This window comes from Argentina silus (assembly GCF_951799395.1).
Source record: "Argentina silus genome assembly, chromosome: 4".
NCBI lineage: Eukaryota > Metazoa > Chordata > Actinopteri > Argentiniformes > Argentinidae > Argentina > Argentina silus.
This window is the reverse complement of record NC_139658.1, coordinates 4,757,745-4,814,491: the sequence shown is the minus strand read 5'-3', so window position 1 is coordinate 4,814,491 and position 56,747 is coordinate 4,757,745. Positions and strand designations below refer to the sequence as shown.

The 56,747-nt window shown below is 43.8% G+C and overlaps 2 protein-coding genes across 3 annotated transcripts in view; both read left to right on the top strand.

Moving 5' to 3' along the window:
• Nucleotides 1-5,535: 5,535 nt before the first annotated feature.
• Nucleotides 5,536-34,514, top strand: slc38a3b (solute carrier family 38 member 3b). 2 transcript variants are annotated; one of them, XM_083668723.1, is made up of 17 exons: nt 5,536-5,706; nt 14,880-15,063; nt 15,595-15,615; nt 15,801-15,885; nt 16,001-16,116; nt 21,664-21,737; nt 22,644-22,736; nt 23,686-23,767; nt 27,571-27,653; nt 28,360-28,418; nt 28,815-28,994; nt 29,245-29,324; nt 29,448-29,548; nt 30,001-30,125; nt 30,252-30,396; nt 31,085-31,188; nt 31,372-34,514. In XM_083668723.1, the coding sequence occupies exons 2-17, from the start codon at nt 14,960-14,962 to the stop codon at nt 31,474-31,476; spliced, it is 1,557 nt and encodes a 518-aa protein (XP_083524849.1). In that variant the 5' UTR covers nt 5,536-5,706; nt 14,880-14,959; the 3' UTR covers nt 31,477-34,514. The 2 variants fall into 2 exon arrangements, with proteins under 2 accessions (XP_083524849.1, XP_083524850.1); XM_083668724.1 differs by lacking the exon at nt 15,595-15,615.
• Nucleotides 34,515-36,638: 2,124 nt separating this feature from the next.
• Nucleotides 36,639-56,747, top strand: part of LOC310802873 (guanine nucleotide-binding protein G(i) subunit alpha-2) — a 45,407-nt gene continuing 25,298 nt past the window's right edge. Inside the window, exon 1 of the mRNA XM_083667449.1 lies at nt 36,639-36,871. Coding sequence (XP_083523575.1) covers nt 36,754-36,871 — 118 coding nt within the window. The 5' untranslated portion in view covers nt 36,639-36,753. The remainder of the gene's footprint in view (nt 36,872-56,747) is intronic.

The following is a 56,747-nucleotide window of genomic DNA, read 5'->3' as shown; positions in this document are numbered from 1 at the left end:
TGTACTAGCTTACCTTAAACTAACAGCAGTAAGTGATACTACTCATGCAGTGATCTGTACCTTTGTGTAATCACCACTCTGTTATCATTGCTCCCCAATTCTTTCTCTCAACATTCCAAGTTCCTGGAAAATGATCAGAATCAAACGTCCATCTTGAACTAGTGGAAGGTGAGCCCTGGGAGGATTTTTTTCCATCTGTCTTTTCAATGCTGCTCCCCTTTAAAGATACTGAGCACTGCCTTATTTGTGTAAACAAACAGAGTGAGATTGAAAAGGCTCCACTCCTCTGGGTTTAAAGCAGGACCTAGCCAGGGCGTGGGGGACACACGGTCCATGTGAGGGAGCAGTGGGTAGGAGCGTCATGGGGAGGCCTGGACAAAGAGTCTCTCTGTTAACCGTGTTGGTTTACACAAGGGACCAGGGGATCCACGTAGAGCAGAATGATGGGAGCGTCTGTTTTACTAAGGACCTTGAACCAGAGAGAGGCAGAGTTTGGTTACAGGTCTCCCAACATCTTACAAAGAACCTCCCGTCGCTTTGAGAAGGCTCTTGTTTCTTCTATGTCTAAATTGTCTCCTGTGTTACCCAGTATCATCCAAGATGTCTCCTGGAGAGAACCAAGTGATGACATGAACCCAAAGCCATCTGTGAACTCAACACCTCAGTGCATGACCATGTGTTGATTATATAATAAACTGTATTTTAAAATGGGGGCTTCTCCCATCTCAATCCCAAGCCTGTTTACATTTTGATTAGATAGATAGAGAGATAGATAGATAGACTCTCACCAACATCACTCCTAGCAAACGTACAGTGTTCTACTGCTTTATTGCCTGGTGATTAATGCTTTATCAGGGCTCTAGTCCGAAGTGGCATGGCTAGTGCTTGAACCTGGCATCCCATGGCAGAGGGCCACATTCCCCTTTCTTTGTGATGGTTCCTTCCCCCGCTGGCTCCACAGGGCTTTGATGTGTGTGTCCCAGTGAGATTGGTTCAACACAAAAGCAGGGAGGGGATTGTTAATTAAAGACTTGTTCCACCTCTGGGACATTAATAACGTCTCTTTTTTTGCTGGTTTTCCTAGAGGTGGTTTGGGATCAATCCCTTCACTGGAAAAGCAAACAATTTTATCTGAACTTCAGGTGAGGATACAGAATTTTCCCAAGATCCTGTCTGTTGGTTTATGACTGTGGCTAGGTCTGAAGGACATATGTGAGACTGCAAATAAGTAATTGTGTGCCCTCATATTACTGCGATTAAAGCTTACTTAATGATTTGTCAAATCTCAACTAGCCATTCCCATAGTGATGCCGCATGACTTCACATTTACGACTTGCATCTGAAATTTAACTTTAATCTGGAAGGTTTAACACAGTCAATTCTCAATTTCAATCAGTCAATTTTCTAATGATATTGTTGTAAATGAATGACCTGCAATGATGGAAAGTACAGTCAATTATTCTAAGGGTATTTCCCTTGTAGGCAGTTCTGGAGACAGGAGACATATGGTCTGATTTGAATTGGTTTGGACATGTGCTTGTGTGTGTGGGAACCAAACATTTGATCACTATTTACTATTAGTATTTACTAGTGCTGTTTGATGATATGCTAGTATGAATGGAGATCAATGCCCCCCATCTCATGGCCCAGTGGACACTTCCGGTGGATGTCCTGCTGTGACATCACTTATTGAATGAAATCTCCCAGACCGTGTCACTGTGATTATGATTTTTTAAATGTTTTACAAATGTGTGGAACTGTGGGCCAAACGTTTGATCAGTCAGGTCAACGTGAGTGCAAACAGACTTGCACCTCTCACCTGCGGAGTACACAGGGATCTGGTAAAACTGGTAAAACTGTTTTTTGTTTGCTGTAAATTAACTGTAAATTAACTGTAAATTAACTGTAAATTGTTTGCTATTATTTGTTTTGATGGTATGATATACAGGAAATCACAGCTCTTAAGAGAGATTCCAGTAGAGGTCCTTGCTAAGGCCATAGCATATACTGTACAGATTCTCGTCTTAACACCTTAGCTTGCTTAATTGAAGTTTTTCCATTGCACACTCTAAACTCTATTGATGATTTATTACAGAATTTACCTATGTGAGGAAACCTAGGTATTTTACTGGCCCCTAACCCCTGGCATGAAAGAAAAGCAAACAATCGTTGGTTGCTACATCACTTCCAAAATACTGTTTGTAGCTGTGACTCCAATGTTGACCTTGTTTTAGAAATGTTAATATTGTACAGTGTGGCCTTGGATTGTCAGTCATGCAGTACACAAAGGCTACCTGCTGGGATTGGGCTAGTTGTGCTTCTATTGGCCACAGGACTAACCTAGCTAAACCTAACCCTAACCTAGTTAACCCTAACCCTAACCTAGTTAACGTTGTGAAACGCTACTTCTCTAGGCCATACAATGAGATTCCTATGACACTTCACGAGGGTCACTTTCATCAACTTCAAAGGTTGTTTACAAAAGTTAGGATGAGACTGGCAGTCACAAGTTCATAGGGTTAGTGGTCAAACCAACGTGCCCGATCCAGCTAGTGCAGGTATCTGTCAGTCTTCTTGGTACAGCAAACATTATGTATTGGGTAAATAAAATGTCTCATGAGATAACACAAAAGAACGGTTTCATAATGCAAGGTGACTTATGGAGAGTGGTTATTACCTCACAGTTACTTGCACAACCTTGAATTGGAATAAAAATGTCACTCTCACTTGATTACTTTTTTACATTAACCAGTTTTGGCGTTTAAACTATTTCATTGCGTAATCTTCTACTCTGTAAGGTCTCTTCCCATTGATGTCATGAATGAGTTGATAAAAATGGGCTCTGATAATTGTCAAGACCTAATATTCTCACACCTTTCCTGAACAGCAAAGCGTTGTTGGCTTGACTGCCGGCAGGGTGATCTTAGATAACTTGTTTTTGATCATTTATCCCTGAAAGGTCAGGAGTATAACTCTGGAGCTAGCTGTGAATGTCAGAGCACTGTGGTTGTTGTGGACTGGCACAGCTTCCCATGATAAGCCCCTTTAGTACCAGCCCCTAAATCAGAACCGCTCTGGGCCTGAGGGCCTCACACCATAAAAAGCCACCGACAGGCCTGTCACCTTGGTGACCAGCATCCCAGATGGGGGTGCTGGGTAGGGTTGGTCACCAAAGGTAGTGAACATCAAGTACCATAAATGACCTCACAAAGCCGATGGGAGGAGACCACCCTTCCCTATTTTCATAGAATACATTATCTATTCGAAAGTCAGGATCAACTGAATTCTGTATGCATAACTGCATTGATGGCTCTTTCCTCCATTGTGTGTGCCTATGTCTTAGTTTTCTGTAATTTTCTGTTGTAAAGTTGTATCGTATCACATTCTATTCTGAGCTATGCGTTGGCCTGCCCCATTCCAGAAGCAGGGCCTCTTATGGAGCACACAGGGTCCTGTTCTGCTCAGACATTTTGAAAACGTTCTTTTCTGTTGTCTTTGGCTGGACATTCAGTCTCTCACAATGCAGAACAAGTCACTTCTCCCACATAAATAAGTTTCCCGGTGCCAAAAAGTTCCAAGTGCCCCACATCCAGGAGCACTGACCTCACTATATGACTACGGCAACATAATCCCTCTTGATGTTTTAATCAATGTTGGAACCAAACTAAATGGGCCAAACACCCGTTGTCAATAACTATTTATAAATCAATAGATACTTTTTACATTCCTATCCATGATCTTGCATGCCCCCCAAGGTAAGTCACTCTATGCACAAGTAAAACGTTGTCTGTCAACCAGTAATGGTAAACTGAATCCCACTGAAGAGACAGAGGCCAAACTCTGTGGGGTTAGACAATATTTGGGGAAAAGCCCAAGAGCACTATTGACGTTTCATACTGAATTATTATTTCCTTACTTCAAGCAGACAAACATACTATTCCAGGGAATGAAGCAATATTTACATTTTTCCATTTGGACATAACAAGTAAGCATATTCTACTTTTCCCCTCTACTTTTCCTAGTAGAGCCCCAACACAGCAATCCATACCAATTAACAGGCTTCGGAGCAAATGCACAGTGGTCATTATTTCATCCAATTAGAAAATCACACATTAAAACCACATCAACAGCACATCAAATCTGTAAACTCGTTGTCTGGACACCTCTTGGCACTGGGATCTAAGCTTAGAGTGGGTTTAAATATGCTGTAGTCTCCCTCTCCTATTAACTCTGTCTGTCTGTCTGTCTGTCTGTCTGTCTCACACACACACACACACACACACACACACACACACACACACACACACACACACACACACACACACACACACACACACACACACACACACAGGAACCAAAGGAGCCCACAAGTGCAAGTGCAGTATGATATCCTGTGGAACCATTCAATTGAACCTATTAGTGAAGTGGAGCACAGCCACACTGTTCTGTCAGCTCCAACTCTTACCTCTCCACCTCTGTGAGGCGCAAATGCAAATGCTCTCTAGCTGAGCTATTCTCTCATGGCATACCTCACCATGGCTGCTCCTAAGGCCAAGTGGCACAGCATTCTGACCATGCTTAACTAAAATCTAATTAAAAAGTGTTATATGTGTGTATATATAACGGTTATGCTAGTGACAGTATCCTCCGGATAAGGGTGGGAGAGGTAAAAGTCAGGGAGAAGGGTCAACCTGGATCAACTCTGTATGGAGACCTCTCAAAGTAACTGCATTCTAGTACAATTTAATCCTTGGAGGACTTTCAATCCATACTATACTGTAGCGAACGGCGGTGTAGAGCAGCTTGCCCTAAACGGGTATCAAACTCACAATCTTCCATTTACAAACCGGCCACGCTAGCTACAACACCAAGACAGTTAACTCCTTTGGCGGAGTTGCTAACGGGCCTTACACATGGTCGCTACACTATCCCCTCCGTTCGGGAGAGCTTGCCTTCACGGTTCACTATACCGAGTCCCTCACGTGGGCACGCCTCTCCGATGGCCTCACGGGCGCCATCCCACTGCTGACACCAGTGTAGTGAAAGGCGGGGTAGAGCAGCTTGTCATAAGCGGGTATCGAACTCGCAATCTTTCCCTTACAAACCGGTCGCGCTAGCTACAACACCAAGAGAGTTAACTCCCCTGGCAGAGCTGCTACGGGCCTTACACAGGGTCGTTACTATACATTTCTGCATGCCCCCAGAGAAAGGACAAGGATACGGTTGTTTGGATGTCATAATTTAACACAGTCAGTAACACAGTGTTTTAACTCAGTGTATATAACAGCTAAAGTTGCTAAAGTGTCTCAATACCAAGATTGTATGGCATTGCACATGAAATAATCCAGAGAACCAGAAACTTTCTCCGTGCCCACTGAACTACCTCTCACTTTTTCTCACCGCGCTCTCAGACTCGAGTAGGGCAAGTTAACGAATAGGATCGTAGGCTCAAGAAGAAGGCGGAACTTAAACGACCCCCACAGCTCAGTTTCAGAACATTTACAAATGCCGTTTATTTCTCAATCTACAAATGTTCTGTTGCTGCCTGGAAGAAAGGGGAATTGAGTGCACGCATTTATCGGGGAGCTCTCTATCCAAATAGACCAGACGTGAAAAGACAAAGGAAGAGTGTTGTAATAGTAAAGAGTTGGAACATACCCAATTAATCGCGGAATTAATCAGAAACCAGCGTGGCACTCGACTCTGGTAAGATTGTGTTCATGTCTATTCCAATAGCCTGCCAATGAGAAAGGAAACACTGGTGAACCCTTTTAGCATGATTTATCAGATAATATAACTAGCCTTTCGTGGTTTTAATTTGGTATGTTCAATTTGAACTAGACAATAAATTGCATCCTAAGAAACTTGCATCCTAAGCAACAACTGCGTCTTATAACCACAGTGAATACAAAGGAAACAACCTTTCCTTATTCACATGAATGAATGATGCCTTCATATCTTAAATATAATTCAGTCTATTACTTATTTTTCTATTGTGTGATTAAACGAGGAACACTCCTGATCGTTCTGTCGCGGACCACCATGTGCCTTCGAATGGTCATTTGTCAGATCATTTCATTGTGTGCGGCGACTCCAACTTTTAACCATTTTTTCAATGAATGAAAGCAGATATCAAGATTGGCTTGTATGTCACTGTCGGATTCATATCTTTTTTTGGCGTCAGTAGCCCATGAAAACAGTGAGACTACGTTCCTAATTAATACCACAAAATAAAACAATTGGTAACCTATTATATTATGTTGCATGTTTGCATCTCTAGGCCTATACCAGACATATTTTAGGCTGTTGAGTTGAAACCCTATTTTAATTTGGCCGTATTTGCTGTAGCCTGTATTTAGTTTTTTCTTAAATTTATTACTTCACGTTTGATCATACACATAATGACATTTTTGCAGTCCTCTAATTGTGTGTAAATCTAAGCTAATAGTATCCTTGCCTTTACCCTTACTTTGTTGTAATATGATCTCCATGTGGATGTAGTGTAGTCATTTCCCATACCGCCTACGTCAAAACGCCAATGAATCCAGTTCCTCCTAAAAGGAAATTATAGAATAAACACATGAATCGAATTACCAAGATAAACCATTCTGTCGCTCGACATTCGCAATGATAACAGATATGGACTCTCACATTTATACATTTTAATTCAGTAATATTGTACAGTATAAAGCAGGGGCTATATATATATAATAACAATACACGTATACATACACTATGGGATAAAGGAAAGAAATCAACATCTCAATTTCTATATACCAGATCGCACACACGTCGCGGAGATTTCCTAAGATCAAAAGATCTCAAATGCGTCGCGCATATTTTTAACGTTTCTGAACAAAAGCAAATTTCGTAGGTTGGAATTGCCCCGACAAGGCAACAAGTAGCCGATCAGGTGGACTGCCTGCGATATGGAAATACACTCAAGCAAACCTCAAATAGCATTTTGACGGGCTATCATTGAGGTTTAGGAAATGTGATTTTACAGGATTTTATTTTATATTGGGGCTGTATGATTGTAGTGACCTGTAATTTCAAGTTGAGGAGAAACCAGTCGGATAGGTCTAATCAAGGAGAGAAACGTCAAAACTCTTGGTGGCAAGACACGTAATTTTCACCAAATCACATGTTCCTCTTGTCCTGTCACATTAGGTCAACATCTGAGCACCCTGTTCTGCTGTTCCTCTGTCCAGCAGCTGAGGCTGCTCAGTATGACATCAAAAGACCATAAGTCAGAGCTTAGGGGGAGGCATTTTGGTAGTTTCATTACAGTAATCATGTTATTTTGTGTCTGTAGATACGGTATAATTACCTACTCTTTTAAGTACAGTGTTTGTATTATACTGTATCTTACCCTCACTAGTGTACATTGTACAAATGAGTGATTATGATTGACTGCTAATACTAGTTACACAGTAATGCAAACACTGTAATATAAAGTTTGACTGAAATTTGCTTAAAGTGATGCTCTAGTTGAATTCTAGTTGAGAGCTCTGCATTCAGAAGGTATTGTTGGAGGGGTGGATGGAGGTCTTGCCATGGCTATATGGGAATATGCCAGCTGTGCTCTTCTGTCAGTCTGAAAAGCCCTTTGTATAGCTCTGTTTGAGGCAGCTCAGTTTAAGTGGCAAGCGCTGTGTGGAGTTTATTATTGTCATTGTTACTGGGCCCCCTGTGATTTGTGGAGTTGGACCAACCATGTCACATTGTAGTCTTTATCTACCTATGTTTGGAGTCACAGGACTGTCATTTGATGGTTTTCATTGTTTCTGCTCCAAGTGGCTGATGTGCTGTTGTACTGTATTTTGTCCCATTTTCTTTTTCAAATCGACGTAATGCAATATTCACACCATTGTTCACACACTAAAAATGAAAGTGACTGTCATGGCACAACACTCTGGTTTATGTGTACTCCTGGCAGCCTTCACAAGAGTGATGCCGATATGTTCCAAAGCTAGCTGATGGAAGAGATGGGTCTTTCTTCAGCCTATTTGACTATCAATCTTGTAGATGTTTCTGTACTATAGAGCCATGTCTATGTTTGAAATATGCTCCTCTACAGCAAGAGTGAACAAATGGAGCATCTTTGCAGGATTACTGCTGAGAGACCTAATATGCAGTCATCGAACACTATATTAGGAACACTATACTAATACTGGGTAGGGCCTCTCTTTGCTCTCAAAACAGCCTCAATTCTTCCTGGCACTGATTCTACAAGATGTTGAAAACATTCCTTTGAGATTCTGCTCCATGATGACATGATTGCATCATGCAATTCCTTCAGGTGCACCTTCAAGCTGTGAATCTCCTGTTCAACCACATCCCAAAGGTGTTCTATTGGATTCAGATCCAGTGACTGGGAAGGCCACAGAAGAACACTGAACTCATTGTCATGCTCATGAAACCAGTTTGAGACGACTTTTGCTTTGTGACATGGTGCATTATCATGCTGGAAGTAGCCATTAGAAGATGGGTAAATTGTGGCCATGAAGGGATGCACATGGTCAGCAACAATACTCAAATAGGCTGTGGCATTCAAGCGATGATTGATTGGTATTAACGGGCCCAAAATGTGCCAAGAAAACATTCCCCACACCATTACACTACCTCCACCATGAGAAGGTGTACAGGTGTTCCTAATAAAGTGCTCAGTGAGTGTATATTTAAAGAGCTCTCCTGGAGACCCCAGGGAACTAATTTACCTTGCGTTATTGGCTGTTATACAAGACTTGTGATACATACTGATAAAAAAGGTCAATTCTCGGACACAATGTCCTGCAGTGAATCCAGATGTTTTATTCCGACAGGAGCTTTGAATGCACAGAATAAATCAGTGGTTCAGAGCAGCACAGTAGGACCACATAGACCGTCTGGTGTTAGAGTCGTGTGAGTCAGACCTTTGCAGAGTCACACGTGTAAGCAGACCCAGACTCAGAGCCAGAGCTGGGCTCAAACCCAAACTTGTGCTCCAAGTGTCAGAAGAAGTGAAGTGCCTCTAAAAGTGGAACATAATTGCAAAGTGCCCCCTGTGGCTAGCACTTGGTTACCAGGCTATTTCCTACAGCTATGCACTGAGGGCTCCACCAACACCTCCATAATGAAAGCTTGGAAGTCAGCTACGGTTTATTTCTTTCATATAAAGTTCTCAGCTGGACATACATTCAGTTTCAGTGTAGCTGTCGTGCATTTGGTTCTTCATAGTTATCCCTTAATGTACAGCAGCGTTGATGGCAGAGCATTTACTGTGGCATCTCCTGTTGATTTCCTTTTGCTCATACTATAGTATAGGTTGTAGTATAAAAGCCCTAAAGTTATTGTGTGAGGTGGTAAACTGGGGCAGGTATGCCTTAAACATCAGTTCCTGGTGGACAGTCACTTACACCCTTTAGTTGCTGAAATGTGGAAAATGGCCTCTTTTCTTAAATACTCTATCAAAGTTCAGACTGATCTGTACTTCCATCAAATATTGATTTAGATAATTGTACTCTTTTGTTCAGCCCCAGTACTATCAGCATGATCTCTGTCTTTTACTAGTTTGAGTGACATTTAAATGTCTGAAGTAACAGTTAACTCATCATCACAGTGGAAAATTGGTTTTGGCTCCAGGAGCAGACCAGAGGAGAGGGAAAGAGTTTGCGTCATAAAATGTTTTTTGTTCCAGGTTTGGAAAGGGACTTTTTTATGTGTTATGTATTGTATTATATGGTTTGAATATGCTTTGGTTGTGCTAGTGTATTTGTTTGGTTTGGGTTGGGTAGCATAATCTTACTCTGTGTTTGTCTAGTTGAATCAGGTTCTTGACAGGAGAAAGTACTAGTGTAGATCTGTTTGCAGAGCTCACGTGCCTGGCACTCATACTTTGTGACGATCAGCCCACCTCCCTCTTCCTCAGTGTGTGGTCACGGAGGAACTGCCAGGGGGGTGTTATTTGATTATGGTTTCTTAAAGGTCTAAGGAAAGCTCTACCGGATAATGGTTTATTCCATTGCACTGTGTTCACTGGGATATTCTCATAGTAAAGAAAATATGATATTCAGTTCAGACCTCTCTTGCATTTGTATGGTTTCCCTTTCCCTATGAGTTATTATGATTATGTTCCATGACATGGCTAAATTTAATGAGACGTGTAACTGAGTAGAACAGCTGCACTCCAGATTATCGACTCACATCTCAATGTGGACTTGCATCTCACTGGCTCACTGCCTCAATGTCATCCCATTTCTGTCCCAGTTATTCCAAAGTGGACCACCGCAGAGAAAAAGGGGGCTGGAAGTTGGAAGAGTCAAATGTGGTGGCAATGCTCTCTCTGTGTGCACATGCATAAGCTGGGCTCTTAGTAATTATGTATCAATATTGAGGGTCCCAAGCCATGGTGGTCTATCTAGACGAGTGAGACTTTGATGGAAGATGAAAGGTCAAATGGAGTGCATAGCATCCTGGTTACTTTTGTTGGTGAAACACAGTTTTATTCCACTCTTTTGTACACTAAGTTTTATAACTGTGTAATAAACGTATGGGTAATAACAAACGTCATGCACACATGCATTGACACACGTCCCTTTTGTCAACTTTGCCACGGTAGAGGGGGTCGGATTTCGAGGGCTGCCAGGATAGGATCATGTGGTCTTTGTATCTCGGCGGGCATGTGGCTAGTGGTGATTGGGAGCTGGTGCTACCAGGCTCCCTGGTAGCACCTCGTGGCTGCTTCTGACATGCCGCCGCACAGGCAACCTCTGTTTCCTCTGCTTCCGACAGATGGAGTTTGAGCTCAATGGATTAGTATGATTTGAACCACACTAATGGGTGAAGAGACATCAACCAAATGATAAAGTAAATAATGTAGAAAGTTATAACTGTTATTAACTTTGATAGTGTTTTACAGAAACATTCTTGTGTAAAAGCCCCAGTCCCACACCTGGTTAAACACTTTGAAGGGTAAGCATACGCCTAATGTGTTACATAATGGTACCAGTAATGCTGGTTACTTATCATGTAGTGAGTTGTGGCCTGTGGACCTCCTGGTTGTAATGCTCTACAAGGATATACCCCACCATCCAGCTCCTTGTAAGTGACAGAGAGAAGTATTGTCTGGCATGTCTACCCCCTCAGAAGCGGATGTGTGCAAGGCAATGGCATGGTGTGTAAAGGTCTATGGCAGGATATGTAAGATGGAACTGGAGCAGCACCACTGAAACATGAACATGTCTAGCACATGGCTGCTACATTACCATAGTACACCGGAACTTAGCCTCGCCTCAACCAAAGGCAGTCTCACACTTTCACTGGGAAGTCTCACACAAGTTTCGCTTGCCAAACCTGCTTCAAGTGAGTGATAAAGGTATGATTGATGGTATGTCAGGTAGTGACAGAGCCTCTTCTTGGACAGAACTAAGTGCTGAAATCCCCTAAAGGTATAATTGTTACGGTAGTAGACTAGTGGCCTTGGTCTGAGGTTGGCTTGGCTACCTGCTCTCTCCTGTCCAGTGGCAGCTGGGAGCAAGAGGATGCTGATAAAATGTGTGAAACTCCTGTGTAGCTGTGCGTGTCACCAGTGTGAGTCAATACTGCTGATTAACTATGTTTGCTCGGGTGTAAAAATGGAAAGCTACTCACAGTCACTAATGGTCGTCACACCTCCTATCCCCTCAGTGTAACAGAAGACAACTAAGGAACACCTTTGTGATGGGTGGGGACACAAGTGCCAACTGTAGGTAATTGCCATTTAAGTGGCACACTCAGTAAGGCAACAAAACATTAAAGCACAAAACGAGAGAGTGCAGCAACACAGGGTAAATAAGGGGCCAGAGAGACCGGCAACAAATCTACCAACATGGAAAATGTGTGTGTGTGGTCTTACCTGTGAACTTGACTGTAACAGAGGACTGAAAGTGAATGACATGGACAGGTTGTACCGCTCTATAAATACACATCACATTCTACCATTTCATGTACGCTCATAACGTGCTTAACTCAAGGGGGGCCCAGCCATGGGCCAGCTTATCTGGCTTTTTGGGAACGATTCACAGAACCCCCATGGAACACATGATTATTGACTGGTTCTGAGAAGCTCATGGCACAGCCACAGGCATAAGAGTATGATTCAAAGAGCAATGTTCCATAACCTTGTATAACCTCGAGATCCAGACGAGGTATGGCTATGTCATGATTTGTATGAATCTATGGGTTTTCAGGTGGAAGTCCATATGCTGGGATTTTATTGACTCCCTCACCCATATCCATGTAGATCCATTTAATGTCACACAATGTTTGTATTGGGAAATACAATAGACACATGTTCAAATATTTACATTGGGTTTGAAGCTAGAGACGGAAAGAATATGAGTGAGACGGGTGGTAAGGAGCCAAATCAATTATGGAGACAGGAAATGTACTATGACCATACACAGATATGGAGTCAAAGGTGCAATTGATTGAATTTGGGCTTCAAAGAGATAGATGGCAGAGTTCTGAGAAAATAGTTGTCTGCTTCTATATACATTTAAAACAATACATGGAGTGCAAAGTGCTATCTTTTTCTTTGACCCTGAACTGATCTTCTTATGCCTTTCGAAGGTGTCTACTGACCTATATTACCAGCCATAGCCATGGATATAGAGAGAAGGCTAAACATGGCTAATGCATAAATACACTCAGCCTTTTGCTGGCTCATCTGTTCATTAATAGCCTTTGACAGAACTGCCTGGACATGAATCTCACTGCTTGATCCAACTGCAGCAAATATTGCTGTCCACAAATTATCTCCCGGCCGACCATTCTGGCTGTTACTGAATTGCCTGGTTTTCTTTTATTGTGATGTCGATGCACCAGCATTGGAAGCAGTTGAGAGACATTTGAGGAGCTCAATGAGGGTCTTGATGGCTGAGTTTTCTTATGTTCACCTTGTGTGAATTAGTCTCTGATTGAAACCATCAGGCTTCATCACATTAGTCAGACAGGAATGCAATTTCTGTAGGGTTCAGCCTGTAAAAGATAATTTAATTTCAGCACCTATTATTGTAATCATAACTCCCGGACAAGTAGGTGTTAAAGAACTGTAATTGGAATGCCAAAAACTCTTTCACAAAGTTTGACCCTCTGTCGGTTGTAGTTCTCACAGCTTTCTCCCTGATGCAGTCCTCACAGTGGACGTCATCAAGGGCCCCAGCAAGAACTTCAAATGTATGCGACCCCTTCAATCTCTTGCATGCAAGGGCAGCTGATCCTCTCTCCAAGGTGTTTTCATCCACCCAATGGGCCGTGACCCCGATGTAGCTGCTTTGTCTTGCCGACCAGCAATCTGTTGTAGTTGAGACGAACTGAGCTTTATTTAGGTTTGCCACGACAGTCGTCTTCATGTGAGAGGCAGCTTCCGGGATTCTAGCCCGCACTGTGGGTCTTGAAATGACAGTAAGTTGAGGTTGCCGTGTGGTGGTGATGTCTGTGAATGCTGGTTACTGGACAACAGAGAACGGCTGGAGATGCAACTGAAATTGCAACTGAAATTGATGACAATCTTGTCAACAGTCGCCTGCTTGACACGTTTCCCTCTTCCCACAGCTGTTAGGTCTGATATCTTTGCTTGCTTGCTTGCTTGGTGTAGGGATATCTGATGGTTGTCTGGTCCGCTTGCACCCTAAGGTGAGGACATCATATACATTCTTTTTCAATGGATGTTTCCTCTGTAAACAGAAAGATATTATCAGTGTTTGCCCAATCAAATGACACATGACTTTATTAAACACACTTAGGTTGCTGGCATAGACAACACCTATACAGATTAATTCAATTAGTACACTGACTGAGTGACCATCGTTCAGATTTTGTTTGGTCTGTTTGTGTTTAGGTGCTTTGCTTGCTATTTGATATGATTGGGCAAACTGACCGCAGTTTTGGCACCAGTGCTATGCTATTTCATTTTCTTGCTTCGGATATAATTGTACTCTGTAATGAATAACACAAAAAAGTAGAGTACATTAAAAACATACTCAAGTGAAATTACAGACTTTTTACTAAAAAAAAGTATAAATCCTTGAAATATCTACTCAATTACAGTAACGTGAGGAGGTGGCAGGGTGTTAGGCAGGCAGCTAAAGATTATCTGGCAGTGAGACCCTTGTATTACAATGAGGCTGCTGTTGACTTGCCTTCACCCAGGAAGCAGCTCACAACACAAACCATTGTATGTGGCACTCCACGGGAGGCTCTGAGATCACTGCGGAAATTGGAAATGGGGTATATCGGTGTCACTGAGGGCATGACACTCAGCGGGGAGTTGTCATACCCGACTTCTCAAGTTGCACTTCTCCTTTCAGACCATGGTCAAAATCCTTATGTACAGGACTACATGACTAGTTTATATTGTGGATTTATCTAGTTCTGTTCACATCTCTTCTTTAGGCTTGTATTGTGGGCGTGTAGCGTGTGACAGATATGTGTGTGACACCAAGCATGGGTTCTGAGAAGAGGCTTTGAACCTTCTCAGCTCTTAGAATCTGGTAGACTTGTGACATCACTGAGTGGAACAGTGTCTGAGCAAACAGTGTCATGAGGTGCCACTCAAACAGACCGTGACCTGTGTGCGTATGCATATGAGTCAATGTATATACAGTGAGGATCTTGAGTGAGTAAAAGAGGTCAGAACTGAAGTTAGTGTGTAAATAACTGAGTCACTACATAGTCATGATGGGGACAAAGAGACTCACTGTTTAGGTTTATGATGCACATGGCACCCGCATACAGAGATACACCATGTACATTGTGCACGTAAACACACATATGGACACACGAATATGTCCATATGGTCTACATTCCGTCTACTCGCACCAACATGGCAGTAAACAAGTACAATCTCTCTGCTGCAGATACCTGAGGGACTGGAGAGGATCACACCCAGTGTACACACACAAGCAAGAGGGATTCTGGGATAACTGCTGCTCAGAACATGGAACCTGCCCAATCGGAGATGAGCATCTTACCCAATGGGAAAGGTCATGACCTAGGAGATGACATGTGCGTGCCAATGAAGACCATGCTTGAGGAGGACACGTGAGTATTTTGTCCTTTCTTTCTCATCCTTTTAATGTATTTTTTTTATAGGTTATGCCAATAAACATATTGCAGTGCTAAGCCCTCGTTATGCCAGTACCTTACACTGGAGAGATTTATGGATATCTGTTGTGTTGTGTCATGTAACTGTTCAGTGTGTGTTGGCCTACCTCTATGGAAATCGTAGCCCATAAAACATCACGTCACCTTCGTCACGTGTGTTTCTAAATTTCGGCCATTCCATCCAAAGGCTGGTTATTTACCCACAAATATTATCGACACATTGCAGAAACAATCCTCTTGGGCTTCTTTTTGTTTCTGCCATGCAGGTTGTGTTTCTTTTTTTTTGTCCTTGTGAAAAGTGTGCAACATCAGTAATGAGTGTATGGAAGACAGGAGCGGTGAAAGATGTATACATAAACCTGGTTAATATGAATGACTCTCTGAGTGGTGTTTGTCTCTAAGTGCATGTTTGTCTTGTTTGTTTTTGTGCTGCCTGTCGATTGATGGATCCTCTGTCTTGCCATACAGAAATGGTACTCAAAATGTCAGGTATGTTTATACAGAAGCAGATACACACACGCACAGTTTATCGATCGACCATTTGACATCATTACTCGCTACGTAAACAATCCCTGGAGCAAAGCATGCAATGTCAACATGAAACTCCCTCCTGGTTTTGTCCCCAGTTTTAAAGTGCTGGTTTCAGTCTTAACAACCATTTCTGTATCCTTCAGATTTGATGACGGAGATGGAATCCAGGCAGAGAGTGAGGAGTTCCTGCCCAGTGGAGATGGGAAGAAGCCCACACGCTTCACAGATGTAAGTGTCTTTGACAGTCTATCCACATGCACGGCAGCTCCAAACATCACAAGCCTTTGTCGGCTTAATCTTATTGAGTGAAATTAATCTGAGATTCTTGTATTTGTTTTGTCAGTTTGAGGGAAAGACCTCTTTCGGCATGTCTGTGTTCAACCTGGGGAATGCTATCATGGGCAGTGGAATCCTGGGATTGGCTTATGCCATGGCCAACACTGGCATACTCCTCTTCTTGTAAGTGAAACATTGTTTCTATGCATCTATATGCATGTATGTGTCTAATCCTGCCCATCCTCCTCAATTGTCTCATTGCCTTTACTTGGCTGAATGTTCTTCCCATACAAACAGTGTGAAGATACACATTTTCAATGGGCTAACTATCAAATCACTGACCCATTCAGCACAGGTGATGGCACATTGACAACACTTCCCTGTTGTGATCACCATTTACATATGAAGAGCCTGTGGAGGTGGAGCTATAGGATTGAGAAGAGTGCTTCCCGGTGATGGCCCCTCAGGTTGCAAGGCTGCACATGGGGTCCACCACTGTCCACACAGTGGGCAAAGGGGGTTGAAATATATATATATATATATATATATATATATAAAGATATAGATATAATGTACCATGAATGCTATCTACCCCAGAGCTGTAGCCCTGCTCAAGAGGAGAGCTGGGTTGGGATGGGGGTGGTAGTTGGCTGGGGTGGGGCTGGGTGCTGACTGGGTGCTGGGTAAGCACCTCTGGTGACGTAATACATCCCACCGCATTTTCGTATCTCACCCCCCCCCCCCCCCCCCCTCTTTCCACTCACTCTATCTCTACTCCTCGCCCTCCTGAACGCATACAGGCCCCAGAAAGGCCACAGCCCAGAATAGCCCCGCCTGCCAGTCCCCATGCACATGTACAGCCCCCCACTGTAGCATTTTGCATGTCCATTCTCCTTTCTCAGCTCTGCTCTGTCCCATAGATACAGACAGCCCCTGTGACCCTGCCTTGGTTTGTTTAGCTGTAGAGAGCAGGCCTTGGGACCAGGACAAGGACCGCTTCAATCCCAACGCTGGGAACGGGATCCAGCAATTCCCATTCCATAGATTCCAAAGTGTGATTCTCTAAAGATGGGGCCTGTAGACCTCTTCCTTAAAACTCATGGTCACCTGCAGTTAAATAAGAGACCATGGTCGTTGTCGTCACCATCCCTTTGGTGGATGTGTCCTGATATAGGCCTACATGTTTTTCCACAGATACAGTTAATCTAAATATAGGTAAACAAGGTCACCTATGGCCACATTAAAGCCTCCCCTGTGTACCTTCTTGGAAAAAAAATGTTTGAGGATTGCTGCAAAGAAAAACCTATTGTTTTACCATAAGTCTCTGTAATGCAGCTTTTATGAGAAATTCCTGTAAGTAAGAGGGTTTTTCTTTGCCTTTGTGACCTCCGGCTATTTTACAGAAGCTGTTGGTCTCGCATGGCTTAAGGGTTTCAGAGAGATATATTAGGGTGGACGTCTAGAGGCAGGAATGAATTCTCATGAATTTGTTCTTCTGAGCATCATGTCCCAAAGGTGTTTTATTTTATTTTTTTTGTCCAAATTCTGTCTTTTCATGCAACAGTTGACCACGTTGTTAGAGCATACTCTTGGGTGTGCAAAAACCTGTCCACTTTATTGAACATTTTCCACTTTGCAAGTTTGATTAAGTGGCATTCGAGAGTAGGCCTAACACCCCAGCGGTTCTCAAGGGAGAGAGTAGAGCCAAATGTTCTCTGCCTTACTCTCCTTGTTTAACATTTCCTATGGGACTTAGAAAGAGCCATGATGAGCCTCTACAGTACGTCTTACTCAGCACTGCTCAACCTTTCCCAAGGGACTCAGGAATAGATTCTGAATAGAGTGCCTATAAAATGGCCACGTAGCCAAGATCCTCTGAATTCTCAGTGGAATGCCAGAGCTCAACCTCGCCTCGCACAAGGGCCAGATGCTACATTATGATCCTCACCTCTGCTGTAGTCACAAGGCCCTCATCTGGCCACAGGAGCTGGACAGAGGTCTGGGAAAGGTGATGGGGGGGGGGGGGCGCCAAGACTGCCCTCTGATCCTTTAGGAATGCTGACCAGAGAGCACTTCTCTCCCTTACCCAGGGGTCAGTGCCTCTGTAGGCGAACTGTGGCTCCACTCTCCCTCTGGCACAGGGGCATAGGGGAACAGGGCTGTGGGAAATACTTGTTTCACCCACGAGTAGGATTACTGACCTTCATTACTGAAAGGAGAGTTATATCCTTTAATATAGGAGAGTTAGAACACCCTAGTCCCCTTACCTAGCTCCATGATCAAACATTATTTTCTCTGTTGGCATTTTAGCGTCTTTATGATATTGAAAGGATGTTGAGAAAGCTCTCTTTATTAGCAGGGTTTGCACTGTGAGTTCACACGGCTATAGCTGGATATTTCAGCTGGTCATGAGCCAGTGTTGGCATTGTTCTTGCGAGTGTACTTTTCCAGTCTTCATACAAAAATCCTCTCATACAATTCATTCCTTTTTTATGAAACTGAGATGTTTTCCTTGGAATTACAATTGGGGAGCTCACTGTGTAGCTTAACTCTACTCTGTAATCCTACTGTAAAGTACAATTTAGTTTGTTGAATTGGCTCATATCCAAGCCACTAAGGAGTCTATTCCCATTTCCGTGTGCACCCCCTTATGGCCACAGATCTGTGGTTTACGTGCCAAATGTGCATGCAGATCTCCAGCATGGGTTTTAATGCCCCCCCCAGTACATGTCATTGTGCCAACTGTGCTCTTTGTTTAGAGAAACTCAGATTTGAGTTGTGTGTCTCATGAATATCATAGATATGTGCATTCTCATCTGTTATTATAAACGGGAAAATCTCCATGTACCCTGTGCACTGGAGAGGCTGCAAGTCCAGCCACACTTTTGGCAGTGTTTCGAAATTGCATCTTTTGCTTTCAGTAGCCTATTTTACAAATGGTGGTTGATTTTAATCAGGTAATGTAAAATCCTACTCATGGTCATTTGTTTAAGTGACACTGAAATCAATACTCTAGGAAAGATTAATTAGAGACACTCTTCATTTTTGTAGAGAGGCAGTAGTCAGGGGCAGGAGTTAAAGTGGTTGCCCAAAAACGGTAAATACAAATTACTGTAAATATTGGCAAACTTTGTTAACCTTGGGGCAAAACAGTCAAACTGTATTTGTATTTATTGTTGTAGTTTACCTGTTTCCAACACTTCAGTAAGTTTAACAGGGCCAGTCTCAAAGTGATGTCTCCAGTTATGTTTACTGTCTGCAGTTTATGACATACTTAATTAAAAAAAAAACATACATGTAGCAGCATTGAAATAGCAAATAGCACTGCAACCTTTATCTGTGGTAGACTAGAGTTTCACTGTTGAGTGTTCTTGGTCATCTAGCCTACCTTGAGAGGTTCAGTTGCTATTAAATAGCCTGAATGTATAACATGTTACATGTATTACCATTGCTTATTCCAATGAATGGCTGATGTTGATCCAGCTGTAGACGGATTTGGTGGTGCCAGCCATGTGATTTTAAATGTATTGAAATGATGCTGATACAAAGACAGTGATCATTTGATCTTCCATTGTGAATGGTGATCAATGCCCCCCTTTCCAGCCCTCCAACACCTTTTTACAGTTGAATGAGCATGCCTGGTGGATGTTCTGAGGATGTTGCGCATTGACTGTAGTCAATTATTTTGCCATTGTAACGTATATAGTATGGGCCAACAGGCCCCTCCCACCTATGTTCTGTTGTTTGTAGGATATTTAAGGAAGATACAGACCATTCATTCTTTTTTTGGGGTTAGGCCTGTGATGGGCACCATTCTCCTGTGGGTCCTTGACACAGCGTTAAACGTATGGTTAAACTTCCATTAGTTTACTACAGTTTGTTCATCTTCAGCTGTCTAGCAGAGGGATGCAGGTTGTCCTCAAGAATTTGGGTGTACTTGGCAGCATCCATTTTCCCTTCAGTCCTAACCAATTGCCCAGTCCCCGCTGAAGAGAAACATCCCCACAACATAATGTTGCCACCACCATGCTTCACAGTAGGTATGGTGTGTTTTGGGTGGTGTGCTGTGTTTGGTTTTCGCCAAACATAGCGCTTGGAGTTCAGTCCAAAAAGTTCAATCTTAGTCTTGTCTGACCATAAAAACCTTTTTCCACATGGCAACAGAATCTTCCAGGTGTGTTTTTGCATAGCACAAACGAGACTGAGTGTGGCACTTTTTCAGAAAAGGCTTCTTTCTTGCTACCCTGCCATACAGGCCAGCTTTGTGTAAAGCTTGTGAGATTGTTGTCACATGCACAGACAGACCAGTCCCAGCCATAAAGACTTGTAAGTCCTTCAAAGTTGCCTTTGGCGTCTTGGTAGCTTCTCTGATCAATGTCCTCCTGGCTCTGTCATCCAGTTTGGACGGACGGCCTGATCTAGGCAAGGTGTTGGTGGTGCCATACGCCTTCCACTTCTTAATGATGCTCTGAACGGTACTCAGAGGGATAGCTAAAGCCTTCGAAATCTTTTTGTAGCCTTCACCTAACTTGTGCCTTCCTACAACTTTATCCCGGAGGCCTTTTTGAAAGTACTTTTCCAACCATGGTGAATTCTTTGCAGAACCATGCACTTCAAGTAGTGGAATCCTCAAGAAACAGCTGGTTTTATTCTGAAGTAATCAAAACCACTACAATTGATGTCAGGTGGGGGGCAATTAGCCTGGTGTTTGATCTGGAAGTTGATTGGTTGCACCTGAGCAAGTTTATAATGGTATACTCTAAGGGGCTGATCACTTATCCAAACCAGGTATTTCACTAATTAATTTTTAATAATTGTCCTTTACATTTTTATTTTCACTTTGATGAGGGTTATAATGTGTACATACAGCTCAAAAAAGTTAGATTTTAATTTCCAGGGTGTAATGTGACAAAAGGTAAAGATTTCACAGGGTATGATGACTTTCTATAGGCACTGTACATGTCTTTATTCTTAACCCGTCCAGTCCTTTCAGTTTTTTGTGTCAATTCTTCAATACGTAGGACTACAATTCAAAGTTTTATTGTCATATTATGTACTGGGATACAGTGTATGCGAGTACAATTGAATTCCTCATTTTTAGAGTGAGTAATGTCTGGAACGCATATTTGGCAACACTGTTTCAAATTCAGGAATACAGAATCTTGGAAAGTGCACAGCCATGAATGCATAAAATGGCCTTAAGTGCAAAGCAGTGTCTGTCTGTCTGTAAGAGAGAGAGAGAGTGAGTCTGTGTCCGTCCGTCCGTCCTTCTTTGTAGTGTATGTATTCAGAGAGAGTAGGGTTTTTTAAATTTACGGTTAGTACCCACATCGGCAGTGCACTTGTTTGTTGCTATTGTCAACAATAGACATTTGACCTCATTTAAATGGGCATATTCTAGGTCTACAGAATGGGTAATGTTTCCCTCCTTTTGTTTATTGTCATGATGAGGTTAGGATCAGGAGCTGGAGGTACATCTCTCATATCTCAGCTCTGTTTGTGTGGTGTGACTTATAGACGTGTGGACCGTGTATTTATAAAGGCCAAATACAGAGAAAAATATACACTTACACACATTATGTATGCTCTAGAAATGGAGGAGATGTGAAAGGAAACAAATAGGGCAAAATGTTCCCACTATGAGTGTTCAATGTGATGAGGGAACAGAGAAGTTGACACGTTAGAATTGTTTCATTACATCCTCTCTTCTCGCTCTCTCTCCCCTGACAGGTTTCTTCTGACTGCAGTTGCCGCCCTCTCATCCTACTCCATTCACCTGCTGCTTAAAGCCTCCGGCATTGTGGGTAAGCTGGCCCACGCCACAGGATACGCTCACACACACACACACAAACACAGACACACACACACACCCAGTGGTAACACATCAAGATGTAATGGTAGATCAATTTTGGAGGTACCCATTGGGATACTCAATACCACAGGAATAGGGGCACATTTATTTATTTAACCTTTATTTATACAGGTTAGTCTTGTTGAGATACAGTATATTTTTCAAGAAAGACCTGTTTTCGATAGTAGCAGGGGGAACAAAGATTCAGACAAAACAACTTGCATGCACTGATACAACATTGAACAAACTAGGGACACACACAGTACAACTATTACATATAGAAACACTAACGTCATAGCTAAAAACAGCTGTCCTAATGATAGTTACACACACCTGTGACATTTGCATCTTCGAAGTCTATAAATGCAATATCACTAATATAGAGCAAAAGCCATGGCTTACTCAATTGCCAGATTAGTAATAGAATTTCCAGTTAGTATAGTTTCTCTAGGAGCTTGTATATATTTGCCTATAGAATTATACTCATGTGGTTTGACTGTAATCTGAGCCGCAATGTGTACAATGGCTTATAGTTGGAGCAATGTTTATACAGTGCCCTGCATAAGTAATGGGACTGAAGCATTTTTTCTTAAGGGGACTACATATAAAAAGTGTCATTTCTAAATGGTGAAACCAATATGTACACAAATACCCTCAAATAAAAGCTGAGAATGCAGCTTTTGGTGTATAGAGCCAAAATAAGAAAAAATGCTTTACTGCCTTATTACTTACACAGGGCACTGTATAACGTAATAGTTTATGGTTCTACCAGAAAAATGCAGACCCTGAACATTTACCTATGTAGATTTTCTAGTGTAATTTGCTATTTTCAGGATTGCTGTTTTGTCACCCTCTCCAGGCATACGAGCCTATGAGCAGTTGGGCCAGAGGGCCTTTGGCACACCGGGCAAGATGGCCGCCGGTATTGCCATCACACTGCAAAACATCGGAGGTGAGGCGTCACCGTGGGGGCTAATAGAGTAGTTTGTGTTCTTCTAGTCCAATGTTCCACAGCCTGTGGCCTCTGTTTGTTTGTGATGGATAATCACAGAGCTCAGTGGGACTGTCTTGTGGGTCTCGGTCAATAGACTGCGATGATTCACCTTCACCTTGAGTTCAACCCTTCATATTACCCCAATAGCCCGGTCTCCATCCACATAATACTACTAATACTGCTTTGGCTTAAAGTTAATGATTTCAATGTGCTTGACTTGGCAACACATTTCTTTCTGTATTTGCGAGTCTGAGATGGGGGGGGGGGGGGGGGGGTGTATTAGGGGCTAAGGCCAGCAGTCCAGTTGGCAAACAGCTGCTGGCTGTTTGGTGTTGGCATTAGTTAGAATCCCTCCCTCGCACCGCTACCTCTGAGCAGAGCATGCGTGGGCTGATCCCAGCTACGACTAAGACCTACTGAAGGCACTAGCAGGCAGCTCTACCATTGTGTTAGTGTAACGGCAGAACTAGGTGAAGATTGTCTTTGTAACCAAGAGACGCAAAGTGCACGCTCTGAATAACCCAGGTTGTTTCAGGTGAGGGCCATGACCAACCTAAGAGGGTTGAAGTATTATGCATGGAGTCAGGAGGAAAAACAATTACAGAAAACCCAGAAGGCTGTTTTTGAGCTGTTCCACTCTTGCAGTATATGATTATGATCAAATGTGCTACAATGTTACCCCTGCTTTGAGACCTGGGGAATAGTTACAGTAGATGTAATCCATTCTAAATATAGCGTTGCCTATAGAAACCGTACCCAGCCAGAGTCTGTATGCCTCGATGTGTACATTATCTTTCACCATTAGAATGTGCCATGTTTACTGGGTTAGTCGTAACAACTCTTTCATGTATTGAATAAATGTTTCTGATTTGTATCTCTGGCTTCTTCTGTCTTTGCTCCCTCACAGCCATGTCCAGCTACCTGTACATCGTGAAGTCTGAGTTCCCTTTGGTCATCGAAGCCTTCTTGAAGGCGGGTCCAAACTCTGGGTGAGTAGTCTCATTGGCTCCACTTTAACTTACCACAGCATTTTCTGACAGGTGAAGGCCATTGCCCAATGAGTGCCCCTCTCTACCAATATGCTTCTCTACCTATCATCTCTGCAGTTGGGCAGGGGCTCGCCTAGCATGAGCTCTGGAACAGCCTTATCAGGGGGCCTAGTCTGGACCACCCACTGAAGGGGTGTGACAGGGGTGGGAGGCTGTCATTGGTCAGGCAAGATGGGGGCTGGTTTTGTCAGGTGGGCAACCACTCCAAACAGCAGTGGTGCAGGGGCGATGGTGTGACGGGCGTCCTGTGGCTCTTGGCGACTCAAGTGGATTCCTGCCTTCCCCTGGCTTGTGATATCTAAAAACAAACCCTGGGCTGAACAAGGAGTGATGAGAGCTCAGCCTTCCCTGCCCTGTCCTAAATTGCTAGCTGTAGGAAACTTCACTTCACGTTTCTGCTCTATTAGCCTGGCCAAAGGCCTCAGCTCAGCATCAAAGCACTCTGGCCTCTGCTTTACCATGGGGCTGTTGAATACTTGAAATGCTTGGTTCAGCCAATGAAGAAGAACCGAATTCATTCATCACAATGGTGTTAGAATCCTGACAGCAGGCGGAGAGATGAAACAGCCTCTCCATTGGCTCTCTCTCTGTTTTGGGTTTGACCATCCCTCTCCTGCCCTCTGGTGTTTTGCCCATATGTCTGTGTTTATTTGGACACTGTAGTCAAGTGTTTTAGTGATGCACGTGGGTCTTCAAATTCTCTGAAAGCCTGTCAACACCCTTTGTTGTTGATGAGGTGGGGCGTGACAGGATCAGAATATGGTGTGCGTGCGTGCATGCGTGGAAGAGTTAGAGGCAGGACCTCTCATGTGCTGGGTCACAAGCCAGAGTAAGTATTATGACAGACGCACACACACACGCTTAAATGGCAACGCCAGCTGATTGGACAGGGGTGCCAACCTCAAGAGGACAGACTGAAGGACAGATCAGACGAGGCCCAAACATTCACACATCTATACTCTTGATCACTCACTTGACTCTCTCTATCAATGGTCATTCTAATTCATAGTGCTCTACGTTGGCCCCAGGTACAAGCTGTGGTGTTTTTAAGACCTATGGCATCTGGAGAAGAGGAAGGAAGGAGTTAGGGGGTGGTAGCGGGGGTTTGTCTATGGCCCTGGGCGCTTTAAATAGAGATGGTCCCAACAGAGATATATATATATATATATATATTGTGGCTGACAGGTGGATTAGGGCCTTTCAGTCAGACACACAGGCTTTAGAGGCAGGGGAGCGTGTGGGGCGGGATGAAGAGGGAGGGAGGCATCAGACACATTCACAACACAGGACAATCTCAGTGTCAGGACAGGAATGTGTAGTGTGATTATGTATGAAGAATGTGGATGTACCTACACATGGCATAATGGGTAGCTGATGATGGAAGAAGTATGAGAAATATACATATATTATACAATATACATGTTGCGAATCTCTGTCAGGGGGACACAGCATGAAAGTTAGAGAGTTGGGACACACAGGGACTGACCCAAGGTCAAATGTCCAATGAAACCAGACTGTGTGGACTGACTAGGTCACCAAGGGCCCTGAAAGGTCACAACTTGGGTTGCATGTGACTTCTGCTCTCGAGAGTCTCTAAGTCCCTGCTTAGCCACATGCCCTGCTTAGACACACACAGTTGTACACACACACACACACACACACACACACACACACACACACACACACACACACACAGTTTAGTCGCCTATACCCAGTAGACCAGTGAACTAAGTCGTGTGAGCTTTATGAGGGGTTAATAATAACAGGCTTAGCAGCTTAACCATGCAGCTATAGATCTGAAAGACCCTTTGATTCCCCGGCTTTGAAAGACAATGTGCTGTAGTAAGGGTTCAAAGTCCTTCCTGATGAAAGTGACTGTTGTATTGTACTATGGTATGATTCTATCGATTTAGCATACTGACTATCCCCGGTGTATGGCATCTCACACTGGTCTGCCTCTCTCTCATCTCCATGAAAAGTCACCACCACATGAGTACCCTGCCCCCCCACCCCCCACACCCCAAGGACCAAACAAGCCCCTTCACACCACGTGCCACCATCATGACACGGCCAGTCATGCACAAGGTGTTTTTCATAAACACTGTTGCGATGAGCCTTATCATTCAAAACAAATTAAATGTCAGGGATGGTTCCTTTTTATGTTGAGTGGCACTCAGGTCAAGTACCAATGTGATCCCTGGGGTCACTCGGTGTCAAACATTGGGGTCTCATCACGCCTGATAGCCTGGCGACGTGCATGCATGCATGTCCTTGTGTTGTGTACATGTGGAAATATACAGACGTGTGTATGTGCTAGCCCACTTTTCTATTGACAAGGGGTGAGTCACAGGATATGTATTTGACGTGAGGATGTGTGTTTCCCACATATAGCTGCTCAGATGTAGACACAGGGGCATGGCCTGTGGTGGCTGGAGGGGGAGCGGGGCTAAGAATAGAATGTCCTCACACGTATTGTAGCTGTAGCACTGCTCCATAGACTCTCAGGCCAAGGTCCAGTGGTAGGAAAGTATGTTTGGGTGGGGGGAGGGGAGGGGGGGGGGGGAATGGGGTTGGACTTCCATGTGTATTTGGGTCGTGCGTGGGGGGTGTAGTTATTTGCCTGTGTTTGGGTTGGTAGGGGTGTGGTATGGAGGATGAGGGGATGGGAGGGGGGCGGGGGTCAATCAGAGGACCACATATGTGGAGATCGGGAGAGCTATGAAAATACAAGCAGGTGTGCGTGGGAACAGGGCGATAACTCTGCGACAACTTCAACCCGCTTCCGTCCTATATGCCACCCTATATGCCCTCCGTCCTATATGCCACCCTTTCAGGAGACTGTAAACTGTCTCTTAAATCATTAGGCTTATGTACGACTGTGCCTCAGACCAGCTGATCTGTCAGATGCAAAGAGCACGACTCGGCAACAGAAATAGAGACCCATTTCTAATATCAGCTAAATAGGTTTGGTGTTTCCATGGTTCTCTCAGACCAGGGCCATCAGACAGACAATTATCCTGACACCTAGACAGAGACTCAATCAGTGTCTATCAGTTAGGGTATTTGGGCTGCTTTTCTTTTTTTTTTTTTTTTTAGGGCATTTCTGCTGTATTGGGATGGAGACAGTAGAGATTGACAAGAAGGATGGGAGAGAGAGGAGGGATGACATGCAAGACGTGTCGAGGGTCGGAATCGAACCAGGAACCTTGCGATTATGTGGTATGGGCATTAGTGTGCTACGCCACGAAGCGCCCCTATTTGGGCTGCTTTCCAGCCATTTAACACTTTTTTTCCCTTGCTGATTCCAAGTACTAAGCTTTTAGTATTGGCCGATGCCGAGTACCATCCCGAAAAAAAGGCTATTTTAAAAAAAATGTGAAATGATACTGTGATGATATTGCCACCCCACAAAACACCATTTTGCAACTAGCAGTTTTACAGGTGCCTGTTTCAATCATCAAGTAATTCCAGACCGCAGACATGGTTGTTATTGCTGTCACTGCACTTGCGTGTCATCTCAGCTGTACAGCCGTCAGTCGATGACGCATGTGTTTGGCTGTTTGCGTCATGGCGTCAGATTGGTAAATAGCATTACCTATCTCTGACTCCTGTTCCATAATTTTAGGCCAGTATAGACCCAATACTGATGCTCTAATTTTAGCCATGTTCTCTCTCATAAGTAACCTTCTGTGTCTCTCCTCTGTCCCCCACCCCTCTCTCTGTCTCTCCCTCCCTTTCTCCAGTTTGTGGTATCTGAATGGTAACTACCTGGTGATCCTGGTTTCCATCTGTGTCATACTCCCCTTGGCCCTGATGAAACAGCTGGGTAAGAGACGATCAGGCAGTTTTCCTCCCATCTCTCCTCCTCTCCCCTGGCCCACTCACATCCTCCCAAACTTACCTCAGCTCTCCTCACCAAAGTACACATGCCCACCTTCTTGTTTTATGTCTTGTTGAAGGTCACAGGCAGCTTTGTCTTATGTCACACCGGACGCTTGCAATGTATGGTGTGAGTGCAGCGGGTTTCAGAGGCTGCTTGTGGTATTGGCTCCCGCTGATGTGCCTGCCCGTGTCACCTGCTTATCGGCCACGTGGGTGTCCTCCCAACACCACAGAGTCATGGGATCCACAACAACAGCCAATCAGCGCTTTCACACAACGCACGCCTCGATATTGATGCTGCCGTGGAAACGCCAGGGACCCAATTAACCTCCCATGCCTCCATGGCACTCAGAGGCCCCTTATTGCTCCACTATCACCAGCACACACCAGTACCTCTGAGTCAACGCAGGCTGGTTTGACTGGTGCAGTGGCACTTCTGTCCATGATAGAAGATCATTTACCAAATGGGATCGAGCCTGATCTGTCACCATGTACACCGAGTGTCATCACCCCAGTCCCCCATCCGTGTCACATTTCTCACTCTTCCATAGGAAGACAACACTGCCAAGGTATTGGTTAGAGTAGTGCTGATTTAAGCAGCTCCATTTCCTTAGGCTAACGTCCGTCTTTGTTTTCTGCCACCCCTCCAGGTTATCTTGGCTACACCAGTGGCTTCTCTCTCAGTTGCATGGTCTTCTTCCTCAGCGCGGTAAGTTTCCTTTTCCTCCTCCCATTTATTTCACCTCAGTGAAATGTCACATCACGGTGGACTTAGGCTGAGCGGATGAAGGTTTATGTGACCTGCCTGCCACTCACAGTCCCCCCCCCCCCCCCCCCCCTCGTCTCTAGTATTTGATATTTGGACGTGGTTTGATGGGAGTCATATCAGTGCTGCTTAGGCATCAAAGGATGTGAGCAGGACCAATGGGCTTAGTGGCTGACTCACCCTAATCTGCTGTGAAATGGCTTCTCTGGGCTTCCATTCCCTCCCCCATCTCTCTCACCCCCACTCCTCTAGTCTCTTCCCCAGTGTGTATATGACACTAATCTCTGAGAGCTGCCTCTGCGTTGCCTTGACGTGTCTCCCACCTGTCTCTCCCCACAGGTAATCTATAAGAAGTTCCAGATCCCCTGCCCCTTTGAGGAATTTTCAGGCAATAGCACGGTAGCTCACCTCCACCTGAACGGCTCAGCTGATGAGCACGCTCATGATTACCATAACGGTCTGGTGCACGAGGCGGACGACTCTCACTGCTACCCACGCATGTTCACCATGAACTCCCAGGTACAGCAGCCCAGGACACCTTATCCACAGTCCAGTCTGGCAACTGGACTAGAGTTTAGGTCTGAAGCCGTAGTACCTTTTTAACTTACTATTTTCCTTGTATGTATATTCCCATGTATGGCTTAAAATTGTGTAATTACTTACCTGACTTTAATAACTCAACGATGGTAGTGCCGTCTGACCCTCTGAAGCTGGTCTGTATCCATGGTAACATAACTAAATATGTTTGTGTTTTTTGTTTTTTTTATAGACCGCCTACACTATCCCCATCCTGGCCTTTGCATTTGTGTGCCACCCTGAGGTCCTGCCCATCTACACTGAGCTCCGCAAGTGAGTGTGCCTTACCCTACCCTACCTGCCCGCCACTGTGCCACCCCAGTATGACCACACAGGTCTGTTGTTACAACAGTGTTGGGTGTGACATTCACTAACCTTTCTGCTGTGTCATTGCAGCCCCACTCAGAGGAGGATGCAGCACGTGTCCAACATCTCCATCCTGGTCATGTACACTATGTACTTCCTTGCTGCCCTCTTCGGCTACCTGACCTTCTACAGTAAGAACAACCTCTCTACCTCTGTCCTTTTACTATGGCCAGAATGAATATCTTGTGTTTTATATTTATGTTCACAGTAATATGAATAATACAAGTATACATCCACATGGAAATCTCCACAGTGCCCACTTGTACATTAAATATTCGCTGATGTAGTGTTAAGATTCATGAATGTAAATTAATATTTTTCAGAGAACTTCAGGAAAAGTGTTTTTTTCTCCATCTTTCAGAGATGGGAGCACAGCTCCCCCTTGTGGTCATTTAGTACGATTCATATTGCCAACAGACCCTGGTCACACATTATGTATTATGTGCTTAAGTTGTAAAAACAGTCCTCAATTGACTTAGTAGGACACTCTCAAGGAAAGTCTGTATGGATCATTGAATTGAGTACGGTGTGTATATGACTGTAGGCCTGACTGTAAAACCTCCTTTACTTGATGTTCTTCTAGGTAAGGTGGAGCCAGAGCTGCTGCACACCTACAGCCGGATCGACCCATATGACACTCTCATCCTGTGCGTGCGATTGGCTGTCCTCACCGCTGTCACACTGACTGTCCCCATCGTGCTCTTCCCCGTAAGTTAGACCCACTAGACTGCATCCATGTTTCATTCTTTCAAAAACCTTGTATAGAACTATTTTGCTTCCTCACTAACTTTTTTTTCTCCCTCCCTCCCTCTCTCTCTCTCTATCCCTCCCCAGGTGCGCAGGGCCATCCAGCAGATGCTGTTTGCCAATAAGACCTTCAACTGGGTGCGTCACGTTGTCATCGCTGTCACCCTGCTCACCATCATCAACATGCTGGTCATCTTCGCCCCCAACATCCTGGGCATCTTTGGCATCATCGGTTAGTACAGCCCCCCCCCCCCCCCCCCCCCTCCTCAGGGAGAGGAGCTCAGGGGTAGCTCTGCTTCTCAGGGGCATATTTAGTTAGTACACTTATGGAGGGTGAACTTTAGTGTTCATACTATTATGGGTTACCAAGCAATACAAGTATACTTTCTTTTTCTTTTAAAGTGTTATCTCAACTGCGGTGCCTGATAACAAGTGCACATTCTTCTCTGGGTTCCATCATGGATTCCAAGCTAGTAGAGTAATGGATCTAGCATGCATGTACATATGCATATTAGTTTCATAGTAGTACTCTACTTTTCCAGTGTTTTTTTTTTTTTTAGAAGTTGAGTTGTTGTACGTATTGTTGACATACCGGTTCCAGTCTGATTAGCTTCTGACACCACTCTGCCTGGCCTTGTCCTCGAAACAAATACATGACCACCTGAGTCAATATTTTTGTCAATCTCTTCCTTTGAACGGAGCACATGTTTCATGGGACAGTGGTCAAAGTTGAGGACCCACACACACACACACACCTGATCTGTCCCCAAAACAGTAGAATCCAATGCAGTTCTGGCAAATGTCGGTCCTTGGTCTATATACTGTATTTGTTGTGCTTGTTTATGTGTTCAAAAAGCACTTCCTCACAACTGGTCTGTATGTAGCCCTGACCTTTCTCCTCTTCCTCCTGTTCCTCACAGGTGCCACGTCTGCCCCCTGCCTCATCTTCATCTTCCCCGCTGTCTTCTACATCCGCATTGTGCCCAAGGACCAGGAACCTATGAACTCTGTCCCTAAGATACTGGTGAGCAAAATGCCCCCCTCATTCTCTCCTCTGTCTCACCTTGCCCATGCACTGTACTGTATCTCTCCATGTTGTCATGATGGCTCCATGGCTGCTTCTCTTGCTACCATTAATATATCCTATAACTATGGATACAGTATCTCCATAAGGCACTCTGTAATTATTGTCATTTTTTTCCCTCAGGCTGCCTGTTTCGCTGGCCTAGGCGTCCTCTTCATGACAATGAGTCTGAGCTTCATCATCATTGACTGGACAATGGGGAGCAGCAACGCTGGCAGTGGCCACTAGATCCTGTGTGCGTGTGCGGGCGTGTGTGTGTGTGTGAGTGTGTGTGAGAGAGAGGTTGAGTGGTTGGGGGTGTTTTTAAACTGTTTTAAAACCCTCTAACAGAGTGCATTGTAGGGTCAGGAGTCGGAGTCAATGGGGAAGGGGGGGGGTAAGGAAGGCTCCCGAATCAAACAGGGCAAAATCATGCTGAGGGTTCTTTTCTTCTTTCTTTCTTTCTTTTTTTTTTAACAAACTGTAACTCAACAGAACTTAAACAGAAAAAAAGGTTTTATAAACACTATGTAATCCAGGATAGGGTTGTAGTTGTATATGAATAATCTGGACTAAACGGGGTCTTTTTAAAATCATGACTCTTATTTATGAGTGGGATAGTGCCTCCAAGTCCAGCCATAATGGAAATTCAGCAAACAAAAATAATTTAGCTTTTGTCACCCTCTCACTAGCTATCCCTCCTTCTTTCTGTCCCTTCCTCTTTATTTATCTATATCCAAACCCTACGCCTTTATACATACGTGACCTGCAGCTAGTACTGTACAGAAGCACAGCGATTATCTCTATTGGAGGGAGATGAGGAAAGCCTGTCTATACATGATAGGGAAGTGAAGAAGTCATATGGTATTTTTTTTTTTTTATACACAGAGGATCTATTAGGTTGTCTCTAAGAGCACAAGTGGATTTAATCAGAGTGCTATTGGACAGAGGGGGGTGACTCTACTCTATTGGACAGAGGGGGGTGACTCTACTCTATTGGACAGAGGGGGGTGACTCTACTCTATTGGACAGAGGGGGGTGACTCTACTCTATTGGACAGAGGGGGGTGACTCTACTCTATTGGACTGGAGGGAGGATATTCAGTCTGGCTATCCTGGTATCCCTGTCCTACCTTCTACCAGCAGCACTCAAATCTAACCATCGTAGTGTAACACAGTTTCAATGACCGTGTTGGACAGTATATGATATTTTCCCATGTTAGGAATGCAGTCAGCCTGTGTTGTGATATGTGCCAAAGCCAAGTATGTGGTGGTAGGGCTTAGTCCAGGCCCAGGTCCCAAAAGCATGTGGAATTCAACTCTTCCTGCATCCCTGATACCTTACAGTACAGATGATGGGAGAGTGGGACAGGCTACCCCACACATACAGTGAAACCGAAATGTATATTTATTTAACTTCAGTATATCAATGTTTTTAATTTCACAAGGTGAGCCAATGGACCTCAGAACAGAGTATTTAAGTATATGATCAGGTATCTATAGATGGTATGCACAGTCTGTTGTATTGTATGATTTAGCATATTTGTGGGTTTAGGCGACAGTTTAAACTGTAGGTGGACAGCTTGAGGGCACTGAGCTGTATAAGAAGAGAAAAAAACATACAGCCATATTCATGTTAGATGAACTGACATCCTAGATGTAATCATTGACAATATAGACTTTGATTATATGAATTTGATGCTTTTATAACACTGATACAAGTGCTTTAGTCAAATATATAAATAATTTAAAAGTTTATTTAGAAATCCTTGTCTAAAGTCAGCCTATTTCCAACCTGCCCTCACAGTTCCTTCCTGAGTTTAGTTTACTGTATTTGGCATGGTAACATATGGGGCAAATATGTTTTTGTTTTGTGGTGGTCCTGTAAGGTCCATATTATTGATGTCGTCTTTGTGGTATTTTAATATCCCTTTTCCCCTACTTGTTTTGTGATTTGATCCTGTGGTTGAAGTTTTAGCGAAGGAAGAAAGCAGGTCTATCGTTTATGTCCACTCTCAATGGTTATTGACTCAGTTAATCAGAACTATGCGGCTGTGATATTCTGTCCAAAAGACTTTGATGTAGGAGCTCTAATTATTAATGGCTATATCATGGTGTTATGTATCTGGTCTCTAACGGTGAGGTTTTGTGATCAAGTTGAGTTTTTGAAATGTTGATGATACTCTAATAGTCAGTATTGGATGATGTTATTTGAAAGCCTATGGCCCCTTCTTCAACACAAGATAAAGGTTGCGATGACTTGAACTCTTTCAGAAGTTTGACATATCAGTTTACTGATTACTGAATGGAATAGAGAGATGTGAAATATCTACCCATGTTAAAAAATAACTATTTAATTAATACTGTAATAACATTGTAATTCAAATTATAACGTTGATCATTTTTCTAAAACTCACAATATAGCTATTACCTCTAATAGTTACCAACAGTGTCATTATCTAAAGCCAATTCATGTTTAGTCCACATTAATAAATTAAAGAGCAGAAAGTCTCTTTAAGCAGTGATCACAGGCAGGTGATTCAACCAATGAAAAGGTTGTATTCACAAAATGGTGATTACTTTGTTTCTGGTGGTTACATTTCTGATCTCAAACGTATTATGTTGCCAAATCCTATGTAAGACTATTTTTTTTTATTCTTATACACAACAGTGGCTGTTGCTTTCTCTCTTGTGTACAGTAATTAATTTTTAATTGATAATGTTGTTGAACTGTCTTTCTTTTATCAACTACTAAACTGTAATAGTTATCGCATGTTTGTGCCTCAACCCCTTGTTTCTCCACATGTCTTGCTAAGGCAGTGGTTGTGGTATAAAACACTGTCTGGTCATCACCAGCCAAGGAGGCAACACCTTACCACTGACCGTGGTATATTGCCTACACCATTTAGCCTATTTTGTCTGGGATTGTGCCAAAATATATATATAACTACCATCTGTCTATTATAGAGGCCTTGTTCTTCAACTTTAGATGTACCACAATGTTAACTGGGGCAATGTTATCAAATGTGCCTGTTTTCTCGTGTACCTGAACCAATCTATGCCAGTTAACATGTTGTTATAGCTCTTGTTTTACTATTGTGATTTGTTTCTAAGGAAATGAAAGGACTGAGTAAATAACAAGTTATATATGAATTTTGGGCTTATAAGGTGGCTTATATAAATAATGTATATAAATGTAAACCCTTTATATTCATGATGCATATCTAGCTTGTATAGTGTAAATAGGACAGTTTTAGTTTGACAATAAAACAAATGTAGACGTTTTTACACCTGTGTCACTTCTGTTGTTTTTCTTTTTGTCTCATCCAAACTCATGCGTTCTCATATGGCTTACGGCTGTTTTCCGAGCAACGCATCAATAAAACCAATAGAAAAGAAAGTGTGTAAAAGGGAGACTTTTTAATGCAAATGGTAAGGCAGTGTAGCCGTCCTTAAGCACAGTCTCCCTTTACTCCCCATGGTCTTTGTTATTCATATGAACACTTTCATATTCCCTGTGTATCTTACTGGTTTGAGTCTGGCAATTACTATGACAACACTCATACATATATTCACACCCGTAAATGAACTCACATACTGTACACAGATGCATGCATGGATGAATGAATGTGTGTAGCCTCTCTACAGCCCAGTGTCTGGCATGGGAGACTAGGATGAATGGAAACACAAACAACATCATCATTAATTATGAATTCACTGATATGGTACTTGATAAGTTTGCCCATGTATTATTTGTCTATTGCTTACAACCCTTGTCTGCCATGCTCATGTTGGCCAAAGCAAAGCTCTAAGCAAAGAGTCGAGACAAACATAAACCTGTACTTGCCCCTACAACCACACACTGAGGTTATTATGCCCCTGTCCTTGTCTAATCTGCACAAGTTATGTCAACCCCAATCCCTTGTTGAGCCTCAACACAACAGCGAGGAGTTTGTGGTTAACCATTTGGATAGATTTTCTTTCTTATATTCCCTTTTATTATTAGTTGCCAAACCCCTAAAATGAAATGTCACAGATCAGCTGATTGATTGATATGTAGGGTCGGGTGTGAAGCATGTTTGTTTTTGATAATTACGATAAGCAATGCTGGGAGAAGCGAAATTACAGAGCTGATTTTTCCTTTTGGCCATTTGCACACAACCTAAAAACTTACAGATAAGTATATTTATTGTTAGCATGAATGCCCATTAATTCATTTTCTTGGAAAACATAGCCTAGTTGTTCTTCTAGCACTTGAGGGCGCTATCTGCTCTACAATGTTACTACAGAAAAACATAACCTGCTCGCTTATGATGTACAGTATAATGTTGCTTTGCACTGTATGTAATGTAGTAGAATAGAGCATACATTCATACATCATATATCATTGATATAGCCAATCATCAGCTGTGGGCAACATACATACTGTATTACAACTGTGTTCAGTTCTGTTTATACACATCTTATTGAGTCAGTGTCTAAAAAACATAATTTGAAGAGGATTCTGCTGTGCAGTCTTGAGCATCAGTGTGAGATCAGCCTGGGGCCTAAAGCATATGTTTGTATTGCTAGTAGAATAATCTGCTTTAGGATATTAGACGTGTTCTTAAGACAGTTATTGATTATTAAATCCTATGAGATGATTTTGGGGAGCAAACAAACTGCTTAAGGGATAATAAAAAACAACATCTATGTGTTATCTTTCTATTTATGGTAGTCAATGATTTTGATGCCTTCTGGGCTTACACCTCTACAACAGTAATAGCCTACATTTCCCATTAGGCAATTGCAAGCGGGCAGGACTGAGGCTGGCAACACACATTCTGCAATCTGCATTCACGGGTTTACAGACAGCTTTGCTTCTCTTTAGAACGTCCTTACAGTGGTGACACAATAATTAGATTCTACGACGTCAGATATCAACAGAACAACTGGAGACTGAACAGCTATCTGAGGAGGGAGAGGGAGGCTTTTTAAAGTGTTTCTTGATCCGTGCTCAGATTTCGACTGATATGACACACTTGAATGCCTAGTTGAGCCTGGGAGCGCAGTCGCTCGCTCTGAAGACATCCATGTGACTGAACACCTTACCATCACTTGGTCGAAACGGGAAGGACAACCTGGAATAAAACACCATATGTGGGTGACTGTCAAAAGTGACCACAATTTATTCCAAGTGGGCATTATTGGAAACATTCGCCTTGTCTAAAATTTGGTAGCAAAGAAACTTTCTCTTTGAAGTTGCGTCTTCATGAAGATTGTTGTGCTCTCAACACGATTAATGGGACATTAGCTCAATCACAGGGGAGAAAGGACGGACTTTTTCCAATACATTTTACGCGCACAATTTGGATTGAACTTGACATCTCCAGTCACTTTTGCAGCCTAGGTCAGCTCACAAGGAAATTGACATACGCACGAGGAACGAACAGGAAATTCGTTGTCATATCAAATTGAAAACAACAACTTCAAAACGAAGTCATTAAAGCCTACTCGCGCAAGTCCGTGCGCGCGTGCTTTTGGAAACATGGGTTGCACAGTAAGCGCAGAAGATAAAGCGGCCGCGGAGAGATCAAAGATGATTGATAAAAATCTCCGCGAGGACGGAGAAAAGGCTGCAAGGGAGGTGAAACTGCTCTTACTAGGTAGGGTATGCGATACCGTTTGTTTTTTCGTTTGGTTTGCCTGAATAGAGGACTTGAATTGCTCAGCTCTGCTTGTTCAGGGAATATAGGGTTTATTTTGTTTAGGTGAGCTTTCTACCTCTTTTAAAAATGTCCGCATAGTCATACGTACTGTCTGGTTATGATATTGGTAATTCACAGATGCGCAAGTCATCATCACTTGGATACTTGCCGTAGCCTCATAAGGTATCCAATCTCAGCATCCGCAGCGCGTATTGTTTAATTGCTATGGTGGGTTTTGTTTGTGGTCGACTGCTGATGCCAATATAGCTCAGCCACACAGCAAGCACCATAAGTGACAGGGATAGCCATAAGCAATTATCTGAGTGCAACAGAGAGCTATTCATCAAGCAGAAATTTTACTGACATCCATTCATCATCTTGGTCTTGAATTATGCCATACATCTTCTCATGCCAAATTGAATAATCAACAAACCAACCTTTTGACAGGTACAGGTTGTTGTAATTGTGACAGTACACTACTAATGTAGTTGACCATAGGCCCTGTCCTAGGTATGACACTTGCTATTACAAGTTTGTCAGACTGACCTTTAAGGAGCTAAAAGAACCAAGGCAGGCGCAGAGAGGATCAAAACGTTCCATTACTAAATGTCACGCCCAGACAGAACTGTAGCCTACGCTTATCTGCCTTTGCCTAGACAGGTTAGGTGGTCTGAGATTAAATACCAAATCATAGTTTGTTTAACATATTTCCTCAAACAAGCCAATTTCAGGCTTTGTGTTTGCCGTGTTTTGCTCAGTAAAACAGAATGATATTGATTTAGATACAGTATTTTCTGGGGGGGGGGGGGGGGGGGGGTCGGTTAACCTCAGTGTTATTGCTGATTCTTACCCTAGCCTCCTATTTATTGTTACAGCGTGCATCTGCTATATGCCACACCCATCCCACTCACAATGCTGTAAACAACACGTCTCTGGCTAACGTTTCTATTTGCATGATCTATCTACATACCCTGCAAGGTGGCTCAAAACAAACAGAAGTAAACTATGGTTTACTGCTGAGATACCTGATATCTTCACACTGGAGAATAAATACCGTCCTCATGTCTTCTTGTGTCCTGTGAGGGTACGATAGTATTAACACTGACAAGAGTGTTGGGGTACCTCTCTGGCCACCATTGCTAATGTTATGATAGTTAACTAATGTAAAGCCTGCCCAAATACAGAAAGTCTAAATTTACAGGCAGACTGTCTCACTGAAATTGGGACAAAATTGGAAGACCTACTGTATATTTGGCAAATATGGCAGGGAAACTGAAAAGGGTATAAGGAAAGAAGTGATTCAAGTTTCTGAGGGAAATTGCTGTCTCGCTCACTGTCTTTTTCAATAAAAGTTATTTGATTTATTTTGTTGTTTAAATAGATTTGCTCTACTATCCTTACATCTTGCAATGTTTTCCTCACATACATTTTTGGTCAATGTTTTCCATCATCGCCCCCTTACATGTGCAACCCTCACTGTGCTGTGTCTAAACATACCAGTCAGTGCTGTCATTTCTTTTTATACTTATCATAAGTGTCCCTCATTTAGTGTGGGAGTCTTGGCAATGCAAATTGAGCTGTATATGTCGGCCTGCAGAAGAATAAGTATAATCTCGTCATTCATCATCTAAGAGTAACATCTGGTATTAAAAATGTCTGGTAGTCGAGACCTTAAGCACAAAGGCAAGGCGGATGCCCTATTCTATAACTGTCTATATTTCTAGAGGAAATGAGCCTGGGTGAGATTAGTCATACGTCACCAGGCTGAACACCTTCAGAACAGAGGGCGAGCCATGAGATAACAGTGATGATGATGATCTGTGTGAATAGGGACTGCAAAGGCTCACTGCAGATGTGATTGGGCTCCCTGAGACTCCTGTAGCAGCAGCAGCTGTTGCCTTTGCTATAAGAACACAGTCAGGAGGAGGAAAGAGATTACACTCTCAGCCTCAGCCTAGGCCAAGGAGTGCAGCCAATCTGAACAGCTTGACATTGGTCTATTCAATGTCAAGAGGCAAGGTTATATGTAATTTCACCGGAAGCCAAGTTGTATTATTTCCTCACAAAAGAGACTTACCTTTTTAATTTATTTGCCAGAGTAACATAGTGTATACAATCAGAAAGCTTGTTGTCCTATAGGCCTTCAGGTTTAGGGAGCTGTGACAATGTTGAAGCATGTAAGATTCAACATTCAATACTTGATTGCCATACCAACAGAGGCTGTGATGTAAGATGCACCTTATGGCAATTTGGAGCTGGTGGATGACGGGGTCTTAACAGCCCAACGTCGCTGCTCAGCTCATTGTAAGGCAGGGAGAGGTGTTCAGCCAGATGAAACTCAGCACTTTGACAAAGTATCATCATCACTGTTCCTTTGTCCTAGTTACCAAGCTTCAAGGAATGATGTAATAATCACTGGGAATTGACATAGAATATGTGCGTGTATGTCAGTAGAGAGTGTTTAGTAACGTGTAATGTGTGTAGTAACAATGTACGGGTTTTCCTCTGTGACTGTAGTGTGGAAGAAGGTTGCAGATACATGCCCTTTCTGCTGGACACTATTATGGAAGTCTCTTTGATGATAGTAATGCACATGCAGTCTGAGGGAAGTGTATGAGTGAGAGGAATGACTACTTATGCTTTGCCTGTCAGTAAACCCTTAGATAGCCTATTTGAATAGGCTATCTAAGGGTTTACTGACAGGCAAAGCATAAGTAATATTTGAATATGACCCACCGCACACACAACTCAACAACACAGTTAATTCATGTTTACGTTTCATGGCCATGATAGAGCTTTAATGGGATAAAGGATGGATATAGTTTCACATTTCATTGCTTTAACAAAACAGTCAAAATTGTTCTTACTGTTTACACTAGTCTCCCTCTGATACTGTGGCTGTTCCAGGGATATGGAAATAGTTTCTCTGTTGGCAGCATGTGTAACCTCCCAGGTTTGGCCCATTCAACAACATGTTTTTCAACATCTCAGACCTCGACCTATACCTAATCTTTTCTGAGATAGTTTTCACAGCCAGTTTCCTCTCCTGCTGTGTTGCCCTATTTTATTCTCTTTTCAACAATTGTAACCTCTCGCGGTTCAGCAGGTAAATGGATGTATTTTGGGGGCTTATGTGTGTTTGTTTGTGTGTGTGTGTGCGCGTGTGCGCGTGCGAGAGAGACAGAGAGAGAGAGAGAGAGAAATCAGGCCTGGTGTTTTCTTGGGCTTATTTAAAGGGCAGTCCTGAGCTTATTGAATTAGCTGCCAGTACCTGTTGTGGCGTCAATGCTATAACATGAAAGTCAAGGTCTTCGGTGCTATTCTCTTTAGACAGGAGTAGAAAGCATGACAAAACATGTCACCCACAACCCAGATCTCTCAACGCTAATAGCTTGGGATTAATTGATTGTAACTAATGTGTTCTTTGAAATGAATGAATATCCTTTTCTTAGAAACACTATCAATAACATTTAACTCTCCCCTGAATGGTTCACTGGAAAACATCCCGTTTAGTGTGTTGACCTTGCTCTGTGTCCTAAACCCTTACCACGCTTAGACCTTTGTCCCATTAATACCTGGGCATTTCCAGCCCTGACAGACACTATCTCTATGGTCAAATGACGCTCAGGCCTCTGTGTTTTATTGGCTCTGTTCAATCCAGCATGCAACCCTGGTCTGCTTGCAAAAGATATGGGATCTGAATCAACAGAATTGGGCTAGTTTGGTCAGATGAATCAAAACACTCATTTTCACTGTGCAAGAACAAGGTTATTGTTCTCAGGGGGATTTAGTCTAGGTTTGCGTGAATGACACACTCTCTACTGACTGTATGGTTTTTAGATTCTGTGAATATTCTATCATTTTGAGGGTTTGATTACACCCTGAGCTCATCTAAATACAACATGTTGTTCTTCAGCCCTATAATGTCAACCCAGTGCTTGTGAAGTTCTAAGTTCTGTCTGGAGCATGTATTTGACCAAAGAACTCTGAATACATGTCATGCACCAGTGCAGGGAGCAAACTGCAGTGCAGTGATCGGAAAAGGTTTAGGAGTTTACTTGAACGGAAGTTGACCTGAAAACCGGTCTGCTTGTGCGCGTTCAAAAAAAGTTGACTGATCACTTAACAGGCTTGCAAAGAAGATGGTGTCCACTGAGGCATGAAGGGGTACGTCAAATGCTTTAATAGCTTTGTGGCGTACGACCCAGTCTGCTGTTTATCATCACGGGTTGCCAGGAGAACTAAATGCCCGTTCCCTGTTCTCAGTATGAGTCAATTGAATCATGATGGCTATGCCAACCACACAGTCAAACATACACAGAGAGGTATTGACCAGACCCCCTGCCCTGGGTCGGTGCTGAGGTGTGGATGTATCGACCCACTCGACATAGTGACTAATTGCTCGTGGGATGGGCATGGATCTACGGGAAAACAAGTGAAAAGAGAAGAGGAAGGAAAGTGCCATTCCGCATTCTGCAACCGCTGCCTGCGTCATACTGGATGGAACTGCAGCTGCCAGGTGATGTCATGAGTCCTGATGACATGTTTTTCTCTGAATGTGTTGTTATTTTCCGATGATTGTAAACACCCGTTTCTTACCAGGGGACTATTTCCACAGAAATATAGTTCAAACAGGGACAGTTCTCAGAAAACATGGTCAGATCGTGCCACATGTCTGGTACCAGTCTCTAGCACAAGACAAACCCTCCACGTCGTTTGCTCTCTCTGCCACTCTCTCTGCCAATGGACCCTTGTGACTGAATTACATGCTGTGTCTCAGACCCAGACTGTCAACAACAATGAGGTATTAGCGTTTGTACTAATTTTCCTCCATACAAGTCAGTGAGAGTGGAGTGAGATGTGTTACTTTATATTTGGTTTTTGCAGGTTTTAAACCATATGGTTGTAGTAGATATCATAGCCGATATCTGTGAGGGTTGAGGTTGTGGTTTGTCACATTTTTTGTTGGTCAAAAAAGCTTTCGATTTTGTAGTTAATCAGAGCTGTGCAGCCACAGTTCAGCCCTGTCTGGCCCAATTCTGCTGACATGAAAGGTTCTGAAATAGCTGTGATGTGTTTGCCCTTGCAACACGCACGCACACACACACACACACACAGACACACACACACACAGACACACACACACACACACACACACACACACACACACACACATACACAAACCCAAACCCAAACCCAAGTGCACACACTTTCCCAATTGCACACACTAACAGTCAAATGTACACAACATCATGGGGGGGGGGGGGTGGTCCTGCTTGTGTAGGGCCTCAGTGTCAGTACAACAGGCAGGCACTCAGGGGAATGTAACATTGAGTGTGTGGTGAGCCAGCCTGTCAATAATAGTCTGTTCCTCTGAGACATGACTCAGACCCTGTGGCTGGCTGGACCCAAGGGCTCACCAAGGTTAGCCTGTCTGTCTGTCCACCTGAGCAGATGACAAGCAGGTGACAACAACCTCAACACTCAAACAGACAGGTTGCACTGTCAATTCACACAGTACAATTCACATTTTCTGTGTGTGTGTGTGTGTGTGTGTGTGTCTTCGCATGTGTGTTTGCAAGTGTGTATGGTTGATGTAATGAGTCACATGGAGTCTAAATACTACCTTAGACGGTAGTTAACAGTGCTGTGTGGGTGTGAAGTCTGGGAGATGGTGGGAGAGAGAGTGGTAGTAAAGTTCAGGAGTTAGTGCTAATTACTGTTTCAGTGGAATCATTGGTTTCTTCTCCGTCTCCTTGTTCTCCACTCTAGTGGAACCCTAGGACCCTAGGAAACCCGAGTGCCATTCCAACAAGTTGAGTTGGTTCTATGGCTCTAGACAGCAGGTAACCTGTAACCGACTGACTGGTGCTGAAGTGGACTGTGACCTGTTCTGATGTTACCGCTGTTGTCTGGCATACAATGTTTTTGGGTATTAGCTGTTCTCTCATTTGGGCCTGGACAGTTTGTCTGGATATTATAGTCAACAACAGAGGAATTGTTTTGGAAATGATGGCGTCTACTGCTAAGAGCAAATGGTCACAGCTGGCTTATTACATTACAAGATAATTATCCCACATACACAGACAAATTGTGGGCATAGGTTAGAAGCATACACACAATCTGACTAACAAATCGAAACACACATACAACTGAAAATGCCTCATGTCAAGAACATGCGTTTTCTTGTGTTAATGGGTTTGTGTGCATGACTTCTGCACTGTGTTAGTTAAAACCTGAATATGAAATGTGTGTGTGTGTGTGTGTGTGTGTGTGTGTGTGTGTGTGTGTGTGTGTGTGTGTGTGTGTGTATATGTATGTAAGCGTTAGGTTGCGGGTGTTGCATGTGTTTTCCTGTCATCTCTGCCCATCTTCACTACCACTCAGCCCAGCAATACCACTTCCTCTGTTCTTTTGGAAGTAAGTAAGAGTGAACTTCAACCCTGATTCCGGCCACCAATCCAGTATCCACATAGCACCTATAGAACTCACTCCCAGGTCTGAATGAAGTGTTGTATTATACAGCATCAGAACCTCCCAGCCTGTCCATGAGCCTGTCCATGTGCTGTCTACTGCCTGCAGCCTTCCAGTCCTGGTGTTCTGATGTTCTTGGCAGTCCTGGAAGGAGGCCATCCCCCAGCTGGCAGGAATACTCGCCTGTTGACCTTGTGATGAGAGGCTGAAGCACAAAGAGAGATGCTTTCCTGTACAGCGGTTCATACACACCCCTGCACTGTATCCCCATACACATCCCTGTAAACCCAGGGTCCACTCAGACCAAGCAATGCTGACTTAAAGAACCTCAAACCAACCAGGAGAATGTGAGAGTAAGCAAGAGGGAGGTGAGGAGACTGAGGCAACGACAGCGGCTTATTGAAATACAAGCCTGACTCTGGGTGCCACCCGTTTGATTTATTCATTCATCACTAATTCATGTAAGTGGCCTGGACAAAGGTCTAGACAGAAATATTTTGAAAGTTTGTCTCAGCCGCGATACATTTTTCAGAGTCAGGGTAAGGAGAGACTTTTCTGTGACTTCTGGCATATGTACATGGTTATTGAGATTTATGTGTGGATCTGTCTGAGCTGACCTGTGGCCACGGGTGGCATAGTGAACATTATCCAACCACTTCCTAAGGCACCAGATGTTGGGTTGCTGTATTTATACATCAGAGAGTCCGAAACCTGGTGTGTGTGTGTGCGTGCGTGCGTGCGGGCGTGCGGGCGTGCGAGGGCGGATAGGCGGGCGGATAGGCGGGCGGATAGGCGGGCGGACGGGTGGGTGTGGGTGTGGGTGTGTGTGCGCACATGTTTCCTGAGGTTGAAAGTGTTCTTACCCTACAACCAGAGGAGTGATTCTAGGGATACCATCAACAACCCGCACTCTCTGCCTTGTTAACAAGACTGGCGGAGCAATTACATCATCTGTGCCACCCCCTGCAGTGAACAAAATGCCATCCGGTGGAGGGCTTAAATGAGGCTCTTTGGGATCACCTTTTGAAGTGCCTGCTCAGGAATGTAAATTTACCTCCAGACTTTGCACTCCACTGGTATTGCACTCTGCACTCGACACTTTATTCCCTTACTGCTGCTACAAACTATACCTTCACCTCCCCCTCCTGCCCAGTGACATTGCACTCCAATGACATTGTACTCTGTACTCTACACTTACTCCCTTAGGGTTAGGGTTAGGGTTATTTTTACTAAATTTACTTTGTTGATGTTTATATTTGATTGTGAATGCTATTATCCTTATTACATGACATTGTTGATGATGATTGATGTTGTAGAGCTGCTCTGCCTCAGGCATTTTGTTGCATTGTATATTTCTTTTCAATGTAATGACAAATAAACAAGACTTGATTTGACTATTGCACTTGACGGGTGGCTGTTATGGGGAGGCATGTTAGAGAGACCTCAGGTCAAATATTCCTGTGTCACAATGATACCCCTCTACCTGCCCTTCCCACTGCCTCTAACTGCCCTTCCCACTGCCTCTACCTGCCCTTCCCACTGCCGAATGCCTATTTGTCCAGAGTCATGTATAGAGCTAGAGTTAGAGAGTTTGGATAGTTTAGAACACTAGAGATCCTAGAAATACTTTGAGCTTCAAAAGGGAATGCCCAAACTGTTCATGAGCATAGTTTGCATAGACCCAGACCAGAGTTTCTCTCTATGCTAGGGTTGTTTTCTCCTAGCTTCTGAGATCTCATTGCAACTGGGGTTACTTGATGTTATTCACCGATGAGTCAGCCAGTTGTGAACTCTACAAAATAGCACTCTATGGTTTTAGCTCACCCACCACAGAGACCTGAACAAAGGTATTAGTCATTGTTTGTTTCCACCTCTCCCTGCACGAACACTGCGGGTTACATGACGCTATTGGCTTGATTTACAATAGTACATGCCATGGAAAATAATTGTTTTCAACCATCTTTTTATCAATTTGATTTTGCCATAACTAGAGTTTCTCATTATATTCAGTGTTATTCATCTCTCTCTAATCAAAATGGAAAGTACCCAGGGAAGTGCAGGGAAAAGGGATTGCACGCAAGGCAGTGTTTGACGTCAGCAGTTCCTACTGTCATACTGTATAACCTCTCCTGTGTGTGTTAGGGGTAGTTACTCATCTGTATCCCACAGTGTCTAACCTGAGTCAGAGGAGCTTTACAAATGAATGGTCCTTACACACTCCACTGTGGAGCAATAATGTGATTGGGCCCAATCTAAAATAATATTCAATTAATCTGGCAGTAGTTGTCAGAGCTGCTCACAATAAAAGACGTGAATAATAGAGCAAGATCCCATTAACTAGGCTTCACCCCAGATAATTATATTTTAGCTTGATGGAAATACTGTATTCAATTTCATATGTAATTATGAGACAGAAAAGGATTCATGTTAAAGGGATAGTTCAGGTTTTTTGATGTTAGACCTCATTTTCCACTTACTTTGAGTGTTGTAGACTCATCCAGACACTTTTAGTCATATTTCCATTCTTTAGCTTTCTTTGGCTGGTTCCGAGGCTAGCATTTAGCCATACCAGTGTACATAAATGGAATCACCTGTACTCTATCAAAAGCACACACAACAGCTTTCAAAACGTCTCCGACTTTTTGGATGCATGGCTAGCCTCTCTCTCTCTCTCTCTCTCTCTCTCTCTCTCTCTCTCTCTCTCTCTCTCTCTCTCTCTCTCTCTCTCTCTCTCTCTCTGTGTGTGTGTGTTGGGTGAGAGGCAGAGAGATAGATTTTCCTACCCTGCAGCAGACATCTAGGAGCCTGTTGTTGGGGTGGGAGCTCGGGTAGGCATGGCTTAGATCCAGAGCTATAAACTATTTGCCTCAAGATGCTGTATATATATATCTCATTTTGATAGCCTTACTCTCAGCCCACGCATTACTTACTATTGAGTTGAGGACTAATAGTATTCAACGAGACAGTAGATCTGGTCTCCCTCCTACAGTGTGATTGTATTAGCCAAGCCCAATAAAGCCTTCCTGTGGCTGGACATGGAGGCTAGGCTTCATTACCCGCTGTAGATTTATCCCACAACAGCACTCCTCTCCCCCTAGTTCCTATGACAGTTCATCCTTATGGAAGAGGCTCTGCATCTCAGTTGAGATTAAGGCCTACACTAGAAATGACCTTTGGGGGACGGAAATACTGTTAGCAGCTCAGTGCTGCTCTGCATTTTAGTAGGAGTTTGTTTTGGAACACAATGAAACTTAGTCCTTTAGTAAGATTTACCATCGAGAGAGAGCCGTCCCTCTGTTGCAGGGTTCTAGAGCATCTTTTAACTTCACAGTCTTTGTAGATTGTGTGTAAGGATATGGGTCCTATCCTATCCTGCTGTGAGACTTGAGTGCGTTATGTTATGTTGATTTTATAGACGATGTCAACAGCTTCAGTGTGTGTTGCATGGACTGAGTGTAAATTACATTCACACTAGATCATGTTCATCTGTTTGTCTGATAGATAGTGTCATTGTAACTTCATACTGTATATAAGTAGATCATATTAACTGTCAGATTTGTATTTTGTGTTCATAATCTTCGGTATGTGTGTGTTTGCTTGGGTGTATGAACACAGAATACGAGAGTGTGTGGTGGTGGTGGTGGTTTTATTGGTGGTTTGTCTTGTTCTATTCCTGTGAATGAATGGTGGCCCAGTTACACTATCTACATAAACCACTGGATTGTTTATTCATTCCTATCATCTCTGAGATGTACTTCAGTTCAACTTTAACCCCCACTTAGGACCTCTTATCTAGTTTAATGATAATCCAAAAAATCTATTGGCTGGTGTTGTCCTTATGTTATCAACAAAATACACCTGTTGGGGGTGCTTAGTGGCGTAGCACACTAATGCACATACCACATAATCTCAAGGTTCCTGGTTCGATTCTGACCCTCGACACGTCTTGCATGTCACCCCTCCTCTCTCTCCCATCCTTCCTGTCAATCTCTACTGTCTCTACCCCAATAAAGCAGAAATGCCCTAAAAAACATATTAATAAAAAATAAAAAACACCTGCTTATGTTTTAGATTTAGAAGATGACTGGTTATTGCTGAATACTGGTGAATACCGGCAGATGAATACCTGATACTGTCCTGGTGCTGCTCTGCTCTCCATCTCATGCATGATGAAGATGAAGAGAGACCATGGGCCCTCATGAGGGAGGAATTGTGGGTAATTGTCATTCATAGCCCAAGCCTGTAGTCTGATGGCCCAAGCCTGCAGTCTTCAGCTCTTTACCTTTTACAGAGAGACGGTTTACCATTGCCAGGTAAACAAACCTCACACACACTGACTGGTAAACCTTCTAGATTTGTGTAGAGAGGAGGGAAATCAATAAGAAGACCGGGAGGAACAAACTGGCTGTTGAAGCAGATTTACCCTAATAGTCCTTAACACAGCATCCCACTGCTGCTCCTGACTCTGAACCCCCCCTCCCTCAGAATGACCTTCCATACACACATTATCTCAACATCATTCATCACATTCCTTATCTCCAGCACCATACCAGTGTCTACATATGTGACGTAATTAATGTGATGTTAAAAATGGGTGAAGTGTCCTTTTAAGCTTATGCTTAAAAACAAATCGGTATGGTGTCCGCAAGTAGCTAACAAATTATGTTATTCTACATAATCAAAATGTCACATATTAGAGGGTAACTAAGGCCACTGGCACCAAGAGATGTTATCATCACAAGTCCTCAGATGAACCTAGTCTCCGCTCTTACAGATGTGTTGGCAGATAAACAGAGAAAGGAAACTAAAACACTGGGTTTGTGTGTGTGTGTGTGTGTGTGTGTGTGTGTGTGTGTGTGTGTGTGTGTGTCTGTGTGTCTGTGTGTGTGTGTGTGGTTCTTCCTTTTTTATGATGTATTTTTGTGTATTTCATGTGAATCTGTGTGCATGAGTATATATGATGTGTCCCTTCCTAGAATCAGTAGGATGCATTAGGATGAGTGGCAGCCTTGGATACCTGATGTGTGTGTGTGTGTGTGTGTGTGTGTGTGTGTGTGTGTGTGTGTGTGTGTGTGTGTGTGTGTGCGTGTGTGTGTGTGTGCGTGTGCGTGCGTGCGTGTGCGCGTGTCATGGGCTGCAAGTGCATCCTGCTGTGAGATGGTTCAGCTGAGGCCAGCCCGAGCCCAAGCCCCATCCCGCTTTTCCCTCTGCCAGATCACATCAATAGTACCTCCATGAATTAGCAGTGCAGCCAGCTGTGCACCAGCAGGCATAGTAGGACCGCAATGTGTTTCTCTCCCAGAATGTAGTATCAGGTTGATTGTGAGGAAGGTGGTTACATCATCCCTGCTGTGTTACCGAGAGCTTTTTAAATTAGCATTCGGGTTATGTTTTCAATACGCTATGCTCTTGTCTCCCATACACCAGAGGTGGCGCTCCAGGAGAACAGCAGGATGTGATGCAGGGATACAAGCATGTTTGTTTAAGACACCTGATACCTTGTGGAATCACGGCAGTCTCTCCGCAGGAATCTGAGAGACTGTGGTGTGTCTACGGTCCTGTCCCATTTATAATTCAGAGGACCTACCTTACAAACAAAGAGGGATACTCTCAAAAGAGCACGCACGCATGCACACATGCACGCACTACATGCAGCGATCATTATACACGACATATAGGGATGTACGACATTAAAATATGTGTAATTCCATATGTGTAAACGTTGACTTGCTGGACTGATGTAATTTCTTTTCAGATGCTCTACTTTATCCTGCATGTGTAAATGTCAGTTTGAATTGGCTTCCTGCTTCTGACCTTTAAACAAAACCTTCTAGAGAAATCTCAAGTCACGCCACTATTACAGAGGGCGGCTGTGTATACTAACCAACATTCAGTCGTGGCTAATGAGATTGATTGTCTATTTTAGTCTCTCACTCAGTCACTCACTCTTGCAATCACGATTGCCTGTGTTGGTTTTCATTGATGCACAGCCTACTGTGCAATTTACTCTCACAGTGGAGAGAAACCAAGCTTCTATTTTTGTCCCCTAGCCTAGCTTGCCTCAGTTGCTTTCAAAACAGAGCCTGCCTTTGAGTAGAAGGCACTTTACAAGCAGCTTCACCATGTAATTACCCTGTAGTGTATTTACAACAATCCATTATTCATAATAGGACTTTTTTTTTTTGTAGTTCTCTTCTGTCTTCATCTGGCATTTGGCTCCACTGGGACAATTCATGTTTTTGGGTCCTAATTGCTGGTCTCAGCTTAGCCAGAGAGCAGTGGAATTACAATACCATACAATACCCTCCCTGCTACTAATGACCACAGTCTCCCCAGTCACCACTAACTCTAACATAACATTTATATTCATCCAGTCTCCCATTAAAAGGACAATACTACTCATCCACCACCCTCACATGGTATGAACATGAAATAGATTGTCATTCAATGACCTCTGCCAGGTCTGTGGGGTGCTTATATCAGTACTGGATGGACATTTGATGACGACCACAATGTATGTCACATTTTATGCCATGATGATATTCAGTAAGTATCTAATGGGCGAGTGGCAGGCTGTGTAGTCTTTTTACACCTAACAAGGTGACACTAGGCTATGAAACTGCAGTCAGTAATTGCAGCTGCGCTTTGAATCTTTAATGAACACCATTTCTAAAGCCTTGGTTTTACAGGAGCAGCAGTGCATCTTTAGGATGATCACACTTAATGACAAGAGCTTTCTAATGCGTTGATGACGTTAATGAGAAGTTACAGCATAGATCAATCAATTGACTTTTTACAAACCATAATGAATATCTTGAAAGAGCGATCTGTGCAGGTATGCCTGTGTGTGTGTGTGTGTGTGTGTGTGTGTGTGTGTGTGTGTGTGTGTGTGTGTGTGTGTGTGTGTGTGTGTGTGTGTGTGTGTGTGTGTGTGTGTGTGCGTGTGTGTGTGTGTTAACTTGTGTTTGGGGGAGGGCTAAACACTGTGTGTAGTGACATCTGCTCTGCAGATGTGACAATGTCACACCTAGACTAGCAGCATGCAGAAGGCTGTGTAACTGTGTCTCTGGGGAGGCTGGTGGAGGTAGAAATGGTAGGACATGCTCATTGTAGTGCATGGAATGAAATGAGGAATGGTATCAAACACGTTTTTGACAGCTAGTCTAGGTGTGACAGTGCCACATCTGCAGAGCAGATGTCACTGCACACAGTGTTTAGCCCTCCCCCAAGTGCAACTTAATGGAATAAATTTGTGTTTGCTACCATTCCTAATTCCATTCCGCGCATTACAATGAGCCCGTCCTACGATTTCTACCTCCACAAGCCTCCCCTGTTGTACATGTGTTGGGTCTGGGTGTGGCGGAAGACAGGGAGCTGGGACTGGGAGAAATCTGTCTGACTGCCAAGTAGCCTGCCTGCCTGCCATACTGATCCCTAATAGCATGGATCACTGCCCAAAGGCCCTGGAACACAGGGGAGAGAGAGAGCGGAGGGGTAGAGGGGAGGCTATTCCATCCCATCCCATCCCTGCCTGTTTGACGTTGCATGCCTTGGTTCACTCTCTGCTGTGTCCTCCCTGCGTCTGTGCACTTGGCCCGAGCTCCCTAGCCATCCTGTGCCCTGTGTACTCTCTCCTCCTGTGAGTTCCACTGTGCACGGCAGCCTTCCCCCCATCGCCAGATATGATGGTGATATGTAGAGGATGTTGCTGTGCTGTAGGTTACATTTACATTTACATTTATGGCATTTAGCAGAGGCCTTTATCCAAAGCGACTTACAGCAAATACATTTGCTTAAGTAAGTGAATCATCTATCCATCAGTCATCAGTCAAGAAAAAGTAATCTATGCTAGGACCAGGGGCTATTGGCAGTCACAATGCTAGAAGAAGGCTTTTTTTTTTTTTAAATTTTGTACAGGGGGTAGTGGGGGTGAAGAGGTCTTTAGGAGGGACAGTTAAGATGTAGGTCTGCTCTCCCCCCTCTAGGGTGGTGCTGGGCCTGGAGGAGGGCCATGGGCAGACTCAAGAGAGGAGCAAGTGTCTTTTTCCACACACTGTATGAGCAGGTCACATCTGTAGCCTTTGTGTTTCACTATTCTGAGTATTGTCATATATAGCAGCTCCATTTTCAACACAGTCAGTTGAACTAGCTGTTGCATGGGCATGTACCAGTGGGAACATGGATGTGGTATTGTAGCCTATATGACTTGTTGCGGTGGTATTAATGTCCATTTACTAGTTGTATGGATAGAAGTTAGATAAAAAACTGCTACAGGACAGAAATTGCTGTAATGAGATTCAAGGACAAACTGATAAACAAGCCCACAATAAAGATGCTATGCAATATTATGGATGCCTGTGCATGAGGTGATCATGTTTATATTTCCCAGTCAGAGCTGCGTGTGTGTCTGTCGTTGTCTTTGTGTGCTGTGAAATTGAGGCAAAAGCAGGTTGTTATGAAGATGGCACACCAAAGGAAAACGATGGGAGAGAGGGATTGACTTCATCTGAGTTTGGCAGCAGTGGTGGAAATAGCTTTGGGTGGCATATCAAGGAGAAACAGTGGGATATGAAGGAGAAATGATGAGAAGTGCACTGTTTAAAACCTGCAGTACCACTTTCTGAGGTGAAAGATGTTGGTATAGCTGTATAATCCTGCTGCTCTGGACAGATAGATAGGGCTGTGGTGTGATAGTTTAATACCTGTGCTATCTGTAGATATGGCTCACGTTGTTTGTATGTGAGCCCTACAGTAACTCCTGTCACCTAAGCTGTGTGCTGTGAGCGTGTGCTAGGATTGCATGTGTCCCGTGCCAGGTAGGCCTCTAGCCTGATAACGTTAGGAAATCTCTCTGGCTCTTTTCTTTTGTTTTCCTGCTGGCAAAACAGAAATATGAGAAGAATTTCACCTTTGTGTCTTCTAGTTTCTTTCCCTCTTGAAGTCCTCTTGTATTTTGAGTGGAAATTGAGCTGGTTTAACAACTTTCATTTATCCAGAAGGGCCCTCAACATGACAAGCACTGTTCCAGTAGATCAATACTCCACTGCCTTCAAATTAGCATAATTCAGAGAGATGGTAGAAGAGGGCGTATCGATTTCATACTGAATGACCCTAGTGGCTGCTGTCACTTCTATGTGGCATTTGATACTTCCTGCAGCCTGCTCCAACCCCCAGGTCCAGCTGGCTGCTTTCCTCTGTAAAACCCTCTGGGCCGTGCTCCCCACCATCAGACGCCTGGGGAAGAGACTGAGAGACCCCTCTCACACCCAAAGCCACCGTGGAGAGCAGATCAGAGCAGATCAGCCCCTTAATCCTGCTATTGACAGTCCCTCGGCCCATCCCTGTGAACATAACCCAGAATCTAGCGCTGCCTCCCTCACTCGGCACTGAATCGATGCTGTCATCAGGCCAAGCTCAGTAGGGCTCCACCCTGACACCCCCCCCTCTGCCCCCTGCCCAGTGGGTTATGTGTCTCACAGCGCCTGCAGCAGAGCAGCCAGGCAGAGAGCTGTGCCCATTGCCACAACAACCCCCCCTACACCACAGATTCACCATGGTTGCACCTCTGGACAGCCCTGTCAGAACACATAGAGGGGGAGAAGGAGGGGAATGGGTATAAGGAAAGTCATAGAAAGAAAAGAGAGAAAGAAGGAGAGATATAATCTGATGGGTTTTTTCAAGGTCAGTTCCATGATTCAGATACATTCAAAGGGAATGTGGAATCAAAAGGAGATTCCACTGTAACCACTTGATGCCCCTCAGGCCTCTCTCCCTCTTCATACAGGACATACAGCAGCTCTTTATCTGTGTTAACAAGTTTGCAATCACCTGTCAACACTCCCACAGCTGGTTCATTGTGTTAGCACCAGAGTCATTAGACTGTTGATGTTTTTTTGTTTTTTTTTCAACTCTTTTTTTTGTTGATTCATGTCTCCACTTATTATGCCATAGACCGAGCCATTAACAGGCATTCTCATCCTTATCCAACCTTATTACACTGAGTTATGATGGCGTCTTTTGTTTTGATTGTTGTTTTCTTGCATCTCTCTTTTGTTCCCACTTACTATGTCTGGGCTTTGATTGGAGAGAAAGAGAGTATGAATGCAGTTCAAGTTGTTATATTGCTAGTGGTCCTGGTCAGTTTGTGTCTGAGCCTCCGCAGTGTGATGATGTGAGGACGTCTCTGCCTCTGTAGGTAAGTTGTGGTGTGATGGTTGTTGACAATGTGGTTAGCAGCACTCTGTTATCCTTGCAGTAAGTCCTGCTACTATTTCCATTTCAAATTATCACATTTCTCAGAGAAACTCGCAAAAACCGCAACCTCACACTCCGTCTTACCTGTGTGTGACGCTGCGCCGGAGTGTGACGTGACGGCAGCGCGCTGATTCACTGAGCGAGGGTGATAATGTTCCTCCTGCAGCCACGCGCTACTTTACACACTGAGTGGCTTAACAGCCCTAATTGCGGTTGAAGCATATGGTTAATTTATCACTAACAGGGGAGCTGTGGGGAGAAATTAGAATGTATCATTGTTGATAGAGTGTGTGTGTGTGTGTGTGTGTGTGTCTGTGTGTCTGTGTGTGTCTGTGTCTGTGTCTGAGAACCGAGAGAGAAAGAGAGAGAGAAGGAGAGTGTGTGTGTGTGTGTGTGTGTGTGTGTGTGTGTGTGTGTGTGTGTGTGTGTGTGTGTGTGTGTGCGTGTGCGTGTGCATGTGTGTTACACATAGCCCCAGACACAGAGGGTTTCTGCAGGGTTTCAGGCAGAATTGAGGGCACACCCTATCCTTCTGGAATGTTCACTGGCAGGAGAGGGTGATCTAATTCAGTTTCTCATAGTTTCTTCATAGTCTTCATGTTGCAATGTCTTACTGACTGGAGGTCAACACTCAACTAGTGGAATATTATTTATCTAACACCGGGCTATGTCTACAACTAGATAATCAAGAAAGCAGTGACATCATAGACATTCAGTTGCTGTTACAGTATGTAGGTTGCTAAGGCAACAACCACATTCATAATTCCCAGTGATTATCTCCCTATCAGTGTGAATGGCATTGACCCACATCAACACGTTGATACCATTCCTCATTCCATTCCGTGCATTACAATGAGCCTCTGTCCTCTGATTTCTGCCTCCACCAGCCTCCCCTGACCCACATACACCCCGGGAAACACAGTGAGTGTGAATAGTAAATGTAATGTAGATAAGGTTTGGTTTCATCCGCACTGCAGCTTCCATCCCTGGTCAGAGCAGCAGACGGTACGAGATAGGCAGCTAATCTAATGAAATATTTGTCCAGATCTTCTATTTCGAAAGCCTTTTAGGGGAAATTATTAAACAGATGGCTTTTCCCCGGGCTGCGTAAATATATTATGTAACAGAAAACTCGCTGACATAAATACATACAAATTGCACATTTGGAGCAGTAATAGTCTGTTATAAATGCATTTTATTTATAGTGCAATATAAATGAATGGTTCTTGAATAGATAAAAACCCAGGCCTATAAGACTCATTCTCATTCTACAAAACCATGCACACTGTGCAGCATCACTGAGTCTGGATGTACAGTACCAAGCCAATGGCTATTAGAGCTGTAATGATATCAGGCTGCTGCTCGATACAGAACTTAGAGAGGTGTTCTTGCGGAGTTCTTTGTTCTGTAATTGGATCTCTGTTCAAACCCTCAGCCGTTGGCTCCTCTCCTCTGCTCTACTCTCACGTGTGCGTTCTTCAAGACTAGATTGTGAGGGGTTACCATGGTGATGGGAGCTAAAGTAAAGTGTTCTTCGTTGACTGATGACTCACACTAACTCTCTTCACCATCTGACACATGATCACATATCTTTGCTTCCTATCTGTTTGCAGTGTGTTGTTGAACACCGGTGAAGACTTGGCTCCACACATGCCTCTCTGGTGCTGTCCAGGGGAGGCTGCTGGAGGTAGAAATCGGAGGACAGGCTCATTGTAATGCATGGAATGGACTGCGGAATGGTATCAAACACGCGTTCCCTGCATTACAATGAGCCCGTCCTCCGATGTCTACTTCCACCAGCCTCTACTGGTGGGTGTCCTCGTGCTAATGTAGAAATCCTGTTGGATGCATATGAATCCCCTGAGAGTCATAGTGGAGAGATATGCTCTCTTATGAGTGACAAACCACTGATAGACACTACTTACCCCCACAGGAGGCATACGGCATACCAACCCCTTTCAGCTGTCAGCTACAGCATGCACAGATACTATGAAATGGTATTATCCACAAGCCTGTAAGAAGCGCTGTCATATAGATTTGGGTTGAGTGACATTGGAATGGAGAGTTTGCAGAGCTGTAAGCACAGCGTACCCCTGTGTAGAGCAGAGCAGAGCAGAGCCAAGCAGGGGAGTACCGGCAGGCCCTGGGAGGCTGTCGACCTACTTTCCAGACATTGCTTCCACTCCAGGATTATGATGCACACACCTCATCCAGCCGTGTAAAAAAAAATCTTCCTACTTCTTCCTTAGGTCTCATCTCGGGCTCCCACAGCGCACCGCTGCATACGAGCAGGCAGGCTGAGCGGGTTGTGGCCTGAGACACACCTGTGCTGCTGCTACTGTTGGAGATAACCAGGCTATTTGATGCTACATGAAACACATGTCCAGTGATCTCTCTCTCTCTCTTTCTCTCCATTACACACACACACACGCACACGCGCTCCACCACCATGCACGCACGCACGCACGCACGCACTCACGCACGCTCACACACACACACACACACACACACACACAGAGACAAGCACTTAACATTCGTGTCCTCTTTGGCACCCCAGGAGCAGGTCAAGTCAGAGGAGGATTGGATCTCTTTTCATGTTTTTAACACACTAAAAGCATCCTGCTGAGCCATGACAGACTTGTGAAGAGGAGTGGAGGGAGAGAGAGAGAGAGAGAGAAGGAGAGAAAGGGAGAGGGAGAAAGAGAGAGAAGGGGGAGAGGGGTTGAGTGTACTGCTCTCTGCTGGGCAGTGGGTCTGCCAGGGTCTGCCCTTGATGGAGGACAATGGAACAGTGACTGGAACTGAGGATGTGGTGGTTTGATCAGAACAGGCATTATGATTGGCCGAGAGGCTTTGGAAGCCGTGCTTTATTCCCAGATAAAGTAACAGCGATGATTTACCTGTTTAACATACCGTACATTGCAGTAATATCCCTGGGTGAACAAATAAAGGTTTGTTTACCACGTCCACTAGGCGTCGGGTGCTCCTCTAATTACTTAGAAGTAATAGGAGGAAGTGAAGGAGGAGAGGTGTGTGTGTGTGTGCAGGTGCGTGTGCGCGTGCGCGTGTGTGTGTGCGTGTGTGTGCGTGCGCGTGCGTGCATGGG

Bases quoted from the DNA above. Each gene is read 5' to 3' on its own strand.
- slc38a3b (XM_083668723.1), top strand. From the start codon at position 14,960: ATGGAACCTGCCCAATCGGAGATGAGCATCTTACCCAATGGGAAAGGT. The intron at 15,616-15,800 runs GTATGTTTATAC...TGTATCCTTCAG, and splicing joins AATGGTACTCAAAATGTCAG to ATTTGATGACGGAGATGGAA. The intron at 16,117-21,663 runs GTAAGTGAAACA...CTCCCCTGACAG, and splicing joins ACTGGCATACTCCTCTTCTT to GTTTCTTCTGACTGCAGTTG.